The sequence below is a fragment of the Myzus persicae genome, unplaced genomic scaffold, assembly GCF_001856785.1.
Source record: "Myzus persicae strain clone G006 unplaced genomic scaffold, MPER_G0061.0, whole genome shotgun sequence".
NCBI classification, from domain to species: Eukaryota; Metazoa; Arthropoda; class Insecta; order Hemiptera; family Aphididae; genus Myzus; species Myzus persicae.
The window spans coordinates 232,318-304,406 of record NW_019100636.1 but is presented as its reverse complement, the minus strand read 5'-3'; the positions used below and the strand labels follow the sequence as shown (position 1 = coordinate 304,406).

The 72,089-nt window shown below is 30.8% G+C and overlaps 2 protein-coding genes across 2 annotated transcripts; one reads left to right on the top strand and one right to left on the bottom strand.

Moving 5' to 3' along the window:
* Positions 1-22,571: 22,571 nt before the first annotated feature.
* On the bottom strand, positions 22,572-39,553 carry LOC111038049 (plexin-A2). Its single transcript, XM_022320977.1, has 2 exons — positions 38,783-39,553; positions 22,572-28,614 (listed from the first exon to the last, which is right to left on the bottom strand). The coding sequence occupies exon 2, from the start codon at positions 28,597-28,599 to the stop codon at positions 22,774-22,776; it is 5,826 nt and encodes a 1,941-aa protein (XP_022176669.1). The 5' UTR covers positions 28,600-28,614; positions 38,783-39,553; the 3' UTR covers positions 22,572-22,773.
* A 262-nt stretch (positions 39,554-39,815) lies between these two features.
* On the top strand, positions 39,816-68,176 carry LOC111038058 (nucleoside diphosphate-linked moiety X motif 6). Its single transcript, XM_022320985.1, has 6 exons — positions 39,816-40,193; positions 40,361-40,473; positions 62,546-62,640; positions 64,361-64,565; positions 65,640-65,839; positions 67,877-68,176. The coding sequence occupies exons 1-6, from the start codon at positions 40,150-40,152 to the stop codon at positions 68,060-68,062; spliced, it is 843 nt and encodes a 280-aa protein (XP_022176677.1). The 5' UTR covers positions 39,816-40,149; the 3' UTR covers positions 68,063-68,176.
* Positions 68,177-72,089: the final 3,913 nt, after the last annotated feature.

The following is a 72,089-nucleotide window of genomic DNA, read 5'->3' as shown; positions in this document are numbered from 1 at the left end:
ACTTTCCTCAGCGAAGACGGCCAGGGACGACGAGTTTCAGAGTCCCACGACCATAAGCTATTGTGTGCTCGGAGAGCGCTTCAACGTTTCACAAAGAATTTGTTACGACGACTTCCGGATCCGGGCCTATACTATAATATCATATTACATACACAGAGTGATTCGCCAAGCAAGCTCATCCCAACTAGTTCCTTTTATAGCTTACTTACTTGAATTCCGATTTTTAGAACATATTTTCTTGGCATCTAGCAAATTGGATTTATTTGTCAATAGTTGTTTGAGGTCGAAATTCTCGGTATTTATCAAAACAAAAAAAAAATGAAAGAAAAATGGGAATTTATATGCAAGACCAGTTTTTCACAAAATTTTTTTTATTTTTTTGATAACTCAAAAACGAATAACTAAAGATGTTTTAAATTTTCACCGTTTGTTTTTATTAGCATTTTATATGTATGATAAAATATTCAAAATATTTTGACTCTTATTATTAAGCTATTTATAGGCATTTAATTTTTTTTCTTTTTATTAGAGTGTAAGCAATCTGTACCTTTTTTAAAATAAGCATATGCTCGTAAGATATTATTGGCAGTGAATGCTTGAGGAGAGTAGCTACCCATCAGTAACACTCGACCCATTTTAAATTTTAAAAAAAATTCTCTATACAGTATAAATGTCGATAAATAATTTTATACAAGTTACCTCATATAAGTAGCACGTACATACGTATAACTCAAGTCCAAAAATATATAGCATAATTTTTTTTTAGTCTTATAAGCTGACACACTGTCTCAGAATGTCTCGAATGCAATGATTTATCCGTTCCATTACAATGACTTACACCGTGACAAATATTGGAGCTATGGTTATCTGACAATTACAATAATTTAATAATATATTAATCTAATAACATTTTAAAATTTGTAAGGACGCATAATAAGTTCTAGATTAAAATAATATGTTACGTCTATTTTATATTTTTGTAAGACCAGCATTAAGGACTATTATCCTTGGTATAATATGCAGGTATACATTTTAGTAATTTAGAAACTAATCGTTTGAATTTTGAGTTGGATAATATTATAATGAAATTTTCGAAATAATCACGTTCTTAACAATTTGCGATGTTTATATAACCACAGGACACTCCTAAAGTCATCAAATAGTATAGTAACCAAAGTATTTGAGAATATTATGGTCCTCAAGTAGACTTAATAATTAAGTTGGTAATAAATGCATTAAGTATTTAAAATAAAAATGAAGTGATTATGCTTGGTGTAACACTTTGTATACTGTCATGACGTGCCCACAGGCGCTGTACTAATCTTCGTATTTATCGGACAGGCAACTAAGCAGGACTAGTAACTATAAAGGATCCAGATTGCGCAATATCCCATTGGCCATTGAATGATGAATGTATAACTATATTGGCTGTTCACCGCATTTTGAATAGCGAAGTCGTGTTTGGTTAGGTATTCCGAAGAATCTTATATTTTAACATGGACATTTTTATTGCCTAGTTAGGTTTTATTGCTATATAAAGTACCGTCCTACGTATAATATTATACACAACAATAAAATAATTTGTATAAAACCAAAATTAAATTATAAGTCGTATTTTTTTCTCTTAGCAAAAAAGTGTACTAGAATAGCCAATAAGTACACATATAGTAAAAAAAGCCTATCGACTTTCAAATTTTATTATTTTTAATTTACTACATAAATTTAATTAAATAAGTATTTAACTTATATTTTATCCTATCTAAAATCTTAAGAGTCCAAAATAACATGCGTTCAATTTTACACGGAATAAATTCAAAAGTTTTCAAACTCAAAATATGAATGTATTTAATATTAATGTTTACGAATGTATGAGTTATTATTTATTTTTAAACTATCATTTTTCGTACACTTAAGTGGATTCAATAGTAACTAATTTACACATATTGCTTTCCGTTTGTATTATCGCTAGTTAAACAAAACCATCGAATCTAAGATGACGTGTTAAAGTGACACACATATATTGCATTATATATACATGTAAAAAAATTGTACAGTAATAGTAATATTTTCAATTTATTTTGTATAACATATAAGGATATATAAGAAATAGCAAGCATCTGTTAGAACTATATAAGGGTCTAAAAAGTAAAAATACTTATAAATAATTTATTTATTTATAATGTTATAAGATTGTGTTATGGACGACATTTTTACTTCGAAAAACTTCAAAATTCATTGAATTTAATAGATTAAATAAAGATTTCCCAAATTCAATGTAGGTACCGAAATGAACATTTTTGTAAAAAAAAAATTAATAAAATCCAATAGGATTCTTTTGTACGTTTACTTTTACTCAAGGTCCTGACCATTTGATAAAACTACGAGATAGAAAAAAACATTAAAGATAAATAAATACAAAAAAGTATATTTAATATAATAGATAAATAAAAGGTGCGTTCTAAATCGAAATTCTTTGAATGCGCGCTTTCACCGCGTTGTAGATCTTTAAGGATAAAACGTGGGCTCCATTATATTATATAGACTTTTTGGATGGAAAATGCCATTAACCATTTGCGTTGGCTTTTATAAGCGTGAATCACGGCGGACACCGGTTCGAACTCAATATGTGCTGTACCTACATTGATTTGTTATGGACAATCTGAAAGCAGAGCAGAGGGATGAATAATATTTCAGGTAGTTCCGCCCGGGTGTCGGAGTGTCGAGTGTACCGCACAGCGCTAGAAGTGATAAAAAAAAAAAAATAATAATAATAATAATAATAATAAATAAATAAATAATAATGATAAAATGTTTGAAATGAAAAAAGACCGTTTTGTGAGTGCGATGAATGGAAATATCCCGAAAATTCCTCGAAGAGAAATTCTTTCCGGAACAGTAAAATAATAATAATAATAATAATAATGGTAAAAAAAAATGAAGAATAATATATATAGCAAGCGACTAGGGCAAGGGGATAACTGTTCGCTATATTTTTGTAGTAGTGACGGTAGATATACATATACTTTCAACAACAGCAGCTGGTAAATGCGGCCATTAGTTTGGGTGAGTAGAATTTTATTTATAATTAAAGTTTATAACACAACATATTTTATGCCGTTGATTTATATATATATATATGTGTGTGTGTGCGTGTGTGTGTGTTTAGCCACCGAGAAGATGGAATATTGTTTCAGCGTTATTTTTTTCAATAGAATTTTTATAAAATAATAATAATATGAACTACCGTCGTAACTTGTATAGTCGTATAACGGAATAGTGTGGTAAGGAAAAAAATTGCTCTCGCTAATAAAACAGAGAAAAATTGGATCGTATTACTATACGTATAACGTGCATACAAGTCGGAAATTAATAATTATTACACTTCCATTACGCATAAAATTACACATTACACACATAATATTATTATATGTTCTTACACCTAAATGTATTAGCGATTGGTATATAGATGAATAGGTACCACAAGTGAATATATTTTATATTATACAGTTCTACACATGCATAAAGACCTCCGTAAATTATTATACTCGTCAGTGACCACTTCGTCGTCGTCGTCGTTGTTGTCGCCGTCACCGTCGACATAGCTGCTAAAAACCGCGGCACAAGTTTTAGATTATTTCTTTCCTTCGTATTTTTTTTTTTTTTTTTTTTTTTAACTGCAAGTGCACTCGAAAAATAAAAATAAAAAATAAAAAGGTCATTTACTTTACTTCGACCGACTGCTGTAACCGCGCGATACGTTCCTATACAACCACGGTCCCAACTCCCGACTCCGCGGACGACTTAATGTATTCAATGCTCATTTTTTTTTTTTTTTTATTCTTTATTATTATTATTATTATTATCTTCCCCGAGAGGAAACCGGAAATCTGGCAAACGTCTGCGTGGCTGGCCGTTTCACTACTGCATACTTGTATACTGTTATAGATGTATATATTGTACGTGTAGTAATTCTGTTGCTGTTGCTATTACAACAACTGCACTCTTCCGCGCAGTTATCCTCCCGAGCGACCCAGACGGGTATTCGAAATGAGAATAATAAAAACTGAAAAACTAAAGAATAATAAACGTCCCGTACACCGCCGTCCGTCATCGTATTTATTATGATAAAAATTATATTATAAAGGAGCGCGGTTTTACGAATTCGTAAAAAAAACCTCATTAACCCGGAAAATAAATCAATGGGATGATGTAAAATGCCAGGAACGCAACAGCCCGGACCGCATCATCATGTCCTGCAGGAATGTAAATATTCGACATTTCGCCTTATGTGGTTGTGTCAACCACTCTTGTACTCGGATTGTTAAAAATTATAAACATATTTTGTACGGATAAACTGAATAACACCTGGCCTTGAGTTAAAGTTAAATTATTCCCCCCCCCCCCGACCATAAAATAAAATAGGTCCAATCCCGCTGACTGGCAAGTATTCAGGATAAAAACAAATGTGTAGAACGCAAACAAAACAAATCGGTTTCAAAAAATACATAATGCTTCATAAAAAGCAATTTCAAGGAAAGCGTACAACAGTTATTTATCTTACTGCAATAATTATTTTCACCATTACACGTACTTGTGTTTCATAACATGTTTAAAAAGAACTGATATTTAAATTTTAATCCTGATATTTTTATGTAAACGACAACAGCAATTTTATTGTGTAGAAAGAACGCGTCTTATCAAAGACGCAAACTCGCGGGTATGTGTCGACTGTCGATATGACCTCTGGAAAGTAAAATAATAATAATTTCTATCAAAACTATTTGTGACAAAACTATGCTAGTATTATGGTTAGCAACATTGCGCATGATTGCACGAAACATATTAAAACAGTTATGACGTATATTATGCAAAGATTAAAGATTATAAGCTTTACAGTGAGCATACTAAGTATGTGCGATATAAATATATTACAATATTATAATATTACGATTTATAAAAAAATGTTGTTTTATTTTTATTATAATATATTAGATTTTTTATTTTTTAACACTTACATTTTTTTATACTTTTAATTTTCTATCTTTATACCTTCAATATAGTAAATAAAGATATTATTTACAGTTACTTTGTGTTGTATAATAATTAATAAGGACCCAAAATTACCTCATCTCACTGTTCAAACTTCTCATTATAGCATATAATCACCTGCACAGATCACATATTCACATCATATTTTGTGATCATACATATTAATATACATCTGTGCACATCGGGGTAACTAAGAAAGGTGGGTTGGCTAGGGACTCGATCGGTTAACCACTTTCAAGGAGTTACTTTATGGTCTTACGAAAATGTTGAAAATGTACTGAAAACGTAGACTGGTTTTATTCAATCATGCTGCAGTATACATTTTATTCAGCACTCCGTGCATGAAGTAGGTGCATTTTTTATTAATTTTTATTATAGCGTGATTCTAGCCACATAACTTCTAAATTCTATAGTTACGCCCATGTTTACGTATATATTATTATGTGTACCTATTGTGTATACTAATATGATGTAACAATATTAACAATACTATTCTTGGAATAGTAGAATACGTTTTTCGTCGTCAATATCATAATGGGTCATAATGTCATATTGTATGAGGTGTGCGGATAAGTCGCCCGGACGGTTATATTGTATTTTAATATTAATATTATATATATATAATGTATTTGTATAGTATGAATTTTGTATTATTTCGACCGTGCGAATTCAAACATCCGCCGCCGCCTCGCAGAAGAGTGCTGGCAACAGATGAGCTCCTCTCCAAAGCGCATTATATTATTATTATATTATTGTGTTATTATATTTTATTGAAGCGGCGTCGACCACCTTAAACCGCTAGTTGTATTATACGGACTTACGCCCTGTTGAACAGGTGTGTACTAACTGCATTTGTTCGTATAGGCATATAAACTGATCTGCCTTGGAGTTTTCTTATTGCAACTGCATCATGCACAACGACAACGCTATACAGACGTCGACAAGAAAACTATTTCACCTCGTGACTGAAGATGATACACAGAAGTGCGGAACCATCAACGACCATGTCGGACGTATCCTGTGTGTGGGGTTCTGAGTGATCCAATTGATCCGGAATTATTATTATTTGTTACAGCAAAGAGATTTCACGCTACCGTTTTTTGTGTGGAAAAATAAACCTATTATACGCGTTCCAACATACTGACTTGAGTTGCGTACACAGATAATAATTTTGAAAATGGATTTTTTTTTTATTGTTAAGCCAGCTCTGAATCCTTCGAGCCACAGTTTTAATTTATCATTCCCAAAAAAGAAAAAATCTCACTTGAAAATTTCATTGGAGAAAAAAATTGTTTTACATAATTCTGACTCGAAGGATTCAAAATATACATCATAATAAATTCAAAAACGATTTCAAAATTACTATCAGACTAAAACTTAGTATACGTTGGAACGTCTATTTTGCTCCAAAAAACGATAGTGTGGAATTCTCTTAATGTTATTTACAATAACAGAATAATTACCACATAACATTTTGATCACTGAAAGTTTTATTGGAAAAAAAAAGATGATGACAAATTTTAATATGATAATGTTTAGTACATTGGTATCTCTCAATCTAAATTGAGAATCTATTAACCAATGTCTAGTGCTGTATTAATAATTTGATATGATGAGATTTGTTATATTTTTGCCAACATTCTAATGGCATAAAATATAGATTCTGACTCTGACATAAGCCATGAGTACAGAAAGTGATTTTTTTTAAACAATAAATTATTTCTGTTGTTTTATTACGTAATAAAATTCCTGTCTACAGCACATATTATGACTGTATATGAATAACTTCAATTGCATGTCAGTGATATAAAACAATTACATTAACAAATCCCTTCAAGTCGAGACAAAAAACATAATTATTTCACTTCCCGTCTTACTTAAAAACTGTCAATAGGTAATTTTGACCAATAGTGAATAGGCAGGCACTAAAGGTAGGTAAAACTAAAAAATATGATCTCGAGCCGAACTTTTTAATCTTGTGTCGAACCGAATACAAACCGAGAACAATATTCAGTGTGATATTAAACTCGAACTAAAGATTTCAGTTCACATCGAATCGAACCGATAACAAAAATTTCGTTTACCACCAAACAGAATCTAAACCGAGGTTTTGAAACAAACATCGAATCAAACTTTTTAGCTTTATGTTAAATCGAAATAACTAATTTAATACTATTCAATTTTTATTTACTTTAAGTCTAATCTGTTCTAACTTAACTAGTTAACTATGAAGTTTACAACTGGTTTATTGAAAAATAAAAATAATAATCGAGTATAAAATACGGCTATATTTTTTGTTGATAAAATAGACCATCTAAAAATAGACATAACTACAAAATTTTTTGATAGAAATGAGAAAAGCTTAATGTGTTCGAATTTTTTGGGGAGTTTGTATACTTATTACTTACTGTCTTTATTATTTTAGATTAACTATAGAGCTTCGAACGATTGTTTTATTTCGGTTCAGCATGGTTTTTTTGAAGCCAAGTTCGTCTTTTAACTTGAATCAACACCTACATTTTGGTTCGATTTTTCGGACTTCAAACAGTTAGACCGACCTTTAATGTCACTTATACAAATAATAGCAATAAGACAGTAAATGTAGTAAAATACATATATTAAGGAGTGATGACTGATGTGTACATATTGTATACAATTTAAAGTTGTTTAAACGGCAACTTGGAAATTTCCTCTATGAATAAATGTTGATGATTTTACCAGTTTATCATGGTTTGTGTTTGTTACTTAACGTTCATACTATTTTTTGTTTATTTAATTATAATAATGTGGTACCTATCCCTAATATTTTCGATTATGATCATTAATGCTTTCTATTGTTTCATTTGATTACTTATAATACGTTGTACCAGGCTTTTTTTTTGCACGGCAGTTACATTATTGAATACCTACACATTTTTAATGTTATCAAATTTTAAGACCTTCTTTACAAAATCAAGTTGTATATGTTGTACCCAGTAAATCACGCTATTACTCACAATTCATCAAGTTGAGGCGGAAGTAGTATGTTGTGTATAATTGGTAAACTGAACAAAAACAAACCGAAAATATATAGGTAATAGACATTCATGTACTGGAAGTATATTCGTAGGTACGCTTTATTAGGAGTAATGTTAACTACTTATTACCGATAAACGCACTGGGATACAATAATTGAGATTTTAAAATTATAGATATGGGTAATCGTGTAATCACTAATCACTAATCGAGCAGAAATATCGTATACAGTTAATTGGGTAACCTTGGGTCGGAATTCGTGTAGGTACCTACTAACCTACTACGCTGCTTATCGCAATTTATATTTTTGGGACGCAACTCACGTGCAGCCTACATATCACATTATCATACTCATAAAAAATAGTCGTAAATCATAATATATTAATATCTGCAATTCATATGAAAGGCTCTTTTTGGAAAAAATCAACTACCTGGGTATTTTATCAGAATATTCTAATGAGTAATGACGAATAAAAGTTTTTAAAAAAATGGGCACCTATAATATCTAAATACACCAAGTGCTTTGCAAATATGTTTAGAAAAAATAAAAATTAGTACATGTTTAATAACCGTAATAGTTTTTGATTAACTGTAGTTATTAAGATAATATTATATTAAGATATAGTTATCTTAGTTTTTCGATTAAAAATAGGAATAAAATATAGTAGGTACCTGTTATTGAGATCTACATTGATTTTTCTGTTGATTTATGAATTCTTTATAGGTAAAGTTCCACGATGACGGTCAACATTGTGTCATTTTATACCTACAACCTTTCGAAATTAGTGTTTGTTTTTATATATATATTAGTATAGTATGCATTTTCGTCAATACTATTTTCAACCACCCATTGTAAACTTGGGTAGTAATTAAATTGTGATTTAAAAATATGAAGCAGCCTTTCAATGGAGGGACACTTCCTCCATATAGTCCTTGAATCTCAGACGTAGCACATGTCCTGAGCGGAAAACCGGCTGAACACAACACTATTCATCTCCATTTCCGTCTGGCAGCACGTGGAAACACATTATGTTTAGGTACAAGGTACCTATTTCGGTGCATTGTGTAGTCTTATTCGAGTTTTCAAACGGAAGCTTTAATACATTATTATATAATACACACGATACATACAAACACTTGTTATTGTCGTTATTATTATTATTATTATTATTATTATTATTATTATTATAGGTACAGGTAACATAACAATGATAACATTAATATTGTATCAAATTATTGTTCGGGTTTATTAAATTTGCGTGTTGGCGCGCAAATCACGCGATCACAATTCCTACTGAATGTATACGACCACGACGGTTAGAAATATATTATACATAATACGCATTTATAGGTATACGACGTAATGCGCGTTGGTAGTATTATTGTGGGTGGGTTAAATTGTACGCAAAGACCCCGTGACTCCAGCTGTCCACGGAATCACACCAGCCAAGTCCGATACCAGGTCCGACATTTATCGCAATAACGATAGCTGCAGCTGATATTACAATAATATGATTAGGTATTGATCGGGTATTTGATTGCCGACAGTTGTTGCATTAACATTCCACTCGCCGCCGCTATACTAATATTATATTATATGGGACAACGATCAGGCCAGCGGAGGCACTCGCGGCGAAAATGTGTCCGGTTTGTCGACGACGATTATTGCCGAGTAGAATTTTTTTCTTTTCAAATATTTCTCGCAACACGTGTCCGGTGCGACCGCCACGAGTTATTATAATATACTATTATTGCTACTGTTGTTGACGGTCGTTAAATAATTAAGTTGATTCCACGTAAATATAATACTATTCGTGGAGCTGTTGCCGGGACGTATCGATCGAATGGGATTTTAATTATTTATTAAAAAAAAAACCCGTCTGTGGCGGGGTTAATATGTTTTATTTATAGGTGTATAATAAAACATATATACACGTTATTACGATGGCGTTTAATAATTTATACCGGTGTGTGTGTGTGTGTGCGCGAGTTCAATGATGGAAAGTCGATTTCGAATAACATACCCGCGGTACCTATATTCATATTATAATACGTATATAATATTATAAATTTATATTATTATATACCAACCCGCCTATACAGTACACATAACGATTACCTATAGAGTGTATAGGTACACTACCTGTGTATACAGCACGTCCCAAAATACCTGGGGCGTATACACTACTCAGTGGGGTGTGTGAGAAGTTTAACCCCCCCCCTCCCAATATAATTAGATTTAATTGGATTTAGTGTTCAAGACACAACATTTTTGTGGTAATGGATTTTATTTTTGGTTAATCGAGTTTTGAAATGTTTTCATTGAAAAAACCCAGTGTATCATGTCAGTACGTCGGTATAAAAACTTGAGAAAAAATACTTCAAACGTTCCCACAGAAAACTGAAAATAATATTAAAATTATATCGTGCGTTTGCTATAATAGTAAGTGTAGCTAGATCAATTTTTTTTTTTTAAATCAGTAGGTGCACAGAGAAGACAGTGAAGTACCTACACATACTTTTTTAAGTACAGTCACCGTCCACCGTTACAAATAATATTTTTGTTGAGAATGTGAGAGTATAGGTGACATTCGTTTTCACTAAAAATTTAAAAGGTTCTATTCCAGTCTCTGTCAAATATAGTTTTCGCTAAAAAAAATGTTTGAGAATCCTACTAGAATTCTAAATTGTTTTAGGCAATGCATTTTGTTCCAAAATTCCTACTTCGCTACGTGTAAATGTGTAATATTTATATAATTAGTACTGCAGTGAATTACTGTTATATTATAATTGACAAGTAATCTTTTAATTTATTAGGATGACTTATATATTTTTATGATTTGTAAATATTAAGTATTAAAGTATGTAACTATATATACGTATATAATGCTATATAGTAATTAATATTTTTAGTATTTTATGTTTATGCTGCTAACCAATTTTAAATTAATTTATTACTTTGATGTTATGCAATGATTTTTTTTAGTCGAATTATTATAATAAAAATAGCTTCTATTAATAAATTATTACATAATGATTAATTCATATTTTTACTTTATTTGTGTAAATACTTGTTTGTTACATTACAATATTGTACATTTTATTCACACAAAATTTGCCAAAAACGCATTTTCACAAAAATATATTTTAGTACAAACGGAAATCGAATCTTTTTCGTTTTTGGCGAAAATGGAAACGGATATCGATGCATAAGAAATATAGATTCGTGATACATTTTTAGATAGCCATTTTGTAGAAGTTTAGGTAGAATTAATTTTCTAATGAGCCACGTATTATAGATACTATGTTTAATAATAAAGTATAATTGCAAAATATGAATAGATATATAAGTACACTGATTTTAAAACTGAATTTATGGAATTGTTAGAATTTGACAAGATTTCTTCGTAGGAGTCAGATACATTATACATATAATATCACATTTTCTAAATTTAGGTTGTAACTTTAAGGGTGTGTATGTATAAAGGTTGGAAATTAAAAAAATATCAATTATAGTTAGCTGGTCTGGTTCAGTTGATCGATTTAAATGACATAATTTAATATATATATAATTATCAAAAAATGGTTTTGATTATTAATTATTATACTCAACAAAATTATTTTATTTTTAAATTTAGACAAGCTAATAGCTCATATTCATATTAAACTTGTAAATGTAGTAAGTTAATAATATTATAAAAATACTATTGTGTATTGAAACAAATATTATGAATAAAAAAAAAATGAATAACTAAGAAATTTTGAAAAAGCGTCGTAATAGTTACCTTTCCTAACAAATTTGCATATAAGTATATAACATACCTATACACGAAATATCTATATTCCAAGCCCTGCAAAATTATTGTACAGATTTCAAATACAAACCAATTACGGGGTTGAAATCGGTTGATTGAGGAGTAGCATAAATATAATTATAGCAAGTTTATTTCATATTGCTTTAGTATACATCTATATATCTACTCTATCGTTATATGTCTAAGCATAACCTCGTAGGGAAATGTAGAAATTATACTTACGGCGTTATACTGGACTACTTATGCTACATATACTAGTACGTACAACAATTATTATGTAAATACAATTATAATAACACATGGTTAAACGAATATGATTTGATTTGATTTTTATTTCCATGATAATCGATAGAGTTAGCAATTACTATTATATTTTATTGGGATGTGCATTTTAAAGGCGTACCTACGATTAAGCTGAACTAATTATTTTCCATTGGAATAGGTAGAGTATATATCATGGTTATAATAATATAATATTATAATCTACAGACCTATATCCGTAGGATTGCGGTCTTGGGTTGAATTGTATTTTTTAAGAGTACTTATCAGTTCGCAATTTTCTATTTGTGCATAAATACTATTTAAGTATTCAGTAATCATTTTCGCTGCAATATCAACACAGTAATGATGTAATAGCTTACCATACCTCCAAAGCATATTAAAACGTTTTTATAATTTTGTAAGCATTATTCTGTTTATAAAATTGTACTTTTTGTGACATGTATTGATATAATAACTAAATTCACCTTTTATAAATATAAGAGAGTATCGCGATGTTTAGATACATCTGCCATAATGAAGTTATCAGTGATTGTATCACTATTCACTTTGTTACTAGATCAATGTCTGCGTCCAAAATCATTACTGAAAGTTCGCTAACTGTTAAGAGAATTAAACTATTTTAACGACAAATGTGTACGCCGAGTGGTGCAGGTTAACCTATTGACATCTTGTTAGCATAAATAATAATAATTTTATATTTATTATGATTAGGGAACATATTTTGTCCCGTAGCTGTTATTACCAAAACTAAAAATAGGTATTATTGTTATTATCGTGAAGAAGCTATGGTAAATCTTGCAAAATATCTATTTTGATCCACGGAGCAGAATATTTATGCCATAAAGTAGGCTGTTCGCGTGCAGAAGAGTAAAGAGAGGAAAATGTGTATAAATTTGTAAAAATGTACGTTTTGTGTTTGACGTAGGTAGTAAACTTAGAAAGTTGTAATTTTGTTGCTTTAGGCATTCTTGAAAACAATGCAATTGTTAATAATAAGATAATTGTTAGTAATAAGGTCGATAAGACACAAACCTCACACAGTGGCGACATTCACAGAACATCTGGAGAGTGACCGACGAACATGGTACAATCAGAAATTAACAAAATAAACAATAATAAACACAATGTCGTGTACGAAGAAGTTTTTAAGGATTAAAAAAATATTTATATCAGTCCGATCATACCCCGGTAATGCTTCGTAATAGATCTAGTATTATTTTTATCAAGTAGCCTAATGTTATTTCTATCATCATAAGAAACATATTTAAAAAAATCGTCAAAATCCATTCAGTAGTTTTCAAGACGGAAAAAATACATGCGGGTGTGACGTCCTCTTAAATCCGGTAGAACTCGAACATACATATAAATAATTGTATAAATTAGTCAAGATATAGATATTATAAATAACATATAGTCTATGGTAAAAGTACTAACACCAATAAAAATCTAATACCTATATGTCTTAGTATGGTTTTACCGACTGCCTTCGGATAGATGTTCGAACTACACCAATCGATCTTGGTAAATTCTAGGATAAGTGGGATATACAATATTATACGGTGAAACTCAAAATTATTTTTGTTGTTCGGGCTTTGACAAACGAGGTATAGAAAATCTTTACCTATAATTTACAAGGCTACAACGAATGTCAAGATAAACAAACAATAATTATGTTTAGTTTTAATAACTACAATTAAAATTTCGTAATACCGTGTTTTCCAAGCAATTAGCATTTTATAAACGAGACGAGATTACTTGACAACCATAAAAAACCGAGTATTAACTGCATTGCTATCTACTGTAAACTGAATATGCCCATCATAGTTTTATCCAACCTTTTTCCAATATTATAACTCGATACAATTATCTATAATAATCGACTGCCCCAAATACACCCAAGACCACGACGGTTAGAGAACAATGGTGCAATCTGTACAATTTTTCATACCTACCATCAATCTAAAACATGAATTGTATAAGTTTTCCGAATATTGTTCTAAGGACTTAATGCATACACTAATATTTTTTCCTAGTGATTGAGTTCGTGTAGCCTTTGTAATCGAAGCTTTATTCACCAAATATAAAAATTTTAATTTTAAATTTAATTTTTAGGGCTTTTACCGACATTGGTTGTATATCTTACCATAAAGATGTGCAGTAGGTATCTCATTTGTAAGAGAATCCGAGACAATAATCATCATTTCTTGTTTAACCGTATAATTTTGTTCTTTGTAGTTTATATGGAACGCAGTCGTTAAAACACCTTGGCCTAAACGGTTAATTCCAGGTTTTGTCGGAATTTTTACTTTTACCGTACCATAATATTATATTAATACAATACAAATACGAGTATTATTCTATATTTAATATTATATTAATTATTGTTCATCGTTCTCTCGATATTTTATCAATTCGATTATGCCCATCTAATTATTACTGTGAGCGATGCGTATGCATTTGGAATAATTAGTGTCATTATTATTATTATTATTGAAATAAGTATATCGAATGGCTTGAAAAAAAAAAATCAAATTAAAACCGTCCACAATAGTGGCTTCTCGCTAGTCACAGACTCACACTCCGCACGCCGTAACGAAACAATGACAAGGATATTCGTTTTACATAATTATTATTATACCGAATGAATAATAAAACGTTAACCGATGTGCCCGACTCGACGACGAGAATGTCTACCTGGGCTTATGTGTGCGTGTTTCGGTGGCGGCGCATCAATGTGTGTGTATACCACGTGTACGGGTGTTTAAAAAGTTATACGATATTAATTTCGAAGACCTCCCGTAGTGTAACAATATGTAGTGTAACAGCCAGTCGTAAAGCAATATAATATAGAATAAATAGGTATCCACCTCCTTGGTATATTTTCCTTGTTTGTTTCGAGTGAAAATATATTTTTAGTATTTTTGTTATGTTACATAATATTATACATAATGTAATATTATTATAAGTTGAAAACTTCAGCAGCAATCCTTGCCACCTATATAGGTATATTAATACACTAATTATGGCGCAGACACTAGCACACACTCGTTGTGACACCAGCCACACAAATTATTCTGTATAGGTACTTCAGAATTTATCGTGTTGACAACTATACATGTATTTTACCGACCAACTACCGTACTACGCGACACCACTAAAATAATAATAATTATTATTATTATAAAAAAACAATATAGGTACGTTAGTACGTGCCTTATTGAGTAAAACGTACATTTATGTCGTCGAAACTTTCGCTTATACAAAATAGGTATTATGATAGGCTTTTAAATTATATTGTCACGATATAACAATAACGATATATTTTTAGGTACGACGTGTCGACATGGCCAGTATAGTTACTATAAAACTAAACTCAATAAATCGTACATTCATACCTAAATCGGTAAGGTATAATATAATAGGCATCGGCGTTATGTATTATTACTTTACCAGTTTACCACACATCTTCCCAAGCCGGAACTGTGTGCTTTTCGACTCGCAACACGTTAATTGTTCGAAACATTTTCTTATGTAACATTACTACCGCCATCATATGACATCATGACGATCGGGTATTGTCGTCGTCGTCGGTTGACATTGCACAGCGGATGATAGACGGCCCGAGAATAAATTACATTACAATACGCCTTATTGTAAATAGCACAATAAATGATAATAATAATATATTACACGTTTCCTGCGGCAAGTACTTATACATATTATTATATACGCCACAGAAACAGGAAACGTCTAATTAAATCTGTATAATACCTAATATTATATATTTATACGACTCGCGGATGCAATTTATAGAAACGGCAAACGTCCGTTTTGTTGTCGAAATTGATTTATACTCTGCAGCGGCGCGGCGTGCGAATTCACACTCACATGACACACCGACTGATATCTTAAGACCGGGTCTCAACTTAAATGGGAGTAGGTCAGACTTCCTCCCCGAGAGTTTTTTTTTTCTTGTCCCAATCATATAGGTAATATTTGTTTGTCCCTTATAGGCCTTAACCCCTGACAAAATAGATACCTGGGTATCATCACAGTTTTTTGATACGCATCCTCCGCTCTTTACTTCACCTATAAATCGTAATTCTCCATTTCTCATTGGCTGCCAATCAAAATATGCAATATACCATACACCTGTAATATGGACAAAAATGAACCTATCAGAAGTGGAGAACTATACGACGAGAATAAGATGAGTACATACTGAAACAAAAAACTATTACAACTCAGGTCTCTGATAACATCTATCTACTTTGTCATGCCTCAACCAATGTGTAATATTTATGTACTCATGGTCCATTAAACCGGGTTCGGCTTTTCGCTCCCTAAAATCACTCTATATATACCTACCCAATACATTTCATAGGGACGCCACTGCAGCTGCGGGTACCGTATCGTTCACTTTTACGATTGCGCCACACGTGCGCCGCACCACAACCGCAGCCGACTCGCTCGTTCTGTAAAAGGCGTAAAACCCCATTTCAGCAGTCTAACGGGCAAACAATACTATACGGTATAGGTGATATTATTATAATAATAATAATAGTAATAATATAATATATGATAATAATATGTGTATTATACCGATAACCGATGGACAGATATTGTATTTTACAACTGCAATTTCGAACGGATCCGGCCAAATAATGCCATCATCACAGCGTGTGTACCAGCACCCCTACCCAACATTTAAGTGCGCCGCACTGATTGTTAATATTCGTTTCGTCCGCTCCGCTTGTGTATATCTGTCGACATCGAGGTGTGTGCAGCTCATGCCAGCAGCAGTGCGCGCGCCGCCGGTAAAAGAAAAATAATCGAACCGTATACGATGCGTAGGTTGCGGCGAAGGTGGTGGAGGCGTCGGCGACGCCGGCAGTCTGCCGCCCGCAGTAGCCAGGCGGTATTGTGGCATAGGTATACTGTGGGGGGTGGTAGGCGGGTGGGTACCTTTCGGCGGGTAGGTCACACACATACTGTTTGTTGTACATAATATCATATTATGCACGGTATAGGTACTTATAATATTATGTGTATACTTTCTGGCGGGAAAAAATATAAACTGACCGGCCAAGAATAAAAGATGATGATATCCGAGGAAACAATACCCGCCAACGCTCTGCTGCAGCTCATCTAGTCATCGGATCCCGCTCAAGGTCCGTCGCAAAACGTCCGTACCTACGTCTATTTTATGGAACACGCATGCGTACACATTTTAATAAAATTATATACGCGCATGGTGTTATTCGACACCGTGCGTCCTCGACCGTAAATCGTACGTATATATCTATAGAATATTAGTATAAACATGTGACCTTATATTATATTATTACCTACCTATAACAAGCGTAGGAAGGTAGTTGCCGCCGCGCCAGTTTGGCACTTTATATACGGAGCGGTGGATTTAAATAATTAGTAACACTAATTTTATATATACATTTTTGAAAAAAAAAATGCTTCACGAGTTCTAACTAGGCACTTCTAAGTAAATTTATAACGTTAGTTACATTATTAGCAAAAAAATCTAATTATTTACTTTTTTATTTTAGTGGCTATAACTCTCAATGTTTTTTTTTTTTTTTTTGATTTGTTTTTAATTTTAAAAACAAAACTCAGAAATGGCTGACTACTTTTCAACAAACGTGATATCGTTGTACAAATATTAAATATCTATTGAAATAGCTAATTTGTATGGGGACAAACTTTATTTGATGTCAGTACAATCACAGATTAGATTTTTATTAAATCTGTACTGTAATAACGTTAAATAATATTTAAGTTAAATGTTAAAATGTTAATTTATAGGTCTAGGTTCTAGGTACCTAAATAAAATTCAATGATGTTACTCTTGATCGGATACCCTATGAAAACATTCTACTTCGGTACGATATTTTAAGGTTTATAGAATGATTCGCCAAGCTGAAGCATCCTTGTCCACATATTTTCATATGATAAGTGATGAATTTATTTAAAATTTGATTTTGGAAATTTTTAAGTGCAATAGTTGTACTAGATTTTTAAGAACTTCGATTTCTTATACCGTTTAAAGAACGCGTCTTTTTTCAAATTCAAATGAGTAGTTTCTAAATTATTAAAATGTAAAATGTATATACTACATAATATAGTTAAAAATGGTATTATAAAAATATAAAATATATGTAAAATTTAATAATGTACTACCCCCCCTCCCCCGGATTAAAACTATATCTATTGAATAATATAGTTTTATTTTATTTATCAGAATCAGTTTAGATGAGCTTTGTAAAACGGAAATAAGTTAAGAAGTAGGTACAAAACGTTAAGCCGTCACAACAAAATAAATTGTAATAGCATTTTTCCCACAAAAATAGGTACAAAGCCTTTATTGAAAATTAATGAATCCAGTTAAATATTATTCATCTGATATACAAATGTGTAACTGTGAAAATTGTAATAGCATTTTTCCCACAAAAATAGGTACAAAGCCTTTATTGAAAATTAATGAATCCAGTTAAATATTATTCATCTGATATACAAATGTGTAACTTTGAAAGAACCCTATACCTACCGTATAGACGGCATGTTATACCTGCATTGCAGATGTCTTCTCGTCCGTCATGCACAATTCGGAATTCGGGGAATCGCATATATTTATAGCAGTTGTGAGGCGCCGTCTAGGTTCTTCGACAGTGGTGAGTAGCGAGTGTTTTGGAGTAGGTACCAATTGCCGACATTTATCACAAAGACCAATAGCTTCCAAAAATGCATAATATGTAAGCCCACGATACGGGGGGAATAGGGTCCTCAAAAGAAACTCCTCCCGAACCGCCAACGTGAAATACGCTGAAAACAAGGTACAGCAGCCAGCTGGTAAATGGTAATATAAGACACATTCATCTTGTTCTTGTTACCTACTTCGGCGAGCATAATAATACCGCTGTGGCACGGATTATTATCAGGTACTTTCCTACCACATATCTCAATAATGCTATTATATTAAATAAATATTTATAAATATTTTCCGGTCGAGATTGTCCGAATACGGTGCAGGCACGATAAGACGACGATGACGACGAAAAACGTGAGTGCATTTTTCGTTTGCGTGCGTTTTACTAGTATAATAATATTAAACCCTGGATAAAAAAAAAACCAAAACTGGTTATCGGCACCATACACGCGCTCCATCCTTTTGGAAAAACTAATTTACTCGGACACAATGAGCGTGTGGTACCTTCGAGTTGGCGGCGACGGCCGGTTTCTTATCTATATATTATTATTATACGAGAAACGATTGTGTGTGATTTGTATACCTACAGTATATACCATACAACTTACAGTACAACTGTGTAATTACATCGAAATAATATCATACATTATTATACGACTAATCATTGACACGGCGGCAAAGCTCTATCTTTTAGTGGCAGAGCACAGATCACAATATTATCATAATAATGGACGGATTTAATACCTTAAATAAAATGTAAGTAAGTACTACATATTTATAATATTTAAATCTATAATTCGTGATCGATTGATTATTTGTTCGGAAACTTAAGATAATAAGAAAGACTGCAGTTTAAATAGGCACCTATTAATATATTATATTTATATCATTTCAGAAAGAAAATACATTAAAAAAAAATCTTTTAGTGTAGAAATGTGGTGTTATATAGGACGTGCCTTTAACGTTTTTGCAAAAATCCAAATAAAAAGTAACTTCAACAAATTATTTACTTACCTGAACTGAAATCATATACTTATTAGTTATTACTTCTTAATTGTTAGGTACCTATTTACGATGATTTTATTTATGAGGCATGTATAAAATATTATATTATAGTATATTAATATACAACCTATATAGACATTAAGTTTCAATAACACGATTGTATCAATTATATCAATTATCCGTGTTCCTAATATTGTATTGAGGAAGGTAACACAAACACTAATGTTTATATATAAAACAAAACTCTTAAATTTAACGACAAATAGGTAAGTACAAGTACCTAAGTATAAAATGTAATTATGCAGTAAGTGATACATAGAAAATTGAAATCTGTCAACCTTAACATTTTAAAATTAATTGTGGAAAATGTCCAGCGATTACTGAACAAATCACTTCTTTCATCTACAGATAGTATAATGATCAACAAGGAATTGAAAGACTGTTGGACGGAAACGAACGGTTACTCTAATAATAATGAATTCAAAGCCGGTTAACTTTTGTTTTAAAATTTTTTTTCATTTTTTCTGTCGTTTATTTATTTTTTTCTCTCAGTCTTACAACAAATTCACCATAAACAATAATTCAAATTTTTATCACTCACATTTTTTTAAAATTTATGTTATTCAATATCGCACGTACAAATGGTTATAATTAATAATATATATATATATATATATATAGTTATAATTACTATTGATAGTTGATACACATTATTATGTATAGTATATTATTATTTTATGTCTGTATATTATATTATTATATCGTCGCGGCGGTTCCGTTTCCGTTTCATCACATTCACAATTGCATTTTATATTATATAAATATAAATAAAAAAAAATCATTACGTGTGCAATTATAATAATTTATTTACACACAATCACAAACAGTACACAAAAACACGCAGTACAAATAATATCGTATGTACATAATATAAATTATTGTTTTAATTAATATACTTATACGCATATCTGTATATTATACATATGTATATATATATGAGTTTACATACAAAATAATATATATACATACATAATATTGTATTATATGTTTATTATTATATATAATAATTGCTTATTATTTACATAATATTATTATTATATTTGGACAGGACAAAAGGGTAATTATTTAACAATATAATATTATACTCTTACGCTATAGGAACCTAAATTTAATTTAAAGGGCACAATAAATCAAATGCCGTAAATATAATATGTATAGATATATGATGGGGTGGTTGTATGGTCATTATAATGAGTATCATGCTCGACGACAAAATATATTGGTACCAGGATTTTTTTTTTCTATAATAATTAGTAATTACTATCGTTTAAAAGACGTCTGTTCGTTAATCGAGCGGCAAATATTACCCAGAAATCTTTAACGAAGACATGTTTTTGTCGATTACCGATAGGGAAAATTAACAAATTTGTCATTAATTCACCGTGGTCAATCGGAGTTCTGAACATTTTTTATGATACACCTACATAGTACATCAAACGATTAAAATAACAAGTTAACACGATTATAATGAGAATACAACCACCACATTTTGATTATTTAAATTTAATACACAAAAAGACGGTTATTTTTATCGAAAAAACCTAAGTCACTTTTAAATGTTCATAACATTGTATAAATTAAAAAATTAATTACAGTCATTTTCTCGAAAGACGCCCGCTAATAAATAAATATTGACACGTTCTAACCACTGCAGTGAGTTTTTTTAAAATCAATATATGTATAAATAAAAAATGTTTTTTTGACTCTGTAGATAACCGTCACGTATGTATTACGTGAATACAATTTTATTCTATGTTTATAAAAAGTACGCATGTATATTTTTTCAGATAAAAGCTATAAAATTAATAAATTAAAATTTGAAAAAAAAAAAAACAAAGCATAAAATCAAAATGAAGACTAGGTAATATAATACACAATTACAATAAAAAATGAATAACAAAATCAACAAAAATGTACACATTACATACCACAAATACATATTTCAAATGGGAAAAAGATGTACATTAATTTTCAATTTAATGTGCAAATAAAAATTTGTTACTACTATAATAAAATTAAAAATTATTGAGAAAATATACAGAAGTACAAAATATTTATTCATTGGGAACTTACAATTATAATCTAAAATAATAATATTTTTTTTTATCAAATATGAGGTAATACTGAATACAAAATTGGAATCATAACATTTGTTATATTTTTGGAATGGTATAAATATATTATATATGTATATAAAAAAACACACTATTTTGGAGCAATATATTATATTATTCTGTTATTCGGTAATTTATTTATTTATGTGCATTAACTAGAGCGGTGCCAAAAGCAGTGATCAAATGAAAAACTATAAATCATGAATACAAAAAAAAAAAAATTAAATTAAAATTAACTCAGTCTTATAGAATAGGTTGAAATATATCTGAATTAAAAGTACAAATCGAGGGCAAAGAATGGTAGAAAATTTGGACGGATGTATGAAAAAAAAATTGCTTACATTTAAGATTGTTGAAAAGCAACCGAAAATTTAGGTTTTAACGTTTTAGTTTTGGAGTAAGTAGTATTGGTAACATCTCATTGGCAAGAACTAGGCAATAGATATGTTAATTTATTACTATATTTTTATGCGTATTTATAATATGGTTATCTTATCTATATAAATCGTCTTATTTCTACCATTTATAAATTTTGTTTAAAAACTTATATATTATTTATTAATTTAATTTTTTTTTTTGTATATTTAAAAAACATCTTACATTCTACATACCACAATGTATAAAATCGCTAAAAAATTAGCGAACCCCATTGAACCACTCATACTCGGTATTGAGCAATTATCTTAACCGTCTTTTGATTAATGGCCCCTTATTATTTATCTACCATCATGAAATTGTGCACTTGTTCTAATTTATATGCCAGTCGTTGTTTTTGGGAAAATTCGTCTTCTTCGAGTGTTACCATTAGCTGTTCGTTGTACTTGGCAGCGTACATGTATAGTTCATACAGAGCACAATTTGTATTAAATTCTGTCATGTGAATCCTTGATTCTTCGGCAAGCATTGCGTTCATGTCCTGGTCCGAAATTGCTGGCATGATTTTAATGTCTGAATAGTAACGATCTACCCAGTCCTTGTACACCGGAATGTCCTTGGCGTAAAGTAATTTTGAGCTTGGTGAATCTTTGCCAAGTCGGTGGTCTGAAGTCGAACACGAGTCCATGAATGTTTGAGCAACAACTGACAGACACGAGTCAACTATGTTGGACTTATGTATATCAAAAACAAAGTTAGGGTTTTTGATCAGATTCACCCAGAAACGCAAAGGAAGACTGTTGCTTTTCCACGTATGGACGACTTCGTGATCAGAGATACCATGCTGAAGTGCTTGATCATCAAGAAAATCAAACATGTATTTGATAGCCAAAGGCAGAGCACTTCCTCTGTGCGCAGTGCTTAAAATGGTTTCAAATAAATCGTCTACGAACTTTTGTAGAGTACCTTTGGTAGCTAGTAAACGCGTAAGATATATTTCCGATACCATTTTATTACCACGTTCTCCTTCTTTTTGTGCATCGTTATCGTGATGTTTAACTAAATGCCAACATTTAAGACCCCCATCCTGATCATTGTTCAGCGGTGATGTAGCCCTGCTATACGGCGGGCTATCATAGTTGAATTTCGTTAAATTTAAAGTTTCATATTTGTGTTTGTCCATACGGTCCGAGAGTATTGATAAGTTGTAAGTTGACATTTGTTTAACGGAAACCAAATTAAGATATGCACCATCAGGAACCATGTAATGATGTAAAGTTTTTCGTTTTTTCCATTCTCCTTCCACTTTTGTTGTTGAGTCTTCATCATATAGAATTAATCGACCAGAAGTGCCGGTTCTCCATTCAACATCGAGTTCACACGTCCGGGGTCGTTGACTACAAGGCATCGCACGATAAATAGTATCCAATGCCTTTTCCTTTACTTGAGAAATTGTATCACAGTCTAAAACTTTAACCGGTATATTTTCAGTGTTTGGATCGAGTCCAGTGACGAAAGCGGTCTGTTGGGAAATCGAAACATATACGGTCATTGGAACAAAATCAATTGACTGTCTTATTAGTTTTTCTTCACTCAACGAATACCTTGCTTCAGAAGTAATTGCATCAACTGGTCCTTTATCAACTTGTTGTTTCATTGCTCTAAACAATAAATACAGAGGTTCACCTGCACATTCCCTTAAGAATTTATACAATAAAAACGTAAACCACGATGATAACATTTTTTCTGCAACACTTTCTGTGCGCCGCAAAAGTAACTTTGGATGGCTGTTACCTTCCATGCATTTTTCAATCAGTTCTGCAAGTAAAGTCTTCAATATATCAGTACAATATTCCATTTTGCTTTGCAAAGACACCATAATTAAAGAAGCTACATTCACTCTATCTCTCATCGAAAAATAGCGATTACTCTCTAAAGTTCTTATAAACAATAATAAAAATGTCTTGTTTAATATTAATTGGCCAAACAAACGGATGCCCTTTTCTTTTCGAATTAATTCTGGTTTTTCTCGTTGGAGCACTCCGTGGTCTTCCATATTCGGGAACAAAATTTTCATTGAATATGTACGATAATCCAAAAATGGAATACCGCCAGAAGTAAGATCACCAGCGATATCTGTTATCTCTGTTTGAAGTTCAGCAAACGCTTCTTTGCATTCAGCCGCTACACGTAGTTCCAATATGTCCATCTGTTCTTGCATATTTTTTAAGACACGACTACTTTCAGTCGATTTACGGCGATATGCGATCAAAAAGGCGATGAAAATAATAACAATTATAGCCATACCAATGATACCACCAAAGAGGGCAGGATTTGTCAGAGGACTATTAACTTCAGATTGCGCATAGCTGAGTTTTCCTATGTTAAATTTCAGACTTGACCCTACAGTCACAATTACATCTGGAAGTTCTTGAGAACTGGTTAACCGAAAATCATCAGATACTGCTAATGGTTGAATGGGTGGTGGTTTACAGGTAAGTTGATTACGAGACAATGAAGTCACGTTACAGTAACTTGTCCCAATTTGCACTGTAACGTCAGTTTCTTGGCAAGCTCGATCCAAGTAATGACCATTTATAGTTAAATAATCACTTTTATAATATTTAATGTTTTCTCCTTGGACATCCTCAAATTGTGTGTAATTTGGATCTGGGTAAAGTAAAAATTTGGAAAACCCAGTTTTTGATGATATATTTTGAACACTTGTCACATTGTCCATTTCAAATCCATAATCCAATTCAATGGGTGGGCTGGACGAATTAGCTTGGATTCGTTGAAGTGGTGTAACTTTAGGCGACTCGCATATTAAATTAGAATTGCTTAGTACAAAACAATCCCCAAAATACGTATTATTCATATAATAAACATACAAGCGGGGAGTCTGAACAAACGCAAAATTTTTACCATTAACTGAAACTTTTATACCACCAGATACAATGCCTTTAGGAACTTTTACTTGGCTCGGAGAGCCTGATTCAACAGACTCGACACTAGGATCATCAGTGTATTCATACGTTTGTCGATCAAAATTTCTTTCAGACTTGTCGAATAACATTTTTATTTTCCCGACCTTTTGAGCATCAGAAGCACTAGTAATGCAAGTAGTTTCAGAGAATGTACTGTTGACAACAATACACGGTAAAGTATCTTCGAAGAATACTTGAATATTACTTCCAGCATTCATGAACTTTCCCACTATTTTAAGCGTTGTTCCGCCTGATTTTGGACCGTATCCAGGATACAAACTAGTTATGATAGGATCAACAAAATGATAATTTGTTTTGGATTCCCCTCTGAATCCTTCCACTTGAACCACGATAGGACCTTCTCGTATGTCTTCACTGCCGGGCCCATCAACTCTGCACACTATTTTTCTGGTAGTTTCATACAGATGCGAGTATGGAGCACACCGTAGTCCAGCTACAGTGACACCACTATATATGTCATTAAAACTCTTTCCTAAATTTTTTCCAATAATTGTAATATTTGTGTGTCCTTCCCATGGTCCAGCAAGTGGCCAAAATGATGTAATTTGAAGATTTGGACAAGTTTTATTTCGATTGAGCCACGTAACAACTGCCCGGTCACACTGATCTATAACTTCACAACTATTAGTAGCTTGACACCATCCACATTTAAACTTTTCAGGCAATGCTAAACACATACCACAGTCATCTGCCATATCACTACATCTATAAATTACAACATGGATGTCATGTGGGTTATCTAATGGTTTTGATCCTCCCCAAATCACAGCAAATGTCGCGGTGATATTAGAAAAGTGTGAATTATAACTGAACTCCATCGTTTCACAGTATATGGTGTCTGCTACTAATGCCGCATTGACACTCGAAACACGACCCTCTATATTAAATTGGCATACAAAACGTGTTTGGGCAATGAATTGGCCGATTATGTGTACCTTCACTCTGATCGGTTTTTTAATACCAGAAGGTACTAAAATTTCTGTACTTCCCGTATCAGATCCATTAATTGTTGGGCAAAATGATGGCCCACTCCGGAAACTTGGACCAACCCGATTTACACCAGTAACTAAAATATCATTTCTACAATTTTCTGCCGTGTCATGCGTACATCTATGAGCTTCAGCACACCAATCACACGGAAATGAAGAATTTACACATTGAGTACACGATGTGTAAGTACTACAATCAAAGAATGTAAAATTGGTGGCTACAAAGTTTGGTCCCTTGGCTGTTTTGACCGACAGTTTTGTAGTGAAATGATGTTGGTTGGCTGGTATGAATGGTAGTAAATCGGTTCGAGGAGTTGTACAGTTGACACCAAATGATTTTCTAGTAGCATTTGTGATCAACACTTTATCAAACACTGAAAATGCACAGTAAAATGGTCCTTCGAGCAATGGTAAATTATCAATGACTAGTTCCAATGTTCGAGCTGTGGTCTTTTGAAGTTGACTTGGTGTAACAGAAGCTATTGTAGTGCACTTACCACTTTTGTATGGTATCCAATATAACGGATCATTTGCCGCATCTTCACAATTTGAGCGTAAACTACATTTATTCTCTAATGAACACCACCCACAATAAGGGTCTTTAGCAGCCAAGCAATCTAAACATGATGAATACATATGACATTCTTGAACTTTAATCATAGAAACTCTGTTTCTAGTCATTGCATATAAATGCATTTGTTGGGGATCAACTATTAGATCTTGATTAATCGGAGAGTTTTCTTGAATAACTATATCTCCGTATTCAATAGCTTTTACAGAACTTTCAACGACTATTTTTTTAACATGCCCATTGTTCGTCCCAACAAAAACAACCGTAAAGTCACCAGTAGAAGTTGCAGTTACTGCAGTTAGACGAGTATTGAACGTTAATACTGGAATAGCGGTCATAGGAGAATCACCCCCTAGAGGAGTGTTCACATCCATACCACAAAAATCTTCGGTGATTGTCTGAAGTTTGGTTCCAACGCATGCATGACTTGGCGATATGAAGTCCAATCCTCGATTTCCTTTGCCACTAAAACATGCATTTATATTTTGTAAAAATTTTCTTCGTATTGCTTTTAGTGAATAAACACATAGTGCACTTTGGTCATTCGGTTTGTTTTTCAATTCGCTTTCGCTTTGGTTACTGCTTGAGAATACAGCGAATAAAACGTCATCTTGAGGTGTAATACCAAGATCTGTTGCCAAGTCTGAGCCAATTTTACCCACATACCCAGCTTGTACTAAATTATATGACTGTTCTTTACTAGTGCACTCCAACGGAATTTCTGTATACGAATAATAACTCTTATCTTCATGGCATAACCTTACCATTTTAGATATATATGGAGAAGGTGATGTTACACTACGCATTTGTGTTGTTAAAAAGTAACTGAAAGTTTCAGAACTAAAACCATAAACATAATTAATGAGATATCGTTCACGGTTCAGAGTATTTACATAAACCCGAGTACCAGAAATTACTCCAACATGAGCGATGTTTAACATATTTTGGCTGTCTAAACTTCTAGAAGAAATAGCTGGAACATCAGAACGATAAGGAGAGTTGCCTGTAAATGTAACTCCAATATACATCACTTGCGTCATAGGTGGATTCGGGGGTCCAGGAGCAATAAAAGCAATAGTAGATGCTTCCATATTGTTCGCAACCACTGCTTCTTTAACTAATTGTACTGTATCAGATATGTTATTTAAATTTCGAACTGTACACATGCCTTGTGAAACTGACCCACAAGTAATTATTCTAGATGTAGTATAATCGATAACAAGTACTTTATTTACGTTATCAGTTAAGTTTTTAATAGTGGAGTTAGGACACATATTGGCCCCACATTCAAAAGAATCCTCAATGGGGCCAGTAACCACCTGGTTGGTTACATTGAGATCAGGTGTAAGTTGATATAGATGATTGATGGCACCTACAAATAAGCGTCCAGTGTTCTTGTCAATGACAAGGTTGTTGAACATTGGTGTCGAATCATCATCTTTGAATATTTTTATAATATTGGAATGACCGTAATTTACACCTAGACATGCCAAATATAAAAGTGTTACCCACAGACAGTGGGGGGTCTGCATTGTACGACGTCTGGTTTTTCCAGTACATGGGAATATGGAAGACATATGTTGATAGATGACCATATAAGCAGTTTATTCCTAAAACAAAAATAGATAAATAACATTAGAATTAAAATAAGCATTTTACAGTAAATTTTATTATAACACAAGGTTATTCTTTAATCTTTTAAAAACGAACACTCATTTTCTCAAAAAGTATTCACATTTTGGTAATACCTATATTATTTAAATCATTTTTTAAAAATAAATTATATATATATATAATTATATGTATATATTAGCAATATTTCTTTGAAAATTTAAATTTATTAAAATCGGTTTTGGAACGATTAATTAATTATTTATAAGCTTATATAGATGAGCGGAGTAGTTGACTAACATTTTGCGGCGTACCCTGTTCTACTCTACATCACTTTCCAAACTTCACTGCTTAAAACTAATTATCTACTCGGTTTTTTATACTAAAATTCTCGTAAGAATACTGCTAAACTCTGCTTGAGAGTATGAAATTAAAAATGTAGACTGTTATTCGAAAACATACTAACGATAAGAATACAAATTTGTTAAAAATGTTGTTTTATAATGACATTAAATTATAAGAAAAAAAATTTAATATTTTCCTAAAACATGAGTGTTTACCTTTAAAAGAATCACCCGTGTACAGTTAAATATGATCATAATCCTACTATCTATTTTTCCATCAATAAATTATAATACTTATAATCATAATCAATAAAAACTAATTACTATGATAGTAAGTACCTACTTAAATCATTTTAAAAATATTTCACTATCATTTCAATTTTGATTGATGGTATAAATATGAAAACTACCTTTCTAATTCGTTGTAACAAAAACAAAATAATAGCAGTCACTAATCAGTATATACAAGGTGAACAGACAAATGAAATAACGCCTGTTCTGATCAATATTCAAAAATTTAAAAAAATATATAAATATATTATATATAAGTTATAATTGATAGGCGCTTGAGCTATAAAAACAGTATAACATCCTTATTTTTGAATACTCAACATTTTAAATTTTATTAGAATTTTTCGGCAAAAATTTGTAAATCTAATATTTAGACAAATTTCGATGATAAACCGTTTATTTAAGTCAAGTATTTTTTACTATTTTTAAAATATCAATATTTTTTGGGGGAATTTCCCGACAAGTTGGTATTTTTATTCAATTATTAAGTATTCATATAATTTTCATAAAAATTGTTGTTATACGTTTAGCTAGTATCTATTTTTTATCTTCATTTGTCAGGTATTTTTGTTACACCCGGTTATATCCATTTCTTAACCAAGGACTAACATTGTGGGGAATAATCTCATAACTTATCGGAACATACATTTAGTGTACCGAATTTCGTATTTGTAAAGTTATTGAGGGTTCAGAATGACTTTAGAATATATCACCTTCCATAATATATTAACATCAATAAAATTATGTATCTAATAATGTGACTATAAATCACCAACAAAAAGTTAATAAATTAATTTTATACATAACTTTATTGAGTATATTTTATTGAAAATATATTATACTCAATTATAATGGGTATAAAATATAAGACAGTACAAATATCGGTGATTAATGTATTTAAAACATATTTGACTACAGTATTCGTTTGTTGAAAAATCACATTTGTACGATACTGTTAATGGATCATTATTATTTTTAAGTGACATCATGCCCGTAAATGATTTTAAATTGCTCATAACTTGGTTAAAATAGCATGTAGGCGTTGAGCAATAGTTTTGCCTTTAAAATTTAATAATAGAATTTTATTGGTCAACTGTAAAAAATAACTAAACTAGAATTATTAAAAACATAATTTACTATGTTAAGCGTAATAATACGGAGACACGTTGGGTCTTCTAACGTTTGACCATACAACATAAGATATGTTTATTGAAACAATACATTAAAACGGTTAGTAAATCATGCCGAGCCTCCACTGCTAACATCATGTCGAATAGCTATAATAAGGTAAAGAAATCTGATCAGATGGCGCTTTTATTATGTTCTGCGGTTTAACATAACTGATTCAATGCTGGATTGAATTGAATTTGGAATGCTCAGACATTTAGCGCCCCGGAGCAAGCGTTTTTTTGTCTTAAAATTGAGTGTAAACGCACATGTAAGAGTAATTTATTCAAATAAATCCGGAATAAACTTCATTTCACTTCAAAATATAGTTATTATAGTAATATTCTACAAAATTAATATAGTTTTGATTCATTCCTCCAGTGATCATAATAGTACAATATATGTTGCAATACTGTAAAACGTTGAGCGCTTTTAAGAAGTTACACCCGCATGCAGGTGCCCCCTCCTCGAACTTTTAATCCAGCACTGAAATAATTAATACACGCTAAGTAATATAGTAGAAAATTATATAATTTTTGTTAGATCTGAAATATACCTCTAATCCAGTATTTTTCTATTCGTAAGTATTAAGTATAAACTTGTAATGTTTAAATGAGAAATCGACACATTAAGTATAGAGTTTAAATTAAAATTCTTTAGTTCAGTCAACGCATTAATTCTGTTACCGTAGGCCTAAGACTATTTTAAAATGATTTTACATCATTATTTGAAATTAATAATATAATACCTAGTTAGTTAAGACTAAGAGGCCGTTGTACCCGCATGTGTTGTCACTTGCTACTGGTATTCCACATGCGTGTAATAGCAAAATATAAGTAACGAATTCTTACTAACCTACCTGCAGGCTGCAGTTTATGCATAGTTAATACTAAACCAAATTTACCAATAATTATCGAATTTTCTAAGCGTTGTTTATAGGATAGTGTTAGGCGAGTGTACAAGCGAAAGACAGTGATAACACATTCGAATGAGGCGCCCTCTCAAACAAAAAAAGACTATTTTAAGTACGATTAAAAATTTTAAAATAATTTGCTTATTTTCAATACATACTTCAAATTATACCACGAGTCCGCAATTCATAAATATGGTACCACAAAATATTTTGTTTCACATAATGCAGTAAGAATATTGTTTGATACACTGTTAAATAGACACCTACAAGAAAACATGTAGGTATAATGTTTAAATTAAAATACGACGGGAGTATGGCAGATGTCACTTTTTCTTCCTACATCATGAGCTATTACAGTAGATTCTTTAGTTAGTACTCTTCTTTGTTACTCAGTTTTATATGCACAAGACAAAAAGAAAAACACTTGATAGTTAGATATAACCTATAACAATAACTAAGTTATTGTCTAACCTTAAAAATATAGATTTTTAAATCTACCAACAAACAAAAGGAATGACTTAAATAAAAATACATTCATTACCAGGGTCAGCATGTTCTCGGTCAGACAATACAAAATATTTTTTAATAAATCTACCTCATAATAGAACATTTCAATGAAACGAATAGGATTTTTTTGGGTAGGTATTGTACAAGTAATCAAATAAGTTTAAAATCAATCATCACGTCACTATCACTATTTAATTTAATTCAAAAACCTGTTGATATTATGATTATTCATAAAAAATGATATTCACCTGTCACAAATGTGTCAATTTGGTGACCCAACACTTTCATAAAATAGATTTTAGTATCTCATGCCGTTCACTATCTTTTCTTTTACATATTAATTATTACTTAATGTAATTTATTTTTACTAATAGTTACTGGCAGCTATCAAACACTTGTTGCTCATATTAAAGTTAATACCCATTACTTGTTTCATAGGTAAGTAGAATTAATAAGCGTACCTAAAGACTAAAATACCTAAAAATATATCTTAACATTATATGTAATCTAGAGGTTACAAACAATCTCTATTCCAAATAAGTTTGGAAAAAGATCACAACAAAACTGTGTCACAATTTGCGCATGTGCAGTCCCGTTGACTATTATATGTGTACTGCCAACTACTGGTCAGTCACAGCAGTCCTGCCGTTCTGGGGCTGCACAGTTTTGTTTAAACTTATTTGAAATAGAGTATATACCTAAGGGCAATTAAAAAAACCTGAAAAATACCTGTTTGAATAAGTTAAGTAGGTAGGAACCTCAATAATAATAAAGTTTAATGGTTACAAAGTGGCAATTTATGAAAATTTAAAAACAAAATTAATATTTGCTCTATATCAAACAATTATATGGATAATTATCCTAGAGTAATTGTGCAAACGTAGGTACCTAATTAATTTCAAACAATATAATTAGGTACCTATATTATTGATACAACATAAAGACTTTGTTTATACAATGGTGTATAACAGCGTTTCCTAAAGTATGCACCTTCCGTGGGACAATGTCAAGGGTTCTGCCAGATGTATGTGATTATTGGGAGAATTATATTTATTTAATGCTTATTATTTAAAAAAAAAATGTTTTGACTGGACATTTTTTTCTAAACTAAGTTTAAAAATGAAAAGTCATTAACAGTATCGTTAAAATATTATTTAGACTTGAGAGTTTAGAGAATTTGTTTTCCTATTTTTATTTAGAAAAATTGTAGTTGAGTTGGATTAGACATGGGGTTCCGCGAAACACAAACAATTTTTTAAGGGTGCCGTGGTCGTAAAAGTTTGGGAACCACTGATGTATAACATTAGTTAAACAAATTTCACATTACAAACAGCTTTTCTTTAGACCCAACTCAAACTGAATCGTATAAACGTAGTCACTAAAGTATACACAATACATGCTGTATACTTAATAATACCTTATACTCATATCATTTTTAAATCATTAATATTTTCAAAACAAGTGCATCTAATAGGTACCTAACCAAAAGACCCGTTTCATAGATTATTTATTATCTAAGTCCTAAAAGTAGAGATAGATAAGAATAGGTACAAGAGTGCATACCCTCTCCCCCTATATTTGCAACGTAAAAATGCATATTTATCTTGATGCTCCTAAGAGCATACTGATAATTAGGTGTTTTGGTACATAGAGTAATTAAACAATGCAGTTAATAATTACACCCAGAGGGGTGAGGACTGGTGACCTACGTGCTCACCTAGTTTAAGTAATTGCGACTTCTTCAGTTCTTCGTGAAGGACTTCTCAAAAAAATAAAAGATTTTTGAAAACCGCCTCACTACTTGGAAGAACTCAAAGATCGAATTTGAGATGAAATCACCTCTATACAGATCAAGATATTCCAAAATATTCCGAAATTGCATTCATCAATGTATCTCGGGGTAAAGGGCCATCATCATTCTAATGTCATTTTCAGGACTTAATGCATAAAACAGCATGATATACCAAATAAAATAAACCCCACTTCCAAAGGTTGCGTCATTTTTTTTAAGAGTCTAAAAATTGCACTGTCCGTTTTTCACACCCCATTTTGCAAATGGTACCTAGGTATTAATTCTGTTTTATAATTTAAACATTGACTTAAGAATAGCAATAGCTACATTAGGTATGATGATCATGATGAGGATAAATATTTTCAAATCTTAATATATTCAATATAATATAATATTAATACTTGCACCTATTAATATATCCGTTGAATTTCAATATAGCATCAAAGTGGTATGTAAACTGTTACACATACTAAATAATGATTATACCTCATGTTTGTGTAGCCACTCATCTTTATGTTGGATAATATAAAATAAGACTAAAAGAGTAGTGCTTGTCAAGACAATTTTACGGTTTAAAGGGTTTTTGTGACAGTATGTAAACTGTTGATCGCTGTTAATAGACACAAAGAAGTAGATTGTAACAGCACTTATTAAGCTAAGAACTTTAGGTAGGTAAATAATATTTTTTGGTAATTTTTTATTGTATTGTAAAATGAATAAAGTAATAATCATATATATCTCACAACAATTGGAGTTTGATTATTTATAGTTAAATGATTTATTGATCAGCGCTTTGAAAGCAACATAGGTACTTTAACCTCTAAATTGTATAGATTCATAACATAAGATTTTAATAAAAGTTCATCCAACAAACCATTTTACAATCCTAAACATACAGAAACTCGAAAAGAAATTTATAAAATATATTTTTAAAAAATGTCTACAGTTTATATTCCAACTTCCAATTTCTAAACAGAAAAAAGAATTGTTGTTACAATTCAAATTAAATAGGTTAACGTAAAATTTTTAAAAATCACATTGATTAATCTATAAGTAGTTGTTATTAACTCGGTTTAATAAATTCACATGAATATTTAACAGTGTAGGTGTATCATTTTAGATGTGGTTGTATATACTATGTAGAAATATAGTGGAAAATTAGCAACAAAATAGGCAGATAATTGATACTTTGAAAAGAAATCCATAGTTATTCAAGAAAATATTATATGTAATACATATAATATAATTGGGTATAATACTTATACAAACTGATTAAACAGAATATTGAGTTATTAACATACTTTAATTATTGTACCTAATATATTCAAATACAATCATGAATATGTATTTTGAACACTACTTTATTACTATCTTGATTATTATTATTATTTCAAAATGTATATTCCGTTGTTTCAAGTATATTTATATAATTGCTGGGCTATCATAGTTTACTAATAATGAGAAAAAAAATCATGGATAATTACTATTAATTTTTAATTTATAATTTTAATGTATTTACTAACTATCCCGTAGCCTATAGGTATTAATGTATATACCATATTCTATCCTCAAGCACACATTTTATTTTATAGGACAGTGAAACTCTCGGTCACGGACATTTTTTCAGCTATTCAGAATGTTCAGTTTGTAGTTTGTTCCCAAAACCGTGCACTATTTAGAGGTGGCTGTTAAAGGAGTAAATGTTAAAAATTTTAAGAATTGACAATTTTTTACAGGCTATAGATTATAAGTAAATATCTAACTATTATTCTTTTATCTACCTCATTAAAATTATTTTTTTTATACTATACTAGGTAGGTACCAAACTAAAATGTATACATATTTTACAATATCCATAACAAGCATATTTGATCACTTTATTATTATAAATTAAGCATTTTTAACTAATGATATAATACATAACTTAATAGCTAATTATTGAATACTTTTTATAAAACTGTACCTCCACATATTTCATGAGATCCCTATTTAATATATAGGTATCTACATAATATTTAAAATAAATCAAACAGTACTGAAATTATTTTTTTTTAAGAGGATGTATCAATTGGTTTTAATCTCGGTTTTAATTATCCTAATAAATTATCATTAGTCAGTTTAATTAGTTAGTGTCATATTGATGGAATACCAACTCCACTAAGTTACCTAGCCACCTACCTAGGTACTTATTGATAAATACTGTGAGTTTTTATAATTATTTACCTACTTGCGCAATTGTATATGTAATCAGGTATGCAATCACCAAATACCTACTAAATATAATATACCAATAAACTTACCCGAGTATTCCATAATATTAAAACATTGGGTTTAACGTTTTTTTTTAAATGTTATTATATTGCCTACCTATTTACAATTTACAAGAAAAATGGAATTATTTAGTACCTAAAACGTAGGGAAGTATGTACGTTTTTTAATGACTGTTAAAGAAATAATTAAGTGTATCAATAATAATCAATGACACAACATATGGCGTTCAAAAAGATATTATTTACGACATGCACAATATGCCAGCGATAACAAATTTACTCTTATGGGAGGTCACACAACAATTTGATCTGGCACCTAAGTAATGGTTTATTATATTGGTACGTATAAATATATATATATATATGTGTTAAACATTTAAACATTACCTATATTTATTGTTGATATATATATAACTACCTTTATGGTCTACTTGAAAATGTTAACTCACTGTTAAAAAATAATTACTCGTAGGTAATAGCACCCTGTGTGCTGAAACATTTTATGATTAAAATAAAAAAAAAATGTTAAATAGGTAACTATAGTCAAATTGGATTAATTAGGATTTAATTTTTTTAAATTTAATAGGTAGGTATCTATCTATACAATTTATTTTAAACATTTTATGAGGTTCCTGTGTGAATAGGCTTGATAGGTATAGCTGGTTATGTAAGAACAAAATTCTAACCAACTAAGTACAGTAGAACCAAGATTATACGAACCCTCTATAATACAAACTATAATTAGAACTTGAATATGTATATATGTAATGTATTTAATCTAATAAAATATTAATAATAATAATAATAATAAATATTTAGGTAATTATAAAAATAATAAATAATCAATACATAATAATACACGTAATAATACAATTTTTTTTTAAATTTCTAACAGTCAAACTTTTGCATATTCGAACTTCGTCCCAATTAGTTTGGATAATCGAGGTTCTACTGTATTTGAATTAAAATGTTTTGCTGGGTACCTACACCTACCAAGGTATCTACTTACATTTATTTAAAGAATTTTAGACATGTGTCAAAATTGTTGGCAACGTTATAATCTAATTAGTAATACAAACAAAATAAAATAAACCATAGGTAATGAACTATATTCAACAGAGTATTTTGTAGTATTTTTTAAGAACATAATAGGTACCTAATAGGTATAAAAAGAATTAAAATTTTGAAGACGTAAAGTAAGATGTTATTAAGGTGGACAGTTTCACCTACTAAATTGAAATTAAGTTCATAAAACTATTGTACATATTAAATTTAATTGTAAAAAAGAGAGTGAAAAAGTTAGGCAATTCATTTCAATGAGTAGTTATAAGAAATCGAAAAATATGCAAGGTACACTTTTCTAAAACGTAGGACGCAAAGTTTAATAGCACAAGAGATATTTCACATTCAGAAGCAGTATTTGACATGCTAAGATAAGAAAAAGTAAGTATATATTTTAGTCATGTGTCACATTAAGACATTAAGACAACGTAATACACACAAATTATATTTCCTACATTTTACTAACATGGCACATTTTACTATATTATTTTTAAGTTTTAACATTAAACTGAATTGATCAACTATCAAATTACCAGGTAAAAAAGGACTACTCACTAGTTTTTTTTTGATATATTTATTTTGAATAAAATTTTGAGCATATACAATTGGGCTATAAAGTCTGCTACAGAAGTTCTTCCATACCGATATTGGTGAAATAGACTCTTCAAAATGAGTAAATATGACAATGTTAGTGTCTATAATCAAAATGCTGTAAAATTAAGCATCAATCAAAGGTCTATAACCTTCTAGGTGTACCTACCTAATATCTACTGTTCTACCTGGTGTTGTACCATTAACATTTTTTAAATATTGAACAAAATGTATACCTATTAAATTTGATACAGTTCACAACTGTTCACCTACCTTATTCATTTCATACATTTTTATATTTTTATCCTGAGTCAGTATAAAAATATACCATTAGGTACTTACAAACACGATGTAAACAACATGGTATTATCAGAACTTTTACGGTCAGGCCTTCCTGTAGGCACGTAATGAATGTATCGTATAGTAATAATATATTAATGATAATAGGATAATGGTTAAGTAAATAGTACGTTGTGCCTTGTGCGGACTAGAACCAAATCTGGATTTTTGCAATCATACCATAGGCAAATAATAGAAGAATTCTTCTATTATCTATATGAATCATACCGTGTTGTTTATAATATCAAGCTTACAACTCTACACATCATTGGCGATTAAAAATATGTTTGTCAAATAGGTATCCATGTGATATTGAACTATGACTAAGATTAAATAGGTATTCTGTATTTACGTACCTAATTATTTTGATACCCGTATGGCATACATCTATAGTAATGACTAAAGAACTTTGTTTTGGTTTATTACCAACCTTTTTGGTATCATTATGAGTTGATTTTTTTACATAAAAAGCGAGATAAAAATGTACATGATTGTACGTGCATAGTAGGTTTACAGTTTTAATCAGACATTCGAAACTTTTGAATCGTATTTTAAATACTTTTTTTTTAATGAATACCTACCTATTAGAAGAGTAAAATAGAAATACTTTTCGAGAGTATTTTTTACAACAATGCTAATCACAGAGATCGGCGCCACAGCCGCCACAACGCGGGCAGCGCACCGCTACGATGCGATTGTTTTCGCACGTCGTGAGCGGTTCTCAAGACCTTTCTCTCGGCCGGGATCGCGGAAACCGCCAGCCGGGGGCAGGGGCTACACGACGGAAACATCCAACTCGAACCCTCCCAACACCCGCTTGCCTAGCTAGCTGCTGCCCTATATGCCTACGAGAGTGATAACAATATATAACATTGACAGCCGTCCACGTACCTCGTGCCCGGAGAAGAACGGCATGGCGCGTCCGTGGTATCAAGACATGGCGGCCGCGGAAAACGGTCGGACGGAGGTGAACGGGGCAGACTTCTCTCCTCTAGACTTTAGCGGTCGTCGGCGAGTGACAACAGCGTCGGTAACCGGCGATTATCGTCGTCGGTAATAACGCCGTTGCGTCCGGCAGCATCGCATTCGCGCGCACAAGAACGAACCGATCTAATCGACGACCACGACGGCGGCGACCCGTTCACGTTCGTGTTCAATGGACACCGGCGAGCTGCGGCTGTGGCACGTTCGAAACGACACGAAACAACGACGACGACGACGTCGTCATCTCACAACTTTCCCCGAGTAGCAGACCATATTGTTTCACGGCGCACGATAACACAAAAACACAACGGACCGGGCGAAAAACAATAAATACACGACACGCACGCGACTATGACAAAAAATTAATTTACACTATTATTATTATTTAATATTACCTATATCGACGCGGAATATTATTATCACTAGTGTATAAATGCGAACCGAAACGATCTATCGGTGGATAAAACAATCGGAATAAAATAATAATCACAAAAAATTGTTTTGCCGAACGCGCGGCGTGTGTGCGACAACAACAATATTATTGAATAGACTGAAGGAGTCGAATTACCGGAGGCGGATAACGCACACACACTGACGCACGCACAGGCACAGCGCTGTTTCACGAGCTAGCGCGAGCGCGCGCACACACAAACACACGGGCAAACGTTACGGCGGCGGCGGCCGGATTCTACGAACGAAAAAACACGGTCGCGCACACACGCACACGAACTAGCGCGCACACGGTCGCGCACACACACACACACCACTACACACACACACACACACACGCACCAACACGCACACACACACTTACAAACACACGGATAGTATACCAGTCGACTGTGCTCCGGCGGGCCCGCACTGTCAGCGCCCACAAATTTCTCAGCTTTATCGACCAGTCGGCGGCGCTGTTGCAACCGGCAACCGCCGCCGCCGCCGCCGCCGCCGCTCGCCCCACCACATCACCACCGTCTCCAGCCCCCCACCCACATTCGCTCGACGTACCCCGGCACCACATTCTTTCCTTATTTTTTTTACGCATCCACACTGTATATTATACACGCGCTCCGTCTCCGTTGCACCGCCCGTCTTTTTTCTCACCGGTGTCTCGCTCCCGCACGCCGTCTATCTCACCGTCCGTCCCTCTCGCTTGCCGCGCGGCTGCTCGCTCGGTCTTCCTGATCTCCGCCGCCGCCGCGGACGTCCCTTTTTGCACGCGGGCAACAGGTTAAAACGTGCACAGACTCGCGCACCGCAGCGGACGCGCTGCTTACATGGTTTCCAGACAACCGCCTCTGTCGTTGTACGCGACCGTCAGGTACCTACGCGAAATACTTATGGGCGGGGTATGGTTTTTAAGGGCGGTGAGGGGGACCGGGAAGGAATTAGTGACGATATTTATAATATTATACATTATATTTTCTGATTTCTTGTCTTGTGTCGCCATTCGATTCTATATCGTTCGATTTCTTTTCGTTTTCGCAGAAAAATGTCCACGTTTGCCGGCCATGTGGATAGACACAGAGGCGTCGTCGTCAAATCCACCATAGCCGCCACGGAACAAGAGAAACCGACGGAATTCGGTCCCAAGCTTGCGAGTAATTTTTTTGCATTTTTTTACTTGTATTACTTCAAGGACGTCGCGTCGCGTCCGGACCAACGCCATTGGTTCCCAAACGCGGTCGCAGCCCTCCGTGGATATAACATATATACAATATTATTGCATTATAGCGCGTTGTACGTCCGGTTCAAACCGTTTGGCGGCCCGTAAGCTACCGACGACGCTGACCGTTCGCGAGCCGGCACGCGCCTCACCAATATTCGCAGACGACGTCGCGACGGCCGTTATTCTTGCCGGGAAATCGTCGTACGCGACCTGTGTGTGTGTGTGTGTGTGTGTTCGTGTGTGTGCGTGTGTGTGTGACGTGTGTGTCAAAGTCAAAACGGTCGTGTACTCGTGTCGCGCTCGTCGTCGTCGTGCTCGAGGCATGGTCGCCGTCTCGCCGGCGACGATGAACCGGTTCGGTTGGTGGCACCGCGCGTACCCGAGAAACGGCATCGGTGGCGGCGCCCGCGCTCTCGTCATCTCTCGCCAGTCTCTCTGCTCTCTCACACACACACACATAGGACATAATAATAATTCATAGTATTGTACTATTGTACATACAGGGTGTTTCACCGCTCCACTCCTGTCAATGAATTTTTTTCCGTTTGATATTTTTAAAATATGATTTTGGACTGTGGAAAACCTAATGCTGTGTCGGAGATTCACATTTATTAAACATATTTTGAGTACACTAGTTGTTACACGGTAAACACGAAACATTTTTTTTCAAATATTTGGTTTTGTGTTTCATAAAAATAAGAGTTGGCCACTTTACAGGGTTAAAACACTTATAATACCCACGTGTATTTTAAATGTCGAAATGTCGAATAACCGAATTTCCATTAAGTAGTCAAATATTTAAGTTTTGAAGTTTGGGTTCGAAAAACAAACACGGTGGTACACCCGATATATAAGTACTATGTGTATATTATTGTAACTGCGCTTCCCGGCCCGGTCGAGATGCTGCGTGTGTGTGTTTGTTTCGACGAAGACCGTCTTTGACGAGTACAATTATATACCTATACCTCCCGCGCGCCATATGGTTCAAAAGTCACTCGTAATTCGTGTTTTTTTTATTCCCGACTGAGTTTTTTCCACTTGGATTCGTAACGACGTCAAAACATTACGAATCGGTAACGTAAACGTCCGGAAATTATTAATCCTGATGACCCTTGATAATTTTTTACCAACACGTGTCCATTAAAATGGCATTCCGCAATATCGTGGCATTACCAGATTACCTACACATACATATAGTGGCTGCCAGCTGTAGAGTATTATAAGTTATTATAAAGTATGCTGTATGCAGATGTTTAATATTATCCTCGCGCGTTATACCTGAAATGGTTATTAAACCGTAATGATTTTTTTCCCCAGAGGAATTTGTTTTAATAATATCGAAATCGCCATGGACTAAAAAACTAGTTTTCTCTTTTTATGCACAGTGAAAAAACGTAAAAATTTATATTAGGTAAGGTACCAATACCAACTATTTGTAATAGGTACATGCCCAATGGCTATTTAATATTTATCTAAATTTATCCTACTTGGTTTTTTTTGTACCTATGCCTACAATTTTATTCTGTCATGAAATTTTGTACGATATTAATCGTAAGTAATATACCTACACCTACTAATAATATAGTACTTAATATGTTACCAAGTTGTTACTTGTCATAATATGTACTTAGTGTTGAAGTTAAAAATACGTTACTGTATTACATAATATGTATAATATAATAAAACTTTATTATGTCTAATACTCTAATGCACCTACCTTATTATATAGACTTATATTTATAGTTTATACCAATTCTATAATATAATATCTAGGTACTGTACGTTGATAAATACGTACTATAATTACATACCTCCACATTGTACGAAAAAAATAATGTACAACCTAATTAATACTTTGTGATAGGGACAAATACAAATAAAATTTATAGTTTGGTATAACTATTCTATATAACATAATAACGAAGTTGTGGACATGACAAATGGTAGGTATTACAACCAGACACGGATCTATAGAGAGGTGATCAAGCAGGTCAAGCCTCCTCACCGGTCCCACAAACACATCTTCCCATTTTTTCGGAGCAACTTATAATTCAATTATTGGCCATATAGTAGTTATACCCGTGTGGTTTTTTTTAACTGACAAATAAATTATATATTATCTATTTAAAAAATATATTGTTATTGAATTATGTGTGATATTTTATTATCAAAAATGTACGAGGAAAATATTTCTGTGAAGCTTAAAATAAGTGACCCCGACTAAATCTTTACTCTGGATCATTGCCTGTAGACTAAAACTTAAAGATATCTAGCACTACACACAACCGGCATATAATAGCAGCCGATCACAGATTGTAAGTACTTCTGCTGATTGAAAGTAGTTATATTATATTTAAATATTTAATAATAAAATTAAGACTGTGCTATGATTCATATATATTAAGTTTCCCGTATGGACTATAAATCGTATATGTATGAATGCATCGTATTTTTGTAAAATTATGCTGGCTCTACTGCTTTTTTATGTTTGTCTGATAACTGATAAATTTTAATTATAGTACAATTATTAGTAATATTTTAATAAAGTATTTCATTATTTATGCGACTTAATATATTTGAACCGTCTAATATAAATACATAATAATTAACTCATTAGCACGATATGTCATTTCATGACAAATTATAACATTAAACTATGCAAATAAAATTAATTAATTATACATTAAAGATGTCAATATGGTGTGATATATAGAGATTAACTAACGATATTCATATTTTCCATTAGGACATTGTGTTAAAATTATAAGTGGACCAACAAATTAATATAAAATACATTTATAGGAGTCTATAATCTATATTATGTAGGTATAAATAACATATCTGCATGACTACACCGATATTATTATTAATACTATTTTGCTGATACTTGACTTTATTAAAGGAGTGCCCATTCGCCCCAATCAGACATCCGAAAAAATATTATTTTACAGATTCTTTAAGGTCAAATCAAATACGGATTTGTTAATCATTATATCTATTGTATATATATATGTGTATAATGATAAATTAGATATATTTATATTATTGATTAATTCATTACAAATAAAATACTTGAAAAAAAATATGGTATTATTCACATGAATTCTGAACTGTAAGATTATTTTCCACATTGTCGCTAATATATCATTATATTGTAATATTTAACAGTATTATTATCATAAATATTAAAACTAAAAATATACTAATGTGGATAATCTAAAATAATTGTATGCATATAAAATGTAAAAATTGCTCAAATATAAATTTCATTACTTTATCATTATAAAATATTTTTCTTTAATATTGCAGTGTATAATATAATATTTTATACCTAGTTAATAAACTGTTTTCTATGTCTATCACATCAATTCTATTTAATATTCAAGGTTCTGATAATCTACTTCTTGCACTAATTAAACGGCTTTTAAATATCAATTGAAACATTATTGCTGTTTATACTAAACTACCATTTAGTAGATAAACCTTGTACAATTGTACTTAATATATAACTATAAATTTTTTAGTTTCTTAGAAAAACCTTAAAGGGTAAATATTTGTGTAATATCATTCACACATTTATTTTAAGTATCATGGTATAAACCGTATACCGTATACTTACCGAGTATAGCCGTTATCTATTTAATGTACACAACATTTCAATTTTATTTTTTTATATTTATTTTTAATCATAGTTATGGAAATTTTAAGTCTTATCTATTTTTTCGTAACAAAACTGTTTTCCTCCTAGTTTTTAAAATCAAATCAATATACTTACTTAAGTAACAGTGATTGCCAACATTAATTAATTGCATTTATAAGGACTAAATAATAATTACTACATCAATAATAATAGCAAATTTTAATTCGATCAATCAACATTCAACAGAATGTATACCTAGAAATAAAAAATGCCAAGTAATATTGGAAAATGTATTTTAAAATATGTTTCACAGTTATTTGAGTTTTCCAGTTTAATAATTTTAGTGATTTTTTAACGCGTAGGTATATTTGTATTTTATGTATTACTTAAAGGAATATAAGATTAAAACTGTGAAACTGCTAGAGTATAAATTATCACCGGAAGTTTAAAACGTTTTATTGCCGATAAGAATATTATGTATAAATACAAATGCATAATCAATAATCATGGTTTTTTATTTTGTTGTATTTATAGTAAATAATTTTAATAAATAATAATAATGAAACACCAGAAAAATATTCATGTATCAAATTTAAGCCACTAAACCGTCTTCTTATTCAAGTATTGAAAAAGTTTATAAAGGAGAATGTTTATATTATAAACAACTTGTTCAACTATATATATTTTGTTAATATATAAAAATTGTTTCGGAGTACTTTGCCCTCAAGCTCAACCCTTACTCTATCATCACATTATTTAATTATTTTATTACAAAAGTCTTTCAATTTCCAATACAATTTTTTTATATATACGAATACATAAAATAACTATCATTTACTTAAAAAAATCGACGCTCAGTTGTTTCTATCTCATCCAACTCCCTTCAATATCACTTTTAAATTGGGTTTTATACGAAAATAGAAAAATAACATAGTATTTAGAATCTTAATGAAGAATTCTTACTAATTTTGTAACGTTTAATCTTGATTTTTATGTCTTATGCAGAGGCGGATTTATCTTTTTTACGGCTATAGGCACCAAAAATTTGCCGCTCCTATAATAGGTGAAAAAGTTACAATACCCCTCCAAAATACCTACTCTAAATATTTAATATATAGACAATAGTAGTGGACATCCATTTTAATTTTTAGACTATTTTTTTCGCCTGAAGTTATTTACGACACGCGACTCGATGTTTCAAACACAGATTGCGAAATAATATAATAATTTAATAACCAAATTTTTGATTATTATTATCATTATTCGTTACAGTTCTGAGTTCATATGATTGTCATATGTCGAATTAGTAATATAGTGTGGCAGTGTGAGTATTTATTTTTATCGAAATTACGACGACGCGCGACGTCGATCCCCGATAAGAATAATAAAACCATTGTTGCTTTATATATTTTTATGACCCATGCGGGCTCTGGGTGGACTATACCAACGTGTTAAAATATATAGTATTATCAAAAACTGTTTTCTATATAATTGTTTACTATAATATTTATAGGTAATGACTATAAATTATAATGAACCAAAATAGATTGGTATACTGAATATCATATACGATGTACTATATGTTTGATGTTTTTTAATAAAACACTACAAAATTTGCCGCCCCCCAAATTTTGCCGCCCTAGGCAGCTGCCTACAATGCCTATTGGGAAATCCGCCTCTGGTCTTATGTATAATAAGACATATAGTTTTGACAAAATTATATAAAATGGAAAAGAAAAAGCTGTTTTAATTAAATTAAATATCTGAAATTATAAATGAATATACATTTAATTAGTAGGTATTCAGTCTTGGCATTAAGAGATTAAGTAATTAGAATCTTTTTTTCAATTTATCTAAGTTTTTAAAAATACCAAAGCAATTTAAATACATTTTGAAGTAGGTATTTGAAGTTAAAAATTAAGTATGCATATTAGGCAATTAATTATGCTTAATTATTTTAAGTAACTATAGTTTAACACGATGTGCGAATACAAAGTACCATCATATTAATATATTATCAATCGATTTTTTTGCCAAAATATCTATGTACTTACAAAAGCAAAATACATTCTGTCAAAACTATAATTGAAAAGTATCATTGAATTTATTTGAAAAAAGCTTTACTTATATTCTATAAGAAGGTTCTAAATCTTTTTAGAACCTTAACATTTTCTTCCGTTAGATTCTATAGAGGGTTTAGTCCTAAGTACTCCAACTATTTGGTAAACTTTCCAAAGCTTATAGGCAATAATGCAATATGTTTAAACGTCAATCTGGAGACCCGTCTATACTTCTTTAGATAAACCTACTGGATTGAAAAGCTTTCAGAGAACAGAAATTAGTTCTCTAGCCGCACAAATATTTTTGCTCCTAAGCCCAGTTGAATTAAATCTGATAGAAAAATATCTAATAAATAATTGAATACTTCTTATAGTAGTACGTATTAGGTTAGATTTGTTGATTGTTGTATTATATACAATATATGGATGTAGACATTTAAGATTGTGAGCGGGGCGATGAATGTATTGATTTTACAATGATGTGTGTGTTTTATTTTGTCTGAAGACACTTTTTACAGTGGAAAAAATGCTTCAATTTTCAACTTATATCTTTTCTGATTGAAAAGTGAATCTAGTTGCTATTTGGGGAGGTCAAAAGAAAAAATTACAAGAACTTTAATTGATAGTTGGGAAAAACAAAAAAAAAATACTTAAAACCAGTTTTCTACAAAATAATTTTTCTTATATGAAGATATTAAATTAATAATTAACTTAATATGATAATAAAGAATAATAATACGAATTTCTTATGCGTAATTCTAAAACAAATAACTAACATTATTGATATTCAAAATGTTCACTAAATATTTGTATTAATATTATCTACAAATGTTACCTATTTATTCTCAAAACATTTTGTTTCTTTTTGAGCTATTTGCCGACATTTGAAATTTAAAACTTTCTTTTAAATTCTAAATTATTTTTTCTGTTAATGTTAATAACAAAAATGTGTTTACATTTTTAATATTTTATACCTAAAATTGGAAAATTTAATAACAGCTTTGATGAGTCGTTATTACTAGATTTAAAAAAAATATATATTGAGCTTAATTTTACAAAAAAATTATGAGCATCTTCAGAGTTCAGTTTGAATATTGATAAAATTATGTATTCAATCGTAAGACGAATTTTTAAGTATATTACTATACATAATTACATTTTCTATTAAGATTAATTATATGTTATTGGCTGTTTATACTGTGAGCTATTCACTCCGTTCAACTATAGTAAGTCGATATTGACTCAAAAGTTAACAGTAAGTGACTTACTCAATGACCAAGAGTTATACTCGACAACTTACAATTGTACAGCAGAACAGCTACATATTTTCACAATTTTTTTAAATTACGTTTAAAAGCCCATAATATCTACCAAAACTACTATTACTACTAAAATAATATATAGTCGTAAAGTCGTATAATATAAATTTACAGTTTTAAATACAGCTATTTTTTAATTGCTTTTAATAATAAGTTATTTATTCCTTACGAAAACTGTGCTGTAGAATTTGGCTTAAAATGAAGACATTCAGATAAATTGCACAATATAATTAATTTTTTATATATTATAATATGATCTTATTATCATGCTATGTATGTAAATTAAATTTATAAAGGTTAACTCTAAGTATTGCTCCTCTGGAGTTGAAATGAGATAACATTACTTACCTATAATTTACTATCGTAATTCGTAATTCGTAGGTAAATAATATATATAATAACTAATAAAGTAATAACTTATTATATCCTTTTGAGGACTCCATATATATTAATAACCAAGTTTGTTTTTATACAATATAATAATGCGTTTTGTATTAACATTTTCTGAATAAAATTATAAACTACCATTATTACTTTTGGGATGTATAAATTTACATTATATTCATATTTCTTAATAGTTTTACTTTTTGAGCGGAAATACGAATGTTTTCATTTTACAATGATGTTTTCCCTAGTCTGTCATCACCTTATGGAGCAGTAAAAATCTTTAGATTCTCAACGTTGAGAGTGGTCTCTTGTATCAAAAAATGGATATGGTTGATACCTCGACAAAATGTATTATTTTTAAATATTTAATTTCATACCGGCTGGAGTATACTAAACATAACTTTAACATATACAAATAAAAAGTTGTACTTACACAATATACGATTGAATACTGCCATAAATAAATTGTTATATGCAATTATAAAGATCGAAATTAGAGGTTAAAGATGTTTTAATTGTTCTAATTGTTTTCCTATCTATTTAAATAAATTATAGAAGTGCAGAAAACAGAAAATATTTTTCATTCAAATATAAAAAAAAGTATGTATTTTTATTTTCAATATATCTTAACATACTTAAATGACTTTTTAAAAAAAAGCAAAACCTTTGAAACAAGTCAAGAATAAAAATGTTAGTTTGATTATCTTATTCAAAAATATGGTTTCTAAAGTGGAGTAAATTATTCAAAACATACAACTCAAAACAACAATATTCACTGCAGCATGAACTCATAGGAAAAAACCAAAATATACACCAAAAATTGTTTAATTCGGAATCCAGAAATCATGAATCAAATTTATATCGAATGAGATTCCTCATTTTTTTTTCAAACATCCCAAAGTCCCAAACTTGGGTACAATGTATACAATTTTTAATTTTAAAACAGTCTTTCAATGGAGTAAATTAAAATAAAAATTTTTATTTTCTACTTTTTCTAAGGTCTAAAATTACACTCGGTATAGCCTACAATACAAAAACCTAACTTAATAAATGTATACAATTTTATAAAATTAAAACAAATAATATATTACAATAGTGTTAGAATCAACTCGAATGAATTATATGGAAGTGATCAGTTTTTCCACGGGACTGACCATTTCTATCCATTTCCCTTATAATATTGTCATTTTCCATTTCCTTTATATTTAGAAATCTCTGTTTGCATCTTCATGCAAATTTCCTATATTATGTAAGTCTCGTGTATTTTAAATTCAGCCAAAATACATCAAACGTCACTGTTATTTTATACATAAACAATCCATCATGTATGGAAATTGGATTTTTCATGGTCATGAGAGAATATATTTATGAAATTACAATTTTGATGTCAATTTAACGTTGTTATAGTATTTATTTAAAGTTTTTATTAATCTTGAAGAATTTAGATTTAGACATCATACAACATCGAGAAATGTGTTTATTTAGCAATGATCTTGGTTTTTTTTTGTACGTACCTAATTCGTAACTATTATTTGGGGTAAACTGAGTGCTTCATAGGTTTTATTGTAAATTTAGTATATTTGGTTAATTTAAACACGCCATTTTTTTAATTAATTTTTCAAATGTTCGAAAAAATTATAAAATAATTGTTATATTTACAATACATCCGTTTTTTATGAAATCAATTTTGGTAACAATTTTTGCATTTAAAAGAATAATAAACCATACAAATCAAACTTTACACTTTTAAATATTTACATAAGTAATATTATAATATATAAACATACAATTGAAAAATATTAATAATTTATATCCTATAAATATAGAATTTTATTATAGTGCCATGATATCTCAAAAAAATATTATTCTCATCATTGTAATAATTATTTTAAAAATATCAAACTCATAAAATCATGAAACATAATATTTAATCTTCTAAAGTCCAAACCATTCTTATTTGTATACATTTTAAAATAAAATTAATAATGATTCAGATAATTAAAATACTCTGAACAAATTTATTTGAATTCTGTATTATTTTAATTAAAATAGTTGGATACCAATTGTATTTTAATTTTATGAAATTTAAAATATTTATTGTTATCCGCTATCGGCGTTTTTTTATTATTTGTTAATAATTAGCATAATATAGTTAATACCGAAAGCTATAATACGAAGTATATAACATTGTAATTTAATATATACATACCTATACATAATATGTTACATATAGGTACATTGATATATTGTACATTGATATATTATAACGTGGTGCACTATAATGCACTGTATATAGGTTGTAAATAATTATAACCTGGACTTTCAGCACTTAACAAATATGAAATATGATGCACTTAAACGTGCATAATGCATATGCCTATTAGGTACCTATATAAAATAAAACCGGTAAAATATGCATGTATATATCCCTATGAGTGATTCCCTAATAACTTTTATTTTATTTTATTTTCAAGGAATTTGCATTATGCGTTGTTGAAAACTATTAAACATTAACTATTTTCGTTGTAATTACTAAATAGTAATTATAGAACATTGTAGGTAAATAAAATAAACTGTAAAATTAAAATGGTACATTATACAATTGCAAGTTTAAAATACAATACGATTTATAATCTATGATTATTCGGTATTCCTACGATACGTCTAAACTATATTATAGCAGACAACGTACAATCTTGTTTTCTTTCCGCCGAAACAACGCTTACCAAATACTCATTAAATTTTAAAATTATTACTTAAATATTAAATATTTTTCACAAGTATAATATCAGCCTTGCCACTGAATATTAACAATTAAAAATTAAGGTCATAAGCTATAAAAACTTATATTTTGACTTCAATTAAAAAATTAATCATAAAAGTATTTTTTAATTGCATAGCATTTAATAGTTTATTAATTAAAAAGTGTAGGTAGGTATACTATATTTATTTTTGTTTAATATCATATATTGGTTTAGCATTTTTAGGTTTTATACATTTATATACAATTTTACAAATCATTTTTAATAAAACACTAAGTATTTTACCATTTAATTGTTGTTGTATTTAATAACTTTAAAGTAACTAAAAAAATTCGGTTTTTGTTTTAAAAATACGATGTTAATTTTGATTTGAAATTTAAATATTTGTGCGGTATTCTTGTGTTTGCTTCGAATAGCGATGAACTATATTGTACTTGTTAATCTAAAACAAATAGTACACATTTTTGTATGTATGAACCAAAGCCCATTGGGTGTTCGCACTTTAATTATTACATCCCAATTATACTGCAGAGACAGTAGGCGAGAATAAATTACATATATAGTTTTAAAATTGTAGTATAATACTCGAGTTGAGTTATAGTACTTCATAAAAAAAGTAATTATATGCTTTCGCTACTTCCCATTTATTTGAGGGACCAACCCTCTTATTCTCACCATTGCGTTCTGTTTTGTGTTTTGTAGGCACCCTCTTCACTATTATACACTGTAACCCTTGTTAACACATCTATCCATTTCGTCTTCGATCACTCCCCTAGGTTATAATATGTTCAACGGTGATGTAATCTCTATAATCAAAGTTTTTTTGTCCCGGTTTTTGTACTCACACAACAGTTACGCATTTTTTAGAAAACTAAACAACGAACTATTAAAAGTGCAGTTCCAGGACATTGTTAACTTTTTATACTATTTCAAACTACTGTGTGCCCACAATTTGAAAACAATCTCTATTATATACATACTATATATAAATATATTGTTGTGACGTTGTGTGCATGTGCCGTGTCGCAAAATAATGCCAACTGTGCATTGTCACATACTATTATATAGCTTTTAAAATTATATATATATTATACAATTTATTATGTACCTATATTTCTTTATTGGAATGGCAATACATTTAAAACAATAATGATTTTCGTTTAGAAATTGTACATAAATAAAAATGACAAATATTGTACATCTTTAATGCTCGTATTGTTTTTTTATATGCCGACAGCAGTTTGCAATCGACTGGCACTCTATAGTGTACATATATTTATTCCAATTGGTTATACAACAATCTATATTACATAAAATAGTGAAAAACAAATACCGTTTTAGAGTGATTGTGTGTATTTGTCAATGGCACACTCGTTCTGGTTATATAATAGTGGTCGTCTGAAAACTGAAGTGTATGTAAATACATGATTTAAGAATTCGTTAGAGTATGTATACTTTGTATGTATGCTCAATGTACTCATATTTGCAGCTCGAAAAAGAAAATTTTTATAATATATACTCACGTATAACAATGTACTTTCCTCCCGTTACCATTGCCAGTGAACAATTGCAGAGCAAACCTAAATATAAATCGATACTATTTGCAAGTCGCAATGAATGATACAATTAAAAATATGCCAACTGCGAAGCTTTAATCTTATCAGCGTGGAAAGTAGATTTCAGACGTTTCCCATTCGTGAGTAGGTATACTAATAAATTGTCGTCGCAACCCGGACGTATGCGTTAAATCTTCTCGACAGTTGTTAATTTCGAATAATAAAGATACGGGACATTTCACAAAGTTATATTACATTAACTCAACAAAGTCTGAAAACAAAATCGTACCACGGTTGTATGTATACCTACGTATAATAATATTAAACTGCAGGTACTTGATGATTTAATTTTTTCCGATACTCTGTTCTGTATAAGACAATAACAATTACAATCCTCGTGTACAGCTGCAGTGTTATACATTCTATTTATATATTTTATTTTCCATCTGTCTCTATTATGGGACGCGTGTATGGTGACGTAACGCATCCCGTGTTGAACGACAGCCCTCGATTCTTGAACGACTCGGAACAACTCGCGTAGGTATCCTGCATGGCTGCATTGTATGTAGGTACGTACTTAGAAGTTAGTACCATAGCTGGTTCATCAAGGCAACGGTATTATTTACGTGTCAGTGGCCACCGCTGTATGACATACACACTCATGACTCATGTAGTATATAACAAATAAGTTTTGTATACAGAGTGATCCATTTAAATAGCCTCACGAATACGAAATGTTATTACATAGTACAATATTTAAATTGAAACATGTGGAGTAGTGGGCTAGTAGATCATAAGTCATATCAATAACAGGGTACCTTCCTCTTGCCATTTTAATCGCCGATCGTCTAAATTTAAAATTATTTTAATAAAACAAATCATTTAGTCGATATATAAAATTAGTTTTATATAATAATGTATTTATACCGGTATTCTGCTTCTGATTATAGGGATTTAAAAATGAAGCGTCATGAAAAAAATGAAAGAACCTTAAAAAACACCATGATAAAAATTAGTTTTTTTGTGTAAACGTCATGTAATAAACTCCTACTACATTACTCCAAACATTATAATATAAAAAAAATTTTATTCAAAAACACAAAAAATTATTCGGTAAATATAACAATATTTAGACATTTAAATGAATCACCCAGTACATACTGTAAACATGCAGTAATATACGACAACCCCAGTATAGGTATAGTGTTTCCTTATTATTATAATAATAATTTCCAACTTTAGAAATTGGGGTGTTTAAATTGCATAACTTACGGTACATAATACTGCAGAGTACACGACACTATCGCGCCGGCCAAGTTTAATGTCTCTCGCCCCTATATTTCCGAAACTATGTTGAAAATAGTATAATAATAATAATATCGAGGAGGTGTAGGGTTATATCGTAAACAGAGCGGTGTGGTGTGTGTAGTGTGGCGCGTAAAATTCGTCGCCGTCCATCGCGAGCAACACTCCGCAGTCCGCATTCCGCCCACTCATAGGTTCCATAACATAAACGTAAGATAACAATAATTTCAGTACCTACAAAATATGGCCCAGTCGTATAAAAATGAAAATAGTTTACCCAAATTCTAATTTTTACAAGACTTTTAAATTAATAATCTATTTTGTATCTTAGTGTATATTATACATCATTTCAATAATATTTTAGCAATACATACAAATTGACGATTTATTATGCTATTATAACATTACAAGTATTCGTATTTTATATTTTTATTATTGCGTATGTTAGAAAGTATAATAAAAATAAATAAACACAAGTACCAATATAAACGGCATTATAAAACAATTAATATTTTTATAAAGCTACATCCCCACGACCAGTACACTTGACCAATATTTGGAAATGGCTGTTACTAACTGAGCCGCTGGAACAGTATACTTGGCACAATTGTTGGTCATTGTTGCCCTTTTATAATTAGAAATCATAATAATGTATTATTTTGCTTTTTTAAATATCACTGTCCGAACACATTGTATATCATTCAACTTTTAAAGTATAAACAATTATTATGTACTTAATTTCTGATTATACATTCACAATTACTAGCCACATATACATCTTTATATGATTTTATATTTATCTCAAGGGTGTTATTTATGTATAATTTGAATTAACATTTATTATTATTATTTTAGTTACCATGGCAATTATATTCGCCGAAACACAAAAATGCCAATACTTTCTTTTTATACACAATATAGATTCTTAAAAAAATCGATGCCTATCTTGTGTTATATTATTTACTACATTTTTTTCTTTTGACCGAGGGACTGTATTTTTCTCTTATTAAATTATTACTGTTTTTTTTTCTACTTACATTTATACGTTTTTAAGTGTGAGTTACTGGATTTGTTCATTAACCATTAATAATTAATTTTTTAATTATTTTAAATTATTTTCCTAAAATATTCTAAAGATTTGATTAAAATAAATATAGAGCTATTAAATTAAGATAATGGACTGCTTTTCATTTTATTTCGGCTGCTTAAATAAAACGACGTAATAAATGGCCACTTGTAGGTATACTAAAAAAATACATTTGAAAAATAATCATCATATTTAACTGTGTTTTGAATTATCTTTTAATGTATCGAGTATCTAGTATTAATTAGTTGGCGAATCTTAATAATCAAGTAGGTGCAAATATATGGAGTATCGCGATACTCCATAAACAAGCATATTAGTATTTATATTCTATAGTAGAGTGGCGTCATTTGGTGGGGGGGGGGGGGAGGAAAGGTGGGCATTTGCCCCTGTCTGATTTTAAAAGCAGTTCAGCGGACCGGTGTCCGATTGTTTTTATTTAACCTTTATTATATATTTTTATTGGCACAATAACATGCCTATGTTTATTACATTAAAAAAAATTATATTAATTATGTATTAAGAAATTATTTTGATGTAATTGGTAATTATTAATTAATAGATGGAATTTCTTAATATTTAGACGAATAAAGGGAAGTGGATGAAAGTTAGTACTTGTGTGTCTTATAGGAAAAAGAATATAAAATAATATAATATTAATATGTGCTTGCAAGCGAAACGAACTGTTTTTTTAAGTTACCCATTTGGACTGATCAAACCTTTTGCCCCCTCTATAAAAAACTGAAATGATACCACTGCCATAGTACCGGTACTTATTTTTAAGTATCTTACCTGTCTCTGTATGTGCACAATACGTCAATACATTTAATAATTATTATTTATTAGGGTATTAATAATTTGAAAATGTATTTGAAAATGTATTGTTATTATCATAACAATTAGATGTTCATCAGAATATTATTTATTTTCGACAGGTAACAGTATTTCTCGATATAAGGAAGCAAAGTTCTTTTTTTATGATAAATATTATATTTTAAGCTACTGATGTGATACTAAAAACAAATTTGAAAACTGTATGTATTCGTATTAACATGTTAATATATGTTCCACTATAAGTTTTTCGATTTTTTTTTAATACCCCTATGGCTTATAATGGCACAAGATTCCTGTACTTTTTCACTAATTTGGCACCCGATATGTAAAATATGTAATTTTTCTATAAAAATATAATGCATTATAATCGTATTTATGGCATACATCTACACAAAGTACCAACACATAAAGTTTTATTATAATACTCGTGTAAATCTGGGCAGTTGCCCAAAAATAATTTTCAAATAATTTGACAATCTAAAATTGAATTTTAAAAAATACGTAAAACGATTTTTGGCGAACTGCATTTTTATTTTCGAACCGCTGCGGCGGCATGGTGGTCAAAAAAAATACTGGCGTTATATATACGACTACAGTGATTCAAAACTTAAAACAATTACCATTTTTTTCGCAGTCGTCGTTTTGTCTTCTCGCGTATTGTTTAATAGCCGAAAAATTACGATTCGCGGACGGCTGTTGATTGGTTTGATGGGAAAAAGCAATTTGGACCGCGCGGAAGTGCCCCGGGCGCGCGTAATCGGGTTATTCCCAGACTTCATAAATATAATTCACGGGTGTTTTTTTTCTCCTCTCTTATACTGTATAGGAGGGCTCCCCAGAGGCGCCCTATCGATCTGACTTTGGTCCGCGAGCAAAACATTGTGCAGAGGACGAGGTAGGTGCGAATACGACGGAGCTGCACGCTGCACCGCACAGTCGCTCGCACGCTTTTCGGCAGCGTTGACGTTACGTTTGTCGTAATTTCGAGTGACTGCGGCCGTAACGTCATGATAATAATGATATTAACGCGTTTTACGATATTATTATTTTATTATTTTATAGTAATTATGCGCCGTCGATCCCGCCTAAAGTGTCGTTGAAAATTTAATGCGGCTGGCGTTTTGGTCGTGTGCATTATTATTATTATTATTATTATTATGATAATATGTATATAATGTACAGCCATAATAATAATAATACGCTCAGTGCTCACACGAGCCGCCGCCGCCACGGTAACGTTTATTTTAAAGCGTCCCGTGACCGACGCCGCCGAGCGGATGCTTAAATTATTAACTAGAACAAACATAGGTGGTTTAAAAGCTGCACCCCCTCCCCCATGGCAGTCCCTGTGCTCACACACACATACACTTTGACACGTATTATATTATATACCGCCGGCACTGCACGATACGGTGTGATCCCTTTAACTCACCACACTATAAACTGTCTGTACATTTTTATATTTTTGAATGAAAAATTCTATGTGATTTAAAGTAGTTCTTGTAACACTACATTTTTTCAATATAAATTTATTATTTTAAAGCTTTCATTTTTTTCGTGGTGCTTTCATATGTTTTTCAATATATTTTTATAACCAGTAGATATTTTTAATTTAGCTACAGTCAGCAAAAACAGAATATTTTCCTCGAAAATGATTATGTATAAACATCGATTATTGAATGATTGTTTTAAAATGTAAATCAGCGGAGTATCGTCTGGCTGAGTATAATCTAAAAGTTGTCTAACCTTGCGTAACGTTTGCGTACTTTGGCTTGTTATTTTACACGTTGATCGCCTGTTCATCTATAAACATTTTAAGTCTTTAACTGTCTATCAATAAAATAAAATGTCTATTCAATATTATATTACTTCGAGATGCTTGAAAAAATAACTCTACTTCCGGAATTTAAAAACGAATGGGTTGCCGTGAAACAAAATCAAATAACCTCTACTGCGATAAAAAATAATTTTTTAACTGTAAGAAGTGTATATTGGGTTACCTGCAGTAACTTCTAAATGCTCCAAACCGTATAGAAACAAAATAATTTACTCAGAAAATTAGCATGCTTAAGCCGCGAGGTGGTAAATGGATCACTCTGTATACGTACATATTATACATTAATACATTATACAGATCGGTGACAACAAACGCTGTCGATCTATTAACCGAGCCAAGATTATGAGCGCCTCTGCTGCCGCCTCAGGCTAACCCGCCGACCCCTCGGCCCCTCCACCCTCCCCGGGCGGGCTTTACGAGACGTGTCGCGAATAAGTCGCCCGCGGTGACGTCGCACTTGAACCGTATCCGATTCGCAAAAACGCCGCCGTCAACGCCGCCGCCACGGTTTTCGCGTACCTATCCAAATACTTAAACCTCTGCCATAGTCAGCAACGACGATTACAATAGTACGCCGATCCGAAGACACTCTTCCACTGTAATCATATATATGTGTGTACGCCATTATTATGCCAATTTCGTTCGATATCATAAAATGTGTGCTCGGAATGAACGTGTCAAAATATGTAACATAAATAATACAGTAACGCGATTAGTCATAAAATATAATTCGTAAGGAAAAACAGTGTATTGGCTCCGCTGTGGTTTTTCCGTTCTGCGGGGTATTATTATTGATACGGACGACTCTTGGCGACTGTTTTTTTGTTGCACTTTAATCTGACGACGTATAAAATATATTATTATACCTATACTTTTTTGTTTTGAAAAGTCATGCGTTGGGACTTTTTCCCGTTTCCAGAGCACTGAAATCACATTTTTAAATCGTAATTTTATCTCCGAAATGAGAACAAACTAAAACAATTTTCTTGAACTATTTACTGCGTAGTTTGGTTGACAATAGAAAACTACTTTTCCTAAGGTTATTTTTCAAGCTCAAAAGTCTTTTATTTATTTTACAAATAAACAATTCCTCAAGAATCGATTTTCAATATCTACTTCACATTAATTGTCTGCGTTTCGTCGCAACTCAAAACCTAATACCATTATTATTATTGTTATTACTATTATTATTATTATTATTATTATTACAGTATACTACAATAGTCGATTGTTTAAACACGTTTGAATGTTTGATCATGATTATTTTGTTTTGTTCATTTCACGGTTAGTATATATTCATATTATTAGTTAGTTTAATCACTGAAAAACACTAACGATGACATTTTTTTTAATAAACTAAATGTTGTGAAATATTTCAACAAAAATGACTTGAATATATTATAAAAATTAACACGCGATACATCGAATTTATGCCACTACTCACGGGTATGACGTATAATAATTATATGTTGGCCACCGACTACATAATAATATGATATTAAGTTTTGGACTTCTGGAATATAAAACTATATAGATACGTGTATTCAAAACAATTTTCAGTGTTGCAAAAATGAGGAGATATCGCTATTCGCTGCAAATTTGATTAAACGCCACAACCCTCTCAAATGCATTCCCGCCCTAAAGTGGTTACGTCCGGATGAGTAATCTGTCGGCGCTCAATACCGCTCACTCCGAATAGTATGCATTATATAAACTGTCGGATATTTTGATAAAATTATGTAAATATTTCCGTCTCTCGTTTCATTAAAATATTTTATTTTGCGTGTAATCTGAATGTACAGAAATAACATGTACAATATTCTGGTATCGGCATATTTAAGGACCCTGGAAATTCGTGTTCTAGTCGAAGTATCTCCTGGGACCAGAACCAGAACATTTTTAATTCACACTCATGCACACAGGCTCGTACACAATTTTCACACGAGTTTATTACCATTTACCACCGAGACCCATATTAAGTGAACTGAATAATAATCAGAGTATAGAGTAGGTAATGGAAAATGCCAACGGCTGACTGGCTACAGTAATTGAAGGTTTTGACTTCTGATGAATTAATTGGGATCGAGAAACGTTTCAAGAGCGCAGTCCACAAGTACAACAATTGTTTATGATTCAATTAGCTTTTATTTCATATAAAATTAAGACTTTTATATATATATTTTATGTATACCAATGCGTTTTTTATTTAGCCATATATCTTTAAATAATGTTTCAAACATAAATATTTTTAAACCGATTGTGTATTTTTAAGTAACATTGCTTAATGGTAGGTACTGAAGACTGAACATTTCTATACAGCCTATAAAGTACGCAGTTTTATTTTTGAATTATTATCTGACTAAAATGTTCATGAAAAATTCATAGTATAACATATTATTAAGTCAGCCATTTAATATTTATGTGAATGTAATTTTTTTTTTTTTGAAAACAATAAAGTTTAATAATTTTTGACATAAATGTCTTGAACCATATATTTCAAAACGACTTCACATTTTTATAACACTGTTATTTTAGGTTATGGTTTTGACGTTTGAGAGAAATTTAGAAACAAAATGTTTTGATAGAAAAAACTTATATATATCTCATACTATGTAAAACGTTTACATCCCACATGGCCACATGATATAATAGCTTTACACTACGAAAATTCGACTAAAAAACTGTTGGGCAATATGTGTAAAATGCGATGAAAATCAAAAGTAATATTGAATGTCAAAAACACATCTGCAGTAGGCCAGTAGGTGTTTATAAAAAAAATATACCTTACATTATTTTCTACATAGTTCTTTGACCTATGCAATGTTTGAAAAGCTATTATAACATAACAAATGTATTATACTTTTAACATTACAAATAAAAAACGTTGATATAAAATAAATCCATACGCCAGTTGTATATTTGTATTTAAAATATTTAAATACTGAGCATCAGAGCATATCAAGAAAGCTATTGGCTTATCTTTGATGTGTTTATTACTATTATTATTTTTTAGTGTTGTAGATAGTAGACTGAATTTAAAACTGTCTGGTAGAACCTATATTCAACCGACCGGAAATTGAACGAAGATTGTACTTTGGGTAGTGTGTCGAAATTTTAAATTTCTCATTACTTTGCGATAAAATAAAAACCACACAATTCATGGTTGTAACCCAAACAACACTAAAAGCTCCGTCTAGAATTGTTTTTAAAATTCGATGATTAATCGTTTTCGGATTTAAAAAGACAACACACCAACCAAGTGACCTATCCTAAATGTAATTTCCACGCAACTGAAGCGAGATAAGCAAGACAAGTGCCCAACAGTGAAATTAATGTTCCGAAATGCCACCCTCTTTTTTTTTAAGTTCAACTAGAAAGTGGAAACAAACAGTATTTTTAATTCAATAGCTGCATTTAATTACGGTCAGTTATAAAAATGTCACCATTATTCCTTTTTTTATATCAAACTTTTAAATGACCAGTCATTTTTTTAAACTTATTCGTTGTAAGTTATATTATTTGAATATAGTCACTACTCACCATTGTAATAGGATATTCTAAAAAATAAAATATTAATGCATTAAGATTAAGCTATAAAATATATACAGAATAATAAAATGGTCGGAGAAGCGGATGCCGAAACTTAATATACGAGTATATATATATAGGTATGTAGGTAAAACTACTAAAACTAATGAAATCCTACACTAAACACCGATTACTAATGTTTGACGTGTAGAATAGCATACTCACAAAACACATGTTCGTAGATATTATTTTATTTAACTCGTTAAATATTGATTTAGGTACTGCAGCTAATGCAGAAAGGTAGACTATTTTAATATTAATCCAATTAGATATTTACAAAAGCTACATGATTAAATTCTTTTCATTTTTTTAATTGAAAAATGTACGTATAATGATATGAACTGTTTATTGTTGGTAAATTTCATTACATCATCGCTGTTTATTCATTATTATCAACCCGTGAATATAAAATAACCATATTTATCTTATTTTCCAATTTACCGTGTTTCACACTTAATATTTTATGTCCACTAATACAGCAAGAACCTGATGTGACACAAATCAAATGTTTTAGTGTAGGATAAACCGATAACTGTTACGTATAACTCGTTTGTGTATTGTATGTATAGTTAGGTACCTAGCCTTGACTGATGTCAACAACAAAATATTTTAATTAGATTATAGTACCTAAAACGCAATTCGATATCTGCGGGAACAGTTAACAAATTAAAATAAATCGATCAAACAATTTTGAAATAATTAAACAGACATGTTGATGAAAAATAGCAACGACAAAAAATTAGACATTCGTAAACATACAACCGGAAACATTCGTTATTATTATTTTTTTTTTTTTTAACGCTTTGTAGTTTTTCTTCGCCTCTATATAAATGTACTAAAATCGGCAATTTGTCTGCTTCTGTATACCATATGTTTATTTCTACGAAACCGTTTGATAATAAATCTGTTAATTAAGTACAAATCCTCCGCGAGTGAAACGACGATTAAGAATCGCCGTTTTTGACGAGTTGCCAGACTTCTTAGGTATTAAGTCAAGTTTGAATAAAAAAACATTACCGTTAAGGCGAAGGCTGTCAATGTTTAAAAATACTGACAATAGTTTATGATATTCATGCTAACATATTTTTAACAACCAACTAAAACTTGAGCGTAATCGGCATCGAGCTTTTCCCCTCCCGTCGTACTGAAAAAACTTTTTGCTCAAAACGGATTTACAACAGAATATAATATACATTTATACACGCATACATGCAGTGCATGTGTACAATTTTTTTATTTGTTGCCATATTTCCCTTATACCACTACAATCCATCGACATAAATTTGAATGCGAACCTTCAAGTTAATCTGTGATTTATTCCCTGGGCCGCGAGAGCGTGTGCGCGTATACCCTGGGGATTCTGTACTCTACATTAATCCTCCCTCCATTTCGCTCTCTCCAACTACCTCTCTCTATCGCTCTTCCCCTTTCCTCTATCTACTTTCCACGCCACAACATGACGCAGCCCCCGAAATTGAACTTCACCCCCTTCAGTTTTGTTGTTGTTGTTTTTTTTTTTTACACTAAGCCACTCACCCTCCTCTCACAAGGGTCGTTGCCGCCATATGGGGCCCGATCACGTTCTTCGGAACTTGTGTTTAACACGTTTTCAAAAAACCATTATTTTTGCAGGATCTCTAATTAAATGGTCGGCGGATGAACAGGTGCACTTGGTGTGGTTCCGGATTGCTCGGCAGCATGCGCATTGGATTTCGGAATTGGCTAAAGTAAGAAGTTCTTAACAATACAATCCTAAAGTGTGCATTGAAAGTCTGAAACCCATAAAGAGCTGGCTCGAATATAATAGTTAGACAAAACGACGAAGTATAACCTTACCTACCTATTTTACTTTATATATACGAACATCGTAATCCTTTAAATTTTCTCTCGGCCACTCGTGAATCTTGAGTTCTCTGAAATCTGAATTAAATTACTTTTAAATTATATAGGTTACCCTTATTTGAACTTTGAATAACCAACACTAAATATAAAACCATTGATATTAGCCATAGTAATAAAGTATATTTATAATTTATATTATTATATTTTATAATTATATTATTTATATTAATATCTTGATATTAATCAAATTATAATACAATGTCTTTAATAATTAGCTGTTTGTCTTAATAAATCTAAATATTAAATACGTATCATACTACTTTACTATAATATCTATACATACATGTAAATATGTAATCGCAACGAATGTTGATTATGTTTTATAATTTATATCAAAAATTAAATGTGTATTTAATATTTAGATATAATATTGTGTTCGAATTAGGTACCTTCCTTCTAAATAATAAAAAATCCTTCAATAATACGGTTTATTAGTTGTTTTTTTTTTACTTGATCATAAAAAGATTATTAAGTTTTCAAATTGTTTGCTGCAAATATTTAAAATAAAGTTACTTCTTGCAAGTTCCATTTATAATTATTTTTTAAATTATATTCAAAATTTAATATGGTAAATAAAACAGTAGTATGTTATCTACTAAGACCCTTTTAATCATTTATAATCGTTCAGCCGTGAAAAACTTTAGTTAAAGACAATGCCTCACAACTTTTGAGAATACTGTATGAGTAGAATTAAAATTTACTTTCCTGGTAAACTTAAAGTTGAGGATAAAATTACTTTTATAACTTTTGGCTTCGTGAAAGAAGTAAACTATTCTCTTCGTTGATTACTTATAAATAGTTATCAGATATAGGTTCTATTTAACCTTTTTTTGACGAAATAATTAAATAAAATTATTTACCTAGATGTTTATTCTATTTTCAAATATTATAAAACTAGTTGTATTGGTACTTAAAATAATAATTAATAACCTAGTCGTATAATTTTATGAAATATGGTAATAATCAAAAAATGTATACTTTTTTTGCATTCAAATATAATAACTCTATAAAATATACTTGCATATAGCTACAGATACAAATAATATCCCTCAAAAAGTCAAAAATCATAATTTAAAATATCTAATATTTGAATTAATCATATCAAACATAATATTTACCTTTTAATTCACCATTTTCCATAACTTTTCTTTAAATTATAAAAATCAAGTTAAAATTATAAAACAAACAGTTCTCGAAACTTATTAGATGCGAATGTCGAATTTACAACCAAACTCAAGGAATGTTACAAGATTAACTTATCACAAAAAACTTGTCGTGTATGACAATATTGTATTATATTATTATGTTTTTTCTATCGTGAATACCTCGTCACTGAATGTTTATGATAAAAAAATAATAATAACAATATAACTGAAATTCTATACAACATGTCATTTTATATTGAAAAGGTAATACTTCTGAAACTTGCTGGGCTTTATGTTTTGACACATTTCTAAGTCCTACATAACATATTAACGTTTCGTTTGGCTTTTGGGATTTCCAACCACACGTGTACATAATAAAATATATTGTGTTTGGTTCTAGAACAATTTCCTGTTTCACAGAACATCACCGGACGGTAACGAACTGTGGATGTACAAACGTTTAAGGGGTGAAAGCACATCTACGGTAGACTCCCCTCATACGTACACGGGGGCGGGAGGTCTAGTGATACGCGACGATCATTTGTTAGTCGTCAAAGAGCATAGCATTCCATTTTGGAAATTGCCCGGAGGTTATGTAAATCCTGGTGAGCATTTTGTACTTTAATAAGGTTTTATTATGTCCCGGCGGTTGGTTCGTATTCACATAATATATATAATATATAATATACCTACGCGTTTACATATTTATGAGGTAATCCTTAGTGTAATTAAAAAAAAAATACAAATGCAGGTAATTACACGACTAGAAAATAAAAATTAGCCGGTGAAAGTATAAAAGTGAAATAATACTGATTTTCCGGTAAAAAAATCTCATACCTACTTAAAAGGTTATTAAAATAATGGTCATTAATTTCTTGTTCGAAATTATTTCAATACGTGTCAATTTATTCGGCTCATTACACACGATTAAAATATTTAATGAGTTTGAATATCGTAAAACCGTGGTTTTTACTTTTGTCTGTTCTAATTTAGCAATGTCGTATCTAAAATTCTAAAACTGTATAGACATATTAATATACTTGAATACTGGATGAAATAAATGCGATGAATTTTTTTCATGATTTTTCGTGTCCTTGGCCGCAGCATAAGGGCGGTTTAATAGCTGATATAATAATATCGAGACGAAAAATATTTGGTTTAATCACTATAATCCATTATCATTTTTATTTTTTTAATACTGACAGAATTCTGTGATATTGCCACTAATGATCAGTGTTCATGTTATTATTTTACAAACCGGAAACCCGATATTTAATTTTTTTTGTTTAATATACTGGCAACCCGTCATATATTTACACGCATGTTATTATAATTTACAGTACAATAATATTAATAATTCGCATTTCTATATTCGTACACTGCATTATAAGGATAAAGTAACACGCAAACGTACGTGTTGAATGCTCGATAATATTACAACGGATAACAATAATTATTGCCCGTCTATTTGTTATATCATACATGTATATAAGTATTATATTATAATAATTATAATAATATATATAATTTAAATAATATTTGTATGTTAAATGTGTAAATAATTGATCGAACTCACGTGTAATTATTCTTTTTTTCAATTTTATCATGTACGCGCTGTATACGCCGTTTCTGTTCATAATATATTTATATGTATATTGTATGTTATTTTATTTTTTAAGGAGAAAATATCAGTGACGCTGCCATTAGAGAAGTGTTTGAAGAAACGGGTATCAGAGCCGAATTCGTATCTTTGGTGGCGTTCAGGCACGTTTTAAGTGGAAGTTTCGATTGTGCTGATATGTATTTCGTCACAAACTTGCGACCGTTAACTTTCGACATTGTGATTGATAAAGAGATATTAGAGGCTAAATGGATGAAGGTAATTTAGAATTGTTTTACCTTCGACAAGAATAATGATTAAAAAAAAAATCAAATAAAAAAAATGACGTCATTAAACCCGTGACTTCCTTGCAGCAGATTTATGACACTTTTTAATAACCCTCCTGGTCCCTTCCGACAATTGAATCACCTATAATCTCACAGATGTTAATCTGCCAAATTAACACTTTCCATTGGCTCGTTATCTCTAACTTTAGATTGCTTCGACGGGGATAATCCCTTTATGTTGAATACTAAAAAAAAGTATTATTCCAAAAGTCGATATTTCAAGAGATGTACGAAGTTTTAAGGGTAGGTTGTAGATAGGTACTCAGACGAATATTCCAGTATACAATTTTAATGAACGTAAAAACTTTTACTGCAAAACTAAAAAAAAAACAAATATTATAAAATCGTTTTCTCAAACGTAATTCCTTTAAATTAAAATGGCGGTATTTAATCGAAATTGTTTTAATTGCCTATAAAGTATAATCACAGATTGACATTTCGATTCAGATAAATTTAAAGTTTTTATATTGGTTTAATATTATTTAAATGAAAAACAAATAATCGTTTATCTATCTGTACTTCTATTCAGATATAATAATAATATACGTTTTTATACTGTATGAATCATTGAATCATAATCACACAAAACACAGGCCTAATATTTGTTATGTACTGGGCACTCGCATCCAATTGCATACAAATGAATGTAATATTGAGATAATAATATCATATTTGTTAAAAAATATATTACAATATTATTCATTCAAACAATTTAAACTAATTTTTTTGAATATATAATAAATATAACGCATCATCAATGAACATATACATTTAAAAGTCTTATTTACTCAATTGTATTCATTTATTTACAATATATTATACTTACCTTAAATTAAATTGTATTATTTTGCTTCTTTTTAAAAAAGCTGATGATAGTTGTACCTATCTGATATTATATAATATGTCTAGTTGTTGTTTTTCTTCTATCTACAGTAGTGTTTGATTCTTAAATCCTCATATTTTTGATATTCAATTATGAAATTATGCTTATCCATTAAGTATGATTCGTGTAATTTGCGTGGATCATTTTTGGCCATGAGATATTTGTGTGAATGCGTGGCCTTTTTGAAGACGGTTTTTAATAGTTTCGTCTCTCATTTTTAGACCTAATTTTAAATGTAATCTGTTTCAAATGTATTATAGCTTGTCTATTGCATTCACTTTTGATACTTAAATTAAAATTATATACACATTTATAGGTCGAGCACAATCCATGTTTTTAAATTTAAATATTATCATTTTACTACTTTGAAGTCTATTTTAAATGATTTGCAATTTATAAAAAAAACTACATTCTACTAAAGTAATTTTAATATGGTAAATATGTTTAAATTTAATTTATTGAAGTGTGTAAATTTATCGAAATTTGATAATTTAATAATCTAGGAAATACTTTCTATACAATACAAAAGCAGTTTTTAAATAGGAGTTTAACAATAACAAAACTTTATGATTTCGTACAATGAAATTAATATAATAGACAATAGTACATAAAAGTACTACTTGTGAGCACTTCAAAAAATAGGTTTTAAGAATTGCACTCGTACCCGTAGGTAATATTTTTCAATTTTTGTACAGAATTATATTAAAAACATTATTTGATATTTATAACGAACTCTGTAGTTCGTGATATATAATAAATATATCAATGATGATGATTGTAATTTTGAATAATTCGTGTACATCAGTGTACTTATACCAAATCATTGTCAACCAATTAAAAACCTTTCTCATTGAGATCAAGGGAAAACTGTACCATAAAGATTAAAGACTCGGTATGATAATATTATATCGGTGTACGTGCATTCTACACGGACTGATAAATTCATCGTACAAGAAAGTCACACCTAAAAATCCAATAATATAAATTACATATTCTTGTCATGTTTCGTAAACAGTAGATATCTCCGTGACTCCGGGTTATTATTGTTTCCTTCTTTTTACTTATTTTTTTGTCCTTTTTCTCTAGTGCGAAGACTTTTTAACGAGTCCAGATGTCGGCGAACACAGCCGTTTTTTCGTCAAAACGTTTTTCGAAAATTCTAAAAACGGCATCACGATGAAACCTAGTAAAACGATTCATCAATTTACCAATAAAGAATTCATCAGCTACACCGCATCGTGCAGTACACCGACAGATTCTAGTGCAGATTAGCGGAAACAATTATTTTCAATGCGTTAATTATTATTAGGTGTAGGCATCTACATTACACTCCTATGTTATTATTGTTTGTGCAGGATTATAATACATATGTATACTATTACCATTGTTGATTGTTTATATTAATATATTATATTTCCACACATTATATAGCTGCAACGCCGAATGCCTGCAGACAAACGGCCTAAAATAATTATGACACACATGAATACATAATAATATAATCACGTCGACGGTGTAATAATCTGCAGGTGATGCATAGGTAAGCAATTACGCTGTCAGACTAACTGCACTCGTTATATTATCATATTATCGTGTAAATAAAATATGTTTTTTGTGTCGAAAACGGCGCTCAGTTCGATTTGAATTTCGTAAAGCAATTACGATGCGTACCCGTACAATGAACATACACGTATTGGTAATACACAGTACTATAAATAAATTGTAACATGCGAGTAAAATAAACTGAATAATAGAGAGCAAAAAAGAACTCCTCGTTATTTGGTTTTTGTTTTAATTATCGATTACACCTATATAATACCTATACATCTACATAATATTATGCCGACCTAATTTATTGGCGCACACTCTGATTGTGAACAAAATACAAATCACCTTTGTACTGTTGTATTCATAATATACGTAACATGCTATAATGTACACGTGTAAAAACGTAATAGGTAATATAAATAATATATCCAATTACTGTATCGCTTTTATATGGTTTTCGCATCGCACGACACGCGGTTTGTCGTGGACATGTTCAATGTTGCAAATTCCGAAGCATTCGAATTATAATAATAATAATATGTATTGCAAGTACGTAAACTACATTGTAATGCTTGTCCTATCAGATTGTATGACCATCCGAATATGTACACCTGTACAGGTGTGTGTAATGTGTACACGTTTATCACATTATTCTGTAATATATTATATTTTTATGCGATTATCGCTGTAGAACTAAAAGTTAGATTGCCATTTCAAAATATTTTTCAAACGACGGTCATTGCATGCCTATCGAACGTTCTTCCAACTTATATCATATACGTACGCGACTATGGTTGTACATATTTATGTACAGGATGATCTTTTGAGCATGCTTACTCCCATTTTTCGTTTAACAGTACTTACGTTTATTCGAATTCTGACTTAGAATATTAAAGTTTACCCGAAGACCGTGTTTTCAGATAGTGCATGATATTTTTTACTACTTGAGAAGTGTCATGTGGCCATAGGAATTCCTAATATTTTTAATGAGAATCTCCTTTTTTACTGGAAATTATTTAGTGGATCATTTACTTGAAAATATTAATATAATAAAATATGTATGCTAAGGATCATTTGAAAAATCACCCTATATATATATATATTATGTTTTCATTTATTTGTTTCTCCGATTAAGCATTTTTATCTAAAACTCTACGATGAGTGTATGCAATTAATAAGAACCACAGATATGATAATTATATTTTTCTGTTGATTTTCGATATTATATTAACGTAATAATGTTTTATAGTTCGTGAACTTTTCGGTTGTATTCCAAGTTCCAACACGCTAAGAAACTGAAACGAATATAACGACATGTATAAAACATTAATTAATTTAATATGTGCTCGGGTCGATGCTATTATATTAATCAAATACGGTTCTAAGTAGTTTTCGATAAAATAATATTATTTGGAATACACACTAATTGTATATAATATTTTGTGTGTATTTAATATGACGTTTTTATGTTCAAAGAAAACGATAAATATAACAATTAATAAATGAAAAAATACAAATTAAATGCATAATTACTAACGGCATTCAATTAGAGAGATTATAATATAGTGTTACAGTAAGAATAATGTGAAACCAAGACGATAACATTTGACCAACTGATAATAGCAAGAACTAGTAACAGCTAACAACCATAATTATTACTGCAACAAATACTTTGGCTATGATGCTATTTTTCATTAACTATTATTTATGGCCATTCGCTATATTCACCAGTCGCAACAGAGCAGCAATTGTGTGAATTTAGATCTCATTGTTTCGACGAAAACATTTTTAACTGAAATTGTTGTAAGAATATTAAGATAAAACGAAAAAATTAATACAAAGGGTATATCGGGCACATATTATTATAATATTATAGACAAGGTAAGGTTATATTGTGTACACAGTGAATAAAATGATACATATTATATAAAATGAAGTTTGGCGAGAAAACAAAATATGAGAACAATCCCGTGTTGCACGTCTCACCATAAAAACACGTAATAATGTTTTGTTGCACTTAAAATGGATGGTCTCAAATTTATTTTTTTCGAATGCGATTCTTATTGTTTTTTTTATTACCATTATTATTATTATTATTATACGTTACAGAATTAGCACTTTCATTAATTTTTAATGCCGTTTTCGCCTGACAACGGCTTATTAAATCCAAAACTCTATTCGTATAGGAAGGAAACGTGTGTAGCGATAAAACAATATTTTTTCAAAGGCCATAGCCGTTAATTAGAACAAATAGCGCTTTATACACACACACACACATACACACGCCGACGTTGAGCGTGTTTTGTCATAAAACTGCGATAATCGGTTGTAATGTTGCATAATAGATGTCGTATGACGTATAATATTATATTATTACATGTCCATATTTTCGTGTATCTTTGTCTTTGTATTGGCCAATGACCAATAACAACAACGATTAAAAAATAATATTATAAAAAGCATATTATGCTTGGTCTATTATTATAAATATAATATAGATTATACGTACATTTTTTTAATCAATAAAGTAAAAACGTCCTTACTGTAGTCGATTAATTATAATATTTAAATTTCCCAAGCAACCTATGGCTAACATAATAATAATATGTATGTTAAATGTTTAAAATAAGCCTAAAATACAGTCGGCTCTATAGTACCGCCACAAGTATATAATATAGGTAAATAGGTTATCTCTTTATTAGATTAAGTATACGATTTGTTCTATATGTGATTATGTATTGTATAATCACACATCTATTCTAGTTCCTCTATTCTTTACCTAAGCGTATTAACCCAGAAACTAATCATTCGAATTTTAATTTGGACCGGTAGGTACATCAACATTTTCAACAAAAAAAACAACATCCGTTTAAGAATAGTTTACGTATAGAAGAGGAAGGCTTTTATTTAAAACAGAAGTTTGTAACGGCGCAGGACATTCCTTGGGGCCTTTAATCATTTAGAGACTAAAAAAATGAAACAATAATATACGGCTAAATGGCATAGAAAAAATATAAGCATTCGAAAATATGGTCTTTGAAACGTCCGAGCTTATTATTTTTTACATAAAACTCAAAAACTGCCAAATGTCAAAATTAGAAAAAAATTGGATGACGATAAAAAGGGTGAGCAGTGAGTGTGTCTGGCGAATAACTCTGTATAATATGTCATATGTAGGTAGGTACACACACATATATATATATGTTACCTATTTCCCGAGTGGAGTTGAAATTCGACTATATTGTCGTCTCTTGGAGCCAAATATTATATGGTGCATAGCATATATACCTGTATGGCTATATATACATACAATATAATAAATGTATGTACTAAACCCGCTATATCTATACATATATATATATAGGGGTATATACCTTTAAGTTATAACGTGCAGCTGAGTATAGCCGTTACGTATTATTTTTATTTTTTCTTAAACGAGAGCTTTTTTTTGTTTATCATTTTGAACAGAAATGTAATTTCGACGATTTCACTAAAACGTTTCGCTTCGAAAACGCACTTTAATATTCCTAATGTACGAACGTTTCGTGTTATGACGTGTACACATACAACATACCTACATCGAGTATATATGGCTGTTGAACCTCTGCGATTTGTATATTGTATGCGGTATAATGTTAAATATAGGTAGGTACACCGATATTTGCGTATTATCATAGTAACTATATGCACAGCCAGTGTATACAGGCAGAGTTGGAGAACGATAAAAAAACACACAAACACACACGCGCGC

Excerpts from the sequence above, each read along its gene's own strand:
- LOC111038049 (XM_022320977.1), bottom strand. The coding sequence starts at position 28,599 with ATGGTCATCTATCAACATATGTCTTCCATATTCCCATGTACTGGAAAA.
- LOC111038058 (XM_022320985.1), top strand. The coding sequence starts at position 40,150 with ATGGTTTCCAGACAACCGCCTCTGTCGTTGTACGCGACCGTCAG. Across the intron at positions 40,194-40,360 it reads TCGTTGTACGCGACCGTCAG|AAAAATGTCCACGTTTGCCG; the intron begins GTACCTACGCGA and ends TCGTTTTCGCAG. Across the intron at positions 40,474-62,545 it reads ATTCGGTCCCAAGCTTGCGA|GATCTCTAATTAAATGGTCG; the intron begins GTAATTTTTTTG and ends TTATTTTTGCAG.